This window comes from Rhinichthys klamathensis, unplaced genomic scaffold (assembly GCF_029890125.1).
Source record: "Rhinichthys klamathensis goyatoka isolate OS25496 unplaced genomic scaffold, OSU_Roscu_1.1 h1tg000011l_1, whole genome shotgun sequence".
NCBI lineage: Eukaryota > Metazoa > Chordata > Actinopteri > Cypriniformes > Leuciscidae > Rhinichthys > Rhinichthys klamathensis.
Genome location: NW_026606564.1, coordinates 16,385,075 through 16,457,163, shown reverse-complemented (window position 1 = coordinate 16,457,163; position 72,089 = coordinate 16,385,075). Strand labels below are relative to the sequence as shown.

Sequence of the window (72,089 nt, the reverse complement as noted above, 5' to 3'; positions counted from 1 at the left end):
TCACCTGTTATCTCCGACTGAGTATTCCTCTGCACAAATAAACGACAATAACTTACCATCCAGTCTGTTTCCTCTGTGAACCCTGACAGTCATGAGTCATTTTGTACCCACCACTTTTTTTTTTTTTACCTCGAGCTCAATTTAGCCGTTCTGCGGCTGCGCTGGCTACACACTTCTCTGTTCATAACACTGCAACAACTGTAATCGTTTGGTGATCATTGTTTAGGTAAACCACGTAAAGCTTTTTCACGTTAGGACTTATATATAAAGCCCATGAGAACCGTGGGGAGTCGACAGCCGCTCCGCTGCCCTGCTGAAAATGTGAAGCAGAAACGCTTGATGTCAGATAACGTCCGTAATAATTGGACTTTGGGTTCGATTTTTTGACTGTTTTCAGTGGTTATGAGGAGCATGAGAGAGAAATTTGGTAATCATTAGTAGATATACCATACGGCTTCTGTCAAGATGATTTATGACCCTATGATTGACAGGTGGGCGGGGCTAACCTTTGTCCTTCCGGAGTGTGTTCCGGAGGTCCCTTTGATCTAGGGATGACCCTTTGACCTATCGATCGATCAAGTTGACAGTTGTGTTTGATCCGGGGTATGCCGGCTGTCTTTGATCTGTGGGTGTGTAATCATTTATTTTTGACAGTTGTCTTTGCCCTATTGACCTTTCTATTATACGTCAAGTTGACAGTTGTCTTTGATCCGGAGGTATTATAGAATAAAACATATGAATGGATGACCAAAAATAAAATCATCTTACTTTATCAGGCGTTCCCCAAAGATGTTGAAATTAGTTCCTCCGAGTGACTCTCTCGCTCACCGGCCTTTTTCATGACAGCCATGGTCACCGCACTAAGCATCTGCATCTGTGTATGTGTGTGTGTGTGTTTGTGTGTGTGTGTGTGTGTGTGTGTGTGTGTGTGTTACATGATACCCTTCGCATTCCTGAAGCAGGGGCTATAAATTTGCGGGGCTGTGAAAGTGAGAAAATATCGTGCACTAACTAAAGTTGAACAACATTGTTCATTTAAAAGTATATAAATAAAATGTACTGATCCAATTATTTTAGATAAAAAAATAAATAAAATGCTTTTCTCATTCATTGTAAAATAAATAACTAAATGTACTGATCCAATTATTTTAGATAAAAAATCACCCCGCATGTTTTATAGATTAGAAGAAAACATACAGGTTGCTAACGGGTGACAAAAAATAAAACCATCTTACTTTCCCGGCTGTCCCAAGATGTTGAATCATTTAAAGATCCCAGATTGTTTTCTCTCTCACAGCGAATCTGTGGCTGACCAGCACCTTTTGGTCTTCTATGTATGTGCGTGTGTGTGTGTGTGTGTGTGTGAGTAAGTGAGACGCCACCCCATTCCTGCACTCTTGCTGGGACAGTGAGAAAATATCTCACACTGGCTAGAGTTGAAACCATTCAGTTCTTTCAAATGATATAAATGAAATTACAAACATTTCACACCAAACCAATTATTTTAGATAAACAAATAAATAAAATGCTTTTCTCATTCATTGTAAAATAACTAACTAAATGTACTGATCCAATTATTTTAGATAAAAATCATCCGACATGTTTTATAGATTAGAAGAAAACATACAGGTTGCTAACGGTTCACAAAATAAAACCATCTTACTTTTTCACCGAGTTGAAGAAGTAGTTCCTAAGATGTCCATACAATATGAATGGTTTACAAAAGATGTAAAAGATGAGTTTAAAGTTGTCCCCCAGTGATTCTCTCTCCCCCACGCTTGACCGGAGTGGTGTGTGTGTGTGTGTGTGTGTGTGTGTGTGTGTGTGTGTGTCTATGTGTGTATGTGTAAGAAATGGGTGATATCATCGGCAATAAATTACTTTAGACCTCTCTGAATCCTGAAAACCTCTAAGTCACAGGGGCCCGGGACGCACGCTTCTCTGTGTGTGTGTGTGTGTGTTACATGATACCCCTTAAGTGAGGACAATATGTATCATATATTTCACACTAAAGTTGAAAAACATCATGCTCTATATAAATGAAATGGTTAAAATTTACATCTAGTAATTTACAAATATATTATTTCACACTAACTTAAGTTGAACAACATTCTTCATTTAAAAGTATATTAATAAAATGCTTTTATCGTTCATTTTTTAAATAAATAACTAAAGTTATTATTTTAGATAAAAATCATCCGACATGTTTTATAGATTAGAAGAATACATACAGGTTATGAACGGGTGTCAAAAATAAAATCATCTTACTTTTTTCAGCCGGTTGATGAAGTAGTTCCTAAGATGTCCATACATTTAAAGTTGAAAAGATCCCACAAGTAATTATCTCTCCCCCTCGCTTGACAGGCATGCATTGTCTGTGTGTGTGTGTGTGTGGGTGTGTGTGTCTGTGTGTGTGTGTGTGTGTGTGTGTGTGTGTGTGTGTGTGTGTGTGTGTGTGTGTGTGTGTGTGTCTTTTCAGCGGTCAGAACGAGACATTGCATGTGTTCGATTAGTGTTAATCTTATTTCATAGTATAATCATTAAAAGTTTAAATTATATCTTTTAAAAATACAAGATGTTTTAAATTAAATTAAATTAATTCATAAAACAAATATGCTACATCGTGGAAAAACTTGACTATATTTTTTATTTATCAGGGTACATGTAAAGAACTTTGAAATTTGGGGCTCTCACAAGTCATCTCACACATTGTGTGAAATGTTCAATAATTCCTCAAGTAGTATCTGTGCAAAAATCACCACATAGGCCTATCTTTAGTGCGAGAGCACCAATGAAGACATCTAGAATCTGTGATGCCTCAGGCCAGCCCCCATTAGCTTCAGGATATAGGGTGACAGAGCAGATGAGTCTCTGTGCATCGTGTAATGTTAGTCTGCTAAACACCTTTCCAGAGCCAAAATTTTGTTCGTACTAAGATTATTTCAAATCATAATCGTAAAAGTTTCAATATTTTAAAATGAAAAGATGGTTTAAATGAACTCTTTATAGTTTTAATACATTCGTATCTTCTATTTATCCTTTAGAAGATTACTGTAAGGATTTTGTTTAACGGTGACCTAAAGTATAATTTTTATTAATATAGCCATAATGATTTTTGTACTGTAACAGCATATTCTACCGTGTACACCTAAAACACGAACATCACAGAAAACTGCATTTTTACATTTTCAAAATAAATATATAAAAATAAGTAATTTAATATAATTTCTAAGCTGTTTTGCGGCTCCATAAAATCTCTATTTTAAAATTAAATTATTATAAATAAAGTATATAACTCAATGAATAATAACACATATGCTACTAAAATGTATTCATACAAATTAAACATAGTTTTATCTTAATTAATATATTTATAAATATATATAAATTATATCTATAATTATAAAAAAACTCCTTACATTTTCATAGAACTGAAGAAGTAGTAGAATCTAGATCTATGCAATGATAAAAAACAAGCCAAAAAGCAAATAGTTTAAGTTGTGATAAACAAACAAAGCCCTCCCAGATCCTTCAGTGATAAACTACTGGGTGAGATGAAGCTTCAGACCCGCACAGAGACGGAGGAGTTACAGGCCAGATGAGCCTCTGGGGCACAATTATGTCACAGCGTATGCAATGCTAGTCTGCTTTTCAGAGGTTTATTCAAATTAAATTCATTTAAAAGTATAATCTTAAAAGTTTAAATTAGATCTTTTAAAATTAAAAGACTGTCTAAATCAAATCTTAATCATATCTTCTATTTATCTTCTTAGAAGACTTCTGTATGATATAAATGATTTGCATAAAGCTATTATTTTTACTAAACATCGTTTGTTCAAAAAATCAAATAAAAATGTTATAAATCAAGAACTGTCCTTTGGCGTCTTAGATCTTATTTCAAATAGCATGCGACATGAAACATGTTGTCAAAGTTTGTCACAATGTTTTTGTTTTAAAAGAAATCCCAGGACTCTACATTGCTCTTATTTAGATTAAGTTGTATCATTTAGAAAATCACCACACATTTTCAGAGACGCTGCATAAGTAAAGTTTGTCTTGTATTTATTTAATTTAATATTTAATTTTACTCGTCTTAATTCAAAGCATGATCTTACTTTTTCTGCTGTAGCTATGACCTATTGTACGTATAAGATATATCATATTTACTTTTCTTGCATCTCTCAAACTATCCTTATTCATTGTGGAAGCACGCAGGGTGAAACCCTTCACTGAGAATATACTATCGGTTATCTACTCAAAATATATGTAGAATTTTCAAATGTTATCATTTGTCGATGCGACAGGCTGTCTGTTGGCCGCATGAACAGACTTTGGGGTGAGCTGATGAGACTATAGCAGAAAGCATGCCCCTTTGACCTCCTCGATTCAAACGAATAGTGCTCTCTAGCGCCACGCTTTTTCAAATGCGTGTTGCAACTACGGTAACCGTTATGTGCCAAGAGGCTACGACATGTCATCCAATAGCACTTCATCGAGTTTAACTATACACGTTCTACCGCTATGCTGCCTATTTAATGAATTACACAACCACGGAATGAAAAAGCTTGTAATTTAGACGGTAACATTGACTTACCTGTCGAGAAGAAAGCAGGCAACTTCTCCTTCATTAGCTCTATCCACCTGGGAAAAGCTATCCCGATATTTACCCTCGTTTTGAATTTGCCGGACACGTTTCACTTTAAATAATTTTTTTTAAAGCTTTATTATGGCTACGAGGATTGGATTATGAAGTGCCGTGCAGTCTTTCAAATTTGCCGGGGGAGTGACAAGCGCCTCTCACTGACCTCCTTGTGTCCGTTTCAGATGGTTTCAGTCAGCCGGCTCTGAACGAAAACGTGTTGTAGAAACGCATTGAGGTAGCCTAGTGCTTTTTGTACCTCTCCGCTATTATAGTTTTTTCAAGATGGCGGAACGACATGGAGGCCACCATGGACTTACCCGTCAGAACTTTGGCAGAGCTAATTTTACACCAATGAGATCATATTTATTAATAAAGACATTGATTTTAGCTATTAAAATACTTTTTAAAAAACTACTGTACCTTTAATTTCAGATGTGTAAATTACAAAACTTTCAATTTTACAATTACATTTTTCAACCGAGTGAATCTACACATGGGAGATCTTCAGAAGTCATAACTTCAGGGGTTGATGGGGGTCCTGAGAATATTTAATTCCCCTTAAAACCAAAGATTAAGTTTAATGACACTAGTTTGCAACGGTCCCCCCAAAACCAAATACTTTATACGATTTGTATCACACTTTTCAAAGGGTAATCTTACTTTAAAGTTTGAACAAAAATGTAAAAGCACTTCTTCATGTTTGCTGTGTTCTGACACAATGTCATTAATTGGTACTTTTTTCCTTTAAACTTCTTTTTAAAATATACTTTTCTTATTTATACAAAGGTTCAATGTCAATTAATTTCCTAGCAAGTATAAAGTAAAAAATATTATATATGATATGTCTGATGCAATGTTTTTGCAAAAGAAATATGTGCTGCAAAACTCCAAACAGTTCAGCTCACAATGACGGCATTAAGGATGGCCGAAAACGTGCGTAAGGTGGTTTTCCAGATTTTCCACCAAAAAATCAAATACTGTATTAACCTTTTCAAAGATTAATCTAGCTTTTAAAGTTAGAATAAAAAACCAAACATATCTTCATACCTGTTGTGTTCTGACACAAGTCCATTAACCGGTTCTTTTATAAATTTACTTTCTACAAATATCAGCCTGATAAATATGTACTTAATACACGATTAAACGAGGCAATCATGCTACCAAATACGTCTGACACAATGTTTTTAAGAAAAAGCAGTGTTTAAAACCAGATGATTTTTCTTTTTGACAGACCTACAGAAACGCATGTTGATTACTACGTTTCAGGCATAGTGCAAACAATTAGATATTCTCCTGCTTAGTATGTGTGTAAATAGTTACGCTTAAATGTTTGGGTGTATTTTGTCACACCATGGCGATGCACAGTACCACACTCTAGCCTATGGACTAACTTTAAAACATATTCTTTATACAGGAATCACACGCGTCCAAAACATCCATGTAAGATTCAACAGACCAAATCACTAAGAAAAGCACCGTTTATAATAATAAATACACAAAAGTTCGCAAATTATGGTTTTATTACTATTCAGATAGCAGACGACACTGGTTCACATTTTGAATGTGTGTCTGTTTTAGGTGAAGACTTTTCTTTGAGAGCCGTCAACATTCAGTGTTTATAGGAATAAAAGACCATTAATAATTTAAGTGTTTGTACTCTGAACTATTTCTGTTTGAGAATGTTTGACTAAATTGCAACTTTCCCTCTATCTACGATGTGGAATCACACAAAGTATTAACGTGTTGTTAATATAAGCAAGTATTACTTAAGTTACTTACTTATAAGTAAGTATTAACACGAAAAGTAAGCGCATGCTGTTTTACACGTAAACTATTACAACGGAATCGCATCTGACTATTGCACTGAGAGAGGCGTATTCATTAAGACAAAGTTTGGTGTTTAAAATTAAAATTGCACAAAAGTAAATGCTAGAGGTCAACTTGCTAAAAAGTAAATTCAGCGTGAGCCATTTAAAACAAATACGAAAAGCCATTCGTGAGCAGTTTTGAATGTTTGTAATTGACATCATGTTTCTTTTTGTACAGTTTGCAAAAACTATAGTCTACGAACGTCGTCAAACATAGGAATTTATGAAAAACATGAACCAGATATTTCTACATGAGATATTTCTTTTAGAACATCTACCTGCTACGTCTACGAAACATCGACATGAAAGATGAGTATTGCTGTTACCCATAAAACTTTTACGTTTCAAACTCGTCTAACTATTGCCCATTTCACAGCACAGTCATAGATACATCGTTATGTTGTGTATGTCGCTAAACAACGGTTAAGCTAATGAATTACCGTTGATAAGCGGTATTTTTACCTGTAGGCATAGGTCTTTTAGGCCTGATCCAGAAAACAGACGTTGTGTTTTATGTCTTAATAATTGTTCTTCTTTTTATGAAAACATATCGTAAATATCAATTGTTAGATAAATTATATCTAACTATCAACAGTTATATGTGAAACACGCTCAGTCGCATTAGAGTCGGATTCTTGTTTATATTGAACATTGTTATTGAACCGCTAGTGTTCTTAAATTGTTTACCACAGTTTCATTTTAACAACACTATCGTAACACTTATCGTATTTTGTACGGTGTTTTCTTTACACTTTCACCCCATGGATATTCGTTTCCTACAGTTAGCTGTAATGTTAGTGAACTCTAGGCCTTCTCTTTTTCAAATACGACAGTATTTGCATGAATTGGCTTAATTTAATAAAATGATGGTTTAAACCGCATTATATTATTATACCATACTAGTTTTTAAATTGCGCTTAATTTTATATTTTAACCCTTTATGTGAATATAGAATACCGCACAAGGATCTCTGAAATATTTTTTCGTGTAAAACATCTATGTAGATCTATTTATGTTTCTACCAGGGACCCTCAAAATCTGGGCATACAACAAAACACAGTACATTATCAGAAAATTACTTTTGTCGCTTTTTCTGAATAATCTCACCAAGTGCGGGTGCTTGATAACTATTATCAAGCGGTAATGATGTGTTTTACGTGATATTGATATCACGTTTTAATTTCAACTCAATACATTTGAATGCGCTAAAGGTCTATAACTGAACGTCTTAAGATTTGGTAAAAGTTAACTTAAAACCTGCGCAAAATATGTCCTAGCTACTTTCTAATATATAATATATACAGTATATATATATATATATAATCCTATAGAATAAGTTATGAGCTCGGACATGATCAGAAAATAATTTTTTATTTCAACATAGTAAAGTAAAACAATAACGACATTTACAGGTGATCGAGCAATAATAAAAAGTCGCGGCACGCAATCAAGTTTTTCTCTAGGGCATAGTTGACCAGACTTTCAACTATTTCATCAGCATCTGTTTTTACATTTTTTGACAACAGTGACACACAGAGATCTGTTACAAACGTACACATACAGAGTAGTTCGTCGACTTCAAATTCCTCACAAGATTCATGCATCACATCCAGAACTTTTCTGAGGATTACGCCGACCAGTTCTTTGCCGTTTATAAACATGGGCGTAACATCTGTCCAAGATCCAACCAACCCTCTTATGACATCCATTTCTTTTTTGAGATTTTTCACACGTTTGGTATCCCTCTCGCAAGCGTTTTTGTCATCACACGCAGCCTCGATGATCCTGTGCATCAAGCTAACCATCGGGCCTCTAAAATGATCTTTAAACATAGAGTCTTGCGTAGCTCTTAAACGACACTCTTTCCCCGTGCCGCACTCACACGCCGGATGACGCAGTGCCCCCGCTACGACAGAACTCAACGGGGAGTCGCTCTCCATCAGCTTTTGCGTCGCCATTTCTGAAGTTTTTAGATTTTTTCGGTCCCCTTTTCGATGATGAAAGATTCTGTAATCTCCTGGAGGTCCTTACAGTACAATCGTCCAGGCGTTGTACGTTAACACAGTTTTTGGGTTAGAAGTGTGAGTCAAAGAAGTTTGCGTCTGACAAACAGGAAGGTTGAAGCGGCCTTTGACAGTCCGTGTAACAACCAGACAAGGTTCCTTCGACTTTTGATCGATGTTGCAGTAGCACAGCAGTCCGCGACTATTAGAGCTAGACCCACGGGTTGTGTGCGATAACTGATGCTCGGCTCTGTGTAGAGTTTATCAGGACAACTGATAGTGGTCCGCCCTCGCCCCGCTGGAGGAGTTGTATAGGGGCGTCGTCATCATGACGTCGTAAACAGCTATATAGGATTAAAGCCACCTAGTATTTTGCGCAGATTTTAAGTTAACTTTTACCAAATCTTAAGACGTTCAGTTATAGACCTTTAGCGCATTCAAATGTATTGAGTTGAAATTAAAACGTGATATCAATATCACGTAAAACACATCATTACCGCTTGATAATAGTTATCAAGCACCCGCACTTGGTGAGATTATTCAGAAAAAGCGACAAAAGTAATTTTCTGATAATGTACTGTGTTTTGTTGTATGCCCAGATTTTGAGGGTCCCTGGTAGAAACATAAATAGATCTACATAGATGTTTTACACGAAAAAATATTTCAGAGATCCTTGTGCGGTATTCTATATTCACATAAAGGGTTAAAATATAAAATTAAGCGCAATTTAAAAACTAGTATGGTATAATAATATAATGCGGTTTAAACCATCATTTTATTAAATTAAGCCAATTCATGCAAATACTGTCGTATTTGAAAAAGAGAAGGCCTAGAGTTCACTAACATTACAGCTAACTGTAGGAAACGAATATCCATGGGGTGAAAGTGTAAAGAAAACACCGTACAAAATACGATAAGTGTTACGATAGTGTTGTTAAAATGAAACTGTGGTAAACAATTTAAGAACACTAGCGGTTCAATAACAATGTTCAATATAAACAAGAATCCGACTCTAATGCGACTGAGCGTGTTTCACATATAACTGTTGATAGTTAGATATAATTTATCTAACAATTGATATTTACGATATGTTTTCATAAAAAGAAGAACAATTATTAAGACATAAAACACAACGTCTGTTTTCTGGATCAGGCCTAAAAGACCTATGCCTACAGGTAAAAATACCGCTTATCAACGGTAATTCATTAGCTTAACCGTTGTTTAGCGACATACACAACATAACGATGTATCTATGACTGTGCTGTGAAATGGGCAATAGTTAGACGAGTTTGAAACGTAAAAGTTTTATGGGTAACAGCAATACTCATCTTTCATGTCGATGTTTCGTAGACGTAGCAGGTAGATGTTCTAAAAGAAATATCTCATGTAGAAATATCTGGTTCATGTTTTTCATAAATTCCTATGTTTGACGACGTTCGTAGACTATAGTTTTTGCAAACTGTACAAAAAGAAACATGATGTCAATTACAAACATTCAAAACTGCTCACGAATGGCTTTTCGTATTTGTTTTAAATGGCTCACGCTGAATTTACTTTTTAGCAAGTTGACCTCTAGCATTTACTTTTGTGCAATTTTAATTTTAAACACCAAACTTTGTCTTAATGAATACGCCTCTCTCAGTGCAATAGTCAGATGCGATTCCGTTGTAATAGTTTACGTGTAAAACAGCATGCGCTTACTTTTCGTGTTAATACTTACTTATAAGTAAGTAACTTAAGTAATACTTGCTTATATTAACAACACGTTAATACTTTGTGTGATTCCACATCGTAGATAGAGGGAAAGTTGCAATTTAGTCAAACATTCTCAAACAGAAATAGTTCAGAGTACAAACACTTAAATTATTAATGGTCTTTTATTCCTATAAACACTGAATGTTGACGGCTCTCAAAGAAAAGTCTTCACCTAAAACAGACACACATTCAAAATGTGAACCAGTGTCGTCTGCTATCTGAATAGTAATAAAACCATAATTTGCGAACTTTTGTGTATTTATTATTATAAACGGTGCTTTTCTTAGTGATTTGGTCTGTTGAATCTTACATGGATGTTTTGGACGCGTGTGATTCCTGTATAAAGAATATGTTTTAAAGTTAGTCCATAGGCTAGAGTGTGGTACTGTGCATCGCCATGGTGTGACAAAATACACCCAAACATTTAAGCGTAACTATTTACACACATACTAAGCAGGAGAATATCTAATTGTTTGCACTATGCCTGAAACGTAGTAATCAACATGCGTTTCTGTAGGTCTGTCAAAAAGAAAAATCATCTGGTTTTAAACACTGCTTTTTCTTAAAAACATTGTGTCAGACGTATTTGGTAGCATGATTGCCTCGTTTAATCGTGTATTAAGTACATATTTATCAGGCTGATATTTGTAGAAAGTAAATTTATAAAAGAACCGGTTAATGGACTTGTGTCAGAACACAACAGGTATGAAGATATGTTTGGTTTTTTATTCTAACTTTAAAAGCTAGATTAATCTTTGAAAAGGTTAATACAGTATTTGATTTTTTGGTGGAAAATCTGGAAAACCACCTTACGCACGTTTTCGGCCATCCTTAATGCCGTCATTGTGAGCTGAACTGTTTGGAGTTTTGCAGCACATATTTCTTTTGCAAAAACATTGCATCAGACATATCATATATAATATTTTTTACTTTATACTTGCTAGGAAATTAATTGACATTGAACCTTTGTATAAATAAGAAAAGTATATTTTAAAAAGAAGTTTAAAGGAAAAAAGTACCAATTAATGACATTGTGTCAGAACACAGCAAACATGAAGAAGTGCTTTTACATTTTTGTTCAAACTTTAAAGTAAGATTACCCTTTGAAAAGTGTGATACAAATCGTATAAAGTATTTGGTTTTGGGGGGACCGTTGCAAACTAGTGTCATTAAACTTAATCTTTGGTTTTAAGGGGAATTAAATATTCTCAGGACCCCCATCAACCCCTGAAGTTATGACTTCTGAAGATCTCCCATGTGTAGATTCACTCGGTTGAAAAATGTAATTGTAAAATTGAAAGTTTTGTAATTTACACATCTGAAATTAAAGGTACAGTAGTTTTTTAAAAAGTATTTTAATAGCTAAAATCAATGTCTTTATTAATAAATATGATCTCATTGGTGTAAAATTAGCTCTGCCAAAGTTCTGACGGGTAAGTCCATGGTGGCCTCCATGTCGTTCCGCCATCTTGAAAAAACTATAATAGCGGAGAGGTACAAAAAGCACTAGGCTACCTCAATGCGTTTCTACAACACGTTTTCGTTCAGAGCCGGCTGACTGAAACCATCTGAAACGGACACAAGGAGGTCAGTGAGAGGCGCTTGTCACTCCCCCGGCAAATTTGAAAGACTGCACGGCACTTCATAATCCAATCCTCGTAGCCATAATAAAGCTTTAAAAAAAATTATTTAAAGTGAAACGTGTCCGGCAAATTCAAAACGAGGGTAAATATCGGGATAGCTTTTCCCAGGTGGATAGAGCTAATGAAGGAGAAGTTGCCTGCTTTCTTCTCGACAGGTAAGTCAATGTTACGGTCTAAATTACAAGCTTTTTCATTCCGTGGTTGTGTAATTCATTAAATAGGCAGCATAGCGGTAGAACGTGTATAGTTAAACTCGATGAAGTGCTATTGGATGACATGTCGTAGCCTCTTGGCACATAACGGTTACCGTAGTTGCAACACGCATTTGAAAAAGCGTGGCGCTAGAGAGCACTATTCGTTTGAATCGAGGAGGTCAAAGGGGCATGCTTTCTGCTATAGTCTCATCAGCTCTCCCCAAAGTCTGTTCATGCGGCCAACAGACAGCCTGTCGCATCGACAAATGATAACATTTGAAAATTCTACATATATTTTGAGTAGATAACCGATAGTATATTCTCAGTGAAGGGTTTCACCCTGCGTGCTTCCACAATGAATAAGGATAGTTTGAGAGATGCAAGAAAAGTAAATATGATATATCTTATACGTACAATAGGTCATAGCTACAGCAGAAAAAGTAAGATCATGCTTTGAATTAAGACGAGTAAAATTAAATATTAAATTAAATAAATACAAGACAAACTTTACTTATGCAGCGTCTCTGAAAATGTGTGGTGATTTTCTAAATGATACAACTTAATCTAAATAAGAGCAATGTAGAGTCCTGGGATTTCTTTTAAAACAAAAACATTGTGACAAACTTTGACAACATGTTTCATGTCGCATGCTATTTGAAATAAGATCTAAGACGCCAAAGGACAGTTCTTGATTTATAACATTTTTATTTGATTTTTTGAACAAACGATGTTTAGTAAAAATAATAGCTTTATGCAAATCATTTATATCATACAGAAGTCTTCTAAGAAGATAAATAGAAGATATGATTAAGATTTGATTTAGACAGTCTTTTAATTTTAAAAGATCTAATTTAAACTTTTAAGATTATACTTTTAAATGAATTTAATTTGAATAAACCTCTGAAAAGCAGACTAGCATTGCATACGCTGTGACATAATTGTGCCCCAGAGGCTCATCTGGCCTGTAACTCCTCCGTCTCTGTGCGGGTCTGAAGCTTCATCTCACCCAGTAGTTTATCACTGAAGGATCTGGGAGGGCTTTGTTTGTTTATCACAACTTAAACTATTTGCTTTTTGGCTTGTTTTTTATCATTGCATAGATCTAGATTCTACTACTTCTTCAGTTCTATGAAAATGTAAGGAGTTTTTTTATAATTATAGATATAATTTATATATATTTATAAATATATTAATTAAGATAAAACTATGTTTAATTTGTATGAATACATTTTAGTAGCATATGTGTTATTATTCATTGAGTTATATACTTTATTTATAATAATTTAATTTTAAAATAGAGATTTTATGGAGCCGCAAAACAGCTTAGAAATTATATTAAATTACTTATTTTTATATATTTATTTTGAAAATGTAAAAATGCAGTTTTCTGTGATGTTCGTGTTTTAGGTGTACACGGTAGAATATGCTGTTACAGTACAAAAATCATTATGGCTATATTAATAAAAATTATACTTTAGGTCACCGTTAAACAAAATCCTTACAGTAATCTTCTAAAGGATAAATAGAAGATACGAATGTATTAAAACTATAAAGAGTTCATTTAAACCATCTTTTCATTTTAAAATATTGAAACTTTTACGATTATGATTTGAAATAATCTTAGTACGAACAAAATTTTGGCTCTGGAAAGGTGTTTAGCAGACTAACATTACACGATGCACAGAGACTCATCTGCTCTGTCACCCTATATCCTGAAGCTAATGGGGGCTGGCCTGAGGCATCACAGATTCTAGATGTCTTCATTGGTGCTCTCGCACTAAAGATAGGCCTATGTGGTGATTTTTGCACAGATACTACTTGAGGAATTATTGAACATTTCACACAATGTGTGAGATGACTTGTGAGAGCCCCAAATTTCAAAGTTCTTTACATGTACCCTGATAAATAAAAAATATAGTCAAGTTTTTCCACGATGTAGCATATTTGTTTTATGAATTAATTTAATTTAATTTAAAACATCTTGTATTTTTAAAAGATATAATTTAAACTTTTAATGATTATACTATGAAATAAGATTAACACTAATCGAACACATGCAATGTCTCGTTCTGACCGCTGAAAAGACACACACACACACACACACACACACACACACACACACACACACACACACAGACACACACACCCACACACACACACACACAGACAATGCATGCCTGTCAAGCGAGGGGGAGAGATAATTACTTGTGGGATCTTTTCAACTTTAAATGTATGGACATCTTAGGAACTACTTCATCAACCGGCTGAAAAAAGTAAGATGATTTTATTTTTGACACCCGTTCATAACCTGTATGTATTCTTCTAATCTATAAAACATGTCGGATGATTTTTATCTAAAATAATAACTTTAGTTATTTATTTAAAAAATGAACGATAAAAGCATTTTATTAATATACTTTTAAATGAAGAATGTTGTTCAACTTAAGTTAGTGTGAAATAATATATTTGTAAATTACTAGATGTAAATTTTAACCATTTCATTTATATAGAGCATGATGTTTTTCAACTTTAGTGTGAAATATATGATACATATTGTCCTCACTTAAGGGGTATCATGTAACACACACACACACACACAGAGAAGCGTGCGTCCCGGGCCCCTGTGACTTAGAGGTTTTCAGGATTCAGAGAGGTCTAAAGTAATTTATTGCCGATGATATCACCCATTTCTTACACATACACACATAGACACACACACACACACACACACACACACACACACACACACACACACCACTCCGGTCAAGCGTGGGGGAGAGAGAATCACTGGGGGACAACTTTAAACTCATCTTTTACATCTTTTGTAAACCATTCATATTGTATGGACATCTTAGGAACTACTTCTTCAACTCGGTGAAAAAGTAAGATGGTTTTATTTTGTGAACCGTTAGCAACCTGTATGTTTTCTTCTAATCTATAAAACATGTCGGATGATTTTTATCTAAAATAATTGGATCAGTACATTTAGTTAGTTATTTTACAATGAATGAGAAAAGCATTTTATTTATTTGTTTATCTAAAATAATTGGTTTGGTGTGAAATGTTTGTAATTTCATTTATATCATTTGAAAGAACTGAATGGTTTCAACTCTAGCCAGTGTGAGATATTTTCTCACTGTCCCAGCAAGAGTGCAGGAATGGGGTGGCGTCTCACTTACTCACACACACACACACACACACACGCACATACATAGAAGACCAAAAGGTGCTGGTCAGCCACAGATTCGCTGTGAGAGAGAAAACAATCTGGGATCTTTAAATGATTCAACATCTTGGGACAGCCGGGAAAGTAAGATGGTTTTATTTTTTGTCACCCGTTAGCAACCTGTATGTTTTCTTCTAATCTATAAAACATGCGGGGTGATTTTTTATCTAAAATAATTGGATCAGTACATTTAGTTATTTATTTTACAATGAATGAGAAAAGCATTTTATTTATTTTTTTATCTAAAATAATTGGATCAGTACATTTTATTTATATACTTTTAAATGAACAATGTTGTTCAACTTTAGTTAGTGCACGATATTTTCTCACTTTCACAGCCCCGCAAATTTATAGCCCCTGCTTCAGGAATGCGAAGGGTATCATGTAACACACACACACACACACACACACACACACACACAAACACACACACACACATACACAGATGCAGATGCTTAGTGCGGTGACCATGGCTGTCATGAAAAAGGCCGGTGAGCGAGAGAGTCACTCGGAGGAACTAATTTCAACATCTTTGGGGAACGCCTGATAAAGTAAGATGATTTTATTTTTGGTCATCCATTCATATGTTTTATTCTATAATACCTCCGGATCAAAGACAACTGTCAACTTGACGTATAATAGAAAGGTCAATAGGGCAAAGACAACTGTCAAAAATAAATGATTACACACCCACAGATCAAAGACAGCCGGCATACCCCGGATCAAACACAACTGTCAACTTGATCGATCGATAGGTCAAAGGGTCATCCCTAGATCAAAGGGACCTCCGGAACACACTCCGGAAGGACAAAGGTTAGCCCCGCCCACCTGTCAATCATAGGGTCATAAATCATCTTGACAGAAGCCGTATGGTATATCTACTATCATTGTTTAGGTAATTTAAACCACTTCATGTCATATTGTCAACATGTAAGCAGAATAGTGGGTCATATATGTCTAATGCTTTTCAAAAACATAAGGCTTTTTCATAATAAACATTATTATATTTGCAGGCCTGATAGTGAAGATTTCTGCTGACACTCATCTGAGCTTCTTCCTCTGTTCCACCTTTAATTACAACTAAACCATCATTTGGCTGAATAATAAACCAACATTAATCATTCAATATCACATGTTTCTAATACGCATGCTAACACACACGCTGCTTTATTTAATAGTGAAGTCTGAGAAATACAAGTGTAAATGTGAGACTCTTCTGTGGATCTCCTGATGGTTTCTGCTCCTCTCATTTCCGTTTCACAGATTTAAACCATGATTTAAATCCACTGACGTTTGGTGATTTATCTTTATCAGAGATGTTTGATGATCGATATTCATCTACTCTGTAAAGTGGAACAGAAGAGAAAACAATCAGTGTTCAGTGGAACAAAGTGCAAATTATTATATTTCAATTACTGTTTTTTGAGTAAAAATAAGTTAAATTTAATTCCTGTAATTAGATTGATAACCGACTTTACATGATCTTGGATAGAGATATTTGTGTTTTTAAATATAATAGATCTAAAGCCTGAATCATGTTCATATGTGTGTCTGTGTGTGTCGGTGCGACTCCTATTGAGTCTCTGTAAAGGAGAAACTAATGAGTGTACGGCGTATGGAATAAACCACAGGGAGCAAATACTAATGTTATGTTGAGTTAAACACAAACCTTTAGTTAAAGCCGTTTGTCCTCTAGTTTAAACATGTTTGTAGGCTCTTAGTAAATAACTGAGAGTAAAGTAAGTGTAGAGTAGTGTGACGTGTTGCTTGTCACAGTAAAACACACTAGAGACAGAGACATTGCTCATGTGAGCTGGACGCTGTGAGCTGAAGCTGGAACTGCACTGATTTTAGCAGGAGTGCAACGTTTCCTACAATCTGACCAAGTCTGTTTTCACACTGAAATGATTCACTTCTACTGACACAGTTCATAAAGCAGGTGTTGATGTATAAAGCTGTGACAGTGAGCTTTTCTTCTCTCTCCTCCTTTGTGTTAAACATTTCAATAACTTCACATTTTGTTCTCACACAAACCCTTTGTTGCAACACATCTTAATGATAATTTCCTTTCACTAATGTTTGAAAGGATTGTTTACATATCAGAGGTAAATGCAGATCTCTTTAATATCTCAGTGATGTTTCCTCACCTCAGGACACAGTTTGAGTCTCGTAGCTCGTCTCTGAGCCGCTGCTTTGAGTCTCCTATCTTATTGCCTCTCAGATCAAGCTCTTTTAAAAACGGCAGTGCTTTTGAGTTAGTCAAAGACTGAGTTAAAGAAGAAACATCTGTAATGCCACAGCACTGTAGACTAGAAAGACACAAACAGAAAAAGAGAGATTATCTTACAAACAAATCATGAATGTGAAGGATTTTACACAGATATAATGTGAACTCAGACTCACTGTGAGATATTGAGAATAAAGTGTTTTAGTTTAAAAAACCCAGAAAGTGCACTGCTATAACCAATGAAACATAAGCCCTGCTGTCTTCAAATAAATAAACTTCAGTCACACTGTAATTGCTGTACAGTATAATGATACTAACTGTAGTTTCTCCAGCTTGAATTGTGGGTTCATCAGTAGATCACTGAGGTTTTTCACTCCAGAGTCTCCTAGTTTATTCCTGCTCAGGTCCAGCTCTCTCAGGTGTGACGGGTTTGATTTCAGAGCTGAAGTCACATCAGAACAATCTTCATCTGTCATATCACAGCCGCTTAACCTACATTAGCAGAGAGAGAGAGAATGAAGAAAATAAGAGACTCTTTATTCTGTGAAGTCACATCATCTTCATCAGCAAATAAAACAGACAGAGGAAGAGAGATCTTCATCTTTATTTCACCAGATCACAAAATACTAAGATGAAAATGTTTGTACAAATATAATTGTGGCGAGCAGGACGAGGCAGAGGGACGTGAGAGATACGAGACCGGTGCGTCGCGCAGGTGTCGCTCATTATCACTCACGCCACCAGCCTCGTCCTGCTAGCCACAATAATGTTAATGTGTTTACCGTATTTTCCGCACTATAAGGCGCACTTAAAAGCCTTTAATTTTCTCAAAAACCGACAGTGCGCCTTATAATCCGGAGCGCCTTTATATGGATGGTGAACACACGTTCACCAAGACGGGGAGACAGCGCCGAGCGACTTACGCCACTATCTGCCAATGGATCGTGGATGCCTGGGCTGATATATCAGTCTCAACTGTGATCCGAGCTTTCACGAAGGCAGGAATAACCTCTTTATTCAGCCAGCTCACATACCCGTATTTACTTCCTGTTTTCGGCCGAAGTCCACAGTAGTTGATTGTCGAGTTTGCGCGCGCGATCAAACCTCCTCCGTGTGTTCAACATCTGATTCGGATGAACTATGCATTTGAGCTGATATTCTCAGAACACCACACAGCACCGTCATCGGCTGACAGCTGACAGTCTGAGTCTTCACTGTTGCTTAGTTACCAATGATCGCGCGCGCCCACTCGACAATCGCCTACTGTGGACTTCGACCGAAAACAGGAAGAAAATACGGGTATGTGCAGTCAGATTCACCGTGTTCACTCACATGGCTGTGCACTTGTAATGACACATTAAGGTTGTTAAGAGGCTAAAAGCAGGTTTAAAACTTGTCCCGTTTAAGTCAACAGGGTGCAAATTTTAAAAAGAGGATAACACGGTGTAGGCAACACTGGTTTTTGTCGTTGTTATCTGTACTGACAGCACTCCAAATTTACAAAAAATGAGCTCAATGTTAAAATTGACCGGAGTTTTCCTTTAACGTTTGAACAACGTTACCATGGGAGTGAACGGAGTTGTCAGAACGCTTAATGAAGTTTGACTTTATCGGACTGTTTTGTTGACATCTAGTGGATGCATAATGCAAACCCCGTCAAACGTTTGACTGCAGTATCTTATGCGCCTTATAATCCGGTGCGCCCTATATATGAAAAATGTTCTAAAATAGGTCATTCATTGAAGGTGCGCCTTATAATCCGGTGCGCCGTATAGTGCGGAAAATACGGTAAGTTTAAACACTTTAAGTGATTTTAAGCATTTTGATTCTTGTATGTTATTGTGACTGACCTCAATCTCTCCAGTTTACAGTGTGAAAGTTACATACGACATTGGAATACACGTTTCTAACTTCAATAGCATTTGAAGAGAACGACTTACAGTCATAAAACCAACTGTAAAGTGTTCATGCAGGCGTCAGGCATAATGTGCAATTTATACAAATAAATTGAAGTTTGCTATTGAAGTTAAAAACGTTTAGGCCTATAGGACTACCAATGTTACTTTAGAGACGTCCCTTAATGTGCGAATGTCAAGCCAATTTTACATTTAGTCATTTAGCAGACGATTTATCCAAAGCGACTTACAGTTAAACTAACAATATAGGTCAATAATATGAAAGTGCTATGACCCTTCCCAGTTTAATCTAATGCAGTACATGTACATGTACAATACATACTTCCCAAATAAGGTGCGAGTTTGGTCTTTTATATCACTGTAGTCCATTAAGCTACGAAAAGCGCTTTGTCCCGACGGAAGGGGAATCTTTGAGTATGATGAGGTATTGAGGGAAACCGATTATAATCCCGTTCATTGTAGAAAAAGCTGATAACATGTAAGGCTACACAGGGAAAGTAACAATGAAGTTAATGAATGAAACATAAAAACAGCTTTTGTACCTTTATCATCTTTTCTGCATATACTGACCCAGATAATCGTCACAAAAAACGTAATGCATGCTCAATTATTGTACAGTTTTTATGAATGAATGGCTTGCTCTAACTCTTCGTCAACAACACACGCTTGCGCCTCCAGCTGGTGAGGTCGACTAACAGCAGATGGAGATTATGCTCGGTAATCTACTGCTTTTCCTGCAGCTCCTGGATGTCAACGTTGAATTTACTGTCGAATTTGAACCACTGAATTTGTAAAAGCGAAATAAAATGAACTGAAAACCGCCTGTTGAATATTATAGGTTGTTTTTTTAATCAGTTTGAATATTTTGTATGTGAAGTATGAAAGGTGAATATGGATTATTGAAATTTTACTAATGAAAATGTGTTTGAAATGTTTTGAATTGAAATATTCACAGCCTAAATATTCAACCATGCTAAATTTCAGCCCATAAAAATGCAAGCCCTAAAAATACAATGCATTAAAATACAAGCAGGGTTAATGCAATGCATATTTTTCTCAAGTAGTACAATTCAACAAAGCTTTTTGTTTCAAAAACATTTGTCATTATTTTACTCCCATATATTTTGCAGCTCATCCTTTCCGAGGATATAGTGAAGTTTCTCTGAGTCATTTAGAGTTAAGAATGAAAAATTCAGTGCTGCAAATTTTGGGGGAAAAAAATGTCCCTTGTAGTGGTACTTGGGACAGACAATAAAGTGTTTTCATCTTCTGTCTATCTGATTCAAATCACAGTCTGCTAATACAGTGGTAAGAATTTAATTGTTGTTTTTATTTATATTGTTGTCCATTTATCGAACTTCCATGCCTCTTATATAATAATTATATATTACTAATTTACTATGTACCAATTTACTAATGCTTAGACACACTCAGTCTCTTACGCGCACTGTCGCTCGCGCGCAGACCTATGACGCAGACACACTCGGTCTCTCTCGCGCGCGGTGTCCAGTCCGGCGCCTCATAGCTCTGCTCCGGGCTCAACTCAACTTTTGCGTGACGCAACGAATCGATTATGAAATTCGTTGCCAACTTTTTTAAGAATCGATTTTTATCGATTCGTTGTTGCAGCCCTAGGAGACTCTTTATTCTGTAAAGTCACATCATCTTAATCAGCAAATAAAATAGACGGAGGAAGAGAGATCTTCATCTTTATTTCACCAGATCACAAAATACTATAGTGAAAATGTTTGTACAAATATAATGTGAATGTGTTCTAGTTTAAACAGTTGAAGTCATTTTAAGCATTTTGATTCTTGTATGTGAATGTGACTGACCTCAATCTCTCCAGTTTACAGTGTGAATCCTTCAGTACGGCACATAAGTGCTTCACTCCGGAGTCTCCTAGATTATTCCTGCTCAGGTCCAGCTCTCTCAGGTGTGACGGGTTTGATTTCAGAGCTGAAGTCAGGATGAGACTCTGTTTCTCTGTAATTCTGCAATCACTCAGACTGAAGACAGAGAAATAACAATAGTTCACATCTATGATGATCATCTTATTGAAGAGCTACAGCAGCATTTAGTTTCCAATAGTCTGTTTTAAAACCCAGTCACACTAGTTCTGTTCGCTGGAAGACACTGTTTCTTCTCTTTCATTTTTAAAAAGACTTCTCTCTTATTTATTCTCTGTAGAAAAGGCAGATTTCTGCATGTACACAATCAGTACATTGTATCATATGTCGGTAATTAAACAATTACAAACTACACTCTACTAACTAGATAAAGACTAGATGAGACTCTGTTTCTCTGTAATACTGCCATATAGACCAGAAAGACACAAACAGAGGAAGAGAGATTATCTTACAAATAAATCATGAATGTGAAGGATTTTACACAAATATAATGTGAACTCAGACTCACTGTGAGATATTGAGAATAAAGTGTTTTAGTTTAAAGGTCCCCTGACATGAAATTTTCACTTTCTGAGGTTTTTTAACATTAATATGAGTTCCCCTAGCCTGTATATGGTCCCCCAGTGGCGGGAAATTTCAATCGGTGTAAACCAAACTTTGGCTATCTTTCTCTGCCTTTGAGAAAATGAAAGTTCAGACGGGCTGATCTTGAATCTCCTCTGTATGACGTCATACGGAGGAAAGGTAACCTCCCCTTTCTCTACTTTGCCCGTCCAGAGGATTTGGCCTGCCCATGCGAAAATGAGCTAGGAATGAGATATTGACTGTAAAAAGTGTTTTAGTTTAAAAAAAAACAGAAAGTGCACTGCTACAAACAATAAAACATAAGCCCTGCTGTCTTCAAATAAATAAACTTCCGTCACACTGTAATTGCTGTACAGTATAATGACACTAACTGGAGTTTCTCCAGCTTGAATTGTGGGTTCATCAGTAGATCACTGAGGTTTTTCACTCCAGAGTCTCCTAGTTTATTCCTGCTCAGGTTCAGCTCTCTCAGGTGTGACGGGTTTGATTTCAGAGCTGAAGTCACATCAGAACAATCTTCATCTGCCATATCACACCAGCTTAACCTACATTAGCAGAGAGCGAGAGAAAGAAGAAAATAAGAGACTCTTTATTCTGTAAAGTCACATCATCTTAATCAGCAAATAAAACAGACAGAGGAAGAGAGATCTTCATCTTTATTTCAGCAGATCACAAAATACTAAAGTGAAAATGTTTGTACAAATAGAATGTGAATTTAGACTCATTGTGAGATATTGAGTATAAAGTGTTTTAGTTTAAACTTTTGTTTCTAGTTTGTATGTATATATACATATATATAGGGTATCTGAGGTAGAAGCGTGCTTTCGGAGCGTGTGATTGGCTGAATGTGAGGTAGAAGCGTGCTTTCGGAGCGTGTGATTGGCTGAATGTGAGGTAGAAGTGCGCTTTCGGAGCGTGTGATTGGCTGCCGGGGCTGGAGAGAACGATTCTGTACGTCAGCCGGTTCTGAGCGACTCGCTGCATTTATTCATGAGAAAGAGCTCGTTCAATCCAATCACTGCGCTGTATTACACATGACATCATCTCATCACAGCGGAGAATTCAAACAACATGCGGAGCATGAGAGCGGTTTCTGCCGCGATGAGTTTAACAACGCTTGCAACGCGGATCATATAGTTCATATACGGACCAGAGCAAGCGCTTTTCAAGTTTTATGGACATATTTCATATCCTCTAGTGTTCTAAACATGAACCAGCAGCGCTCTTCTTGAAATAAAATATATGTGCAAATAAAGACACTGATACAGCCGTACATCTGATCATGAATGCAATGATACAATGGATTATTCTGATACAAAGAACACAATGATGTAGATGACAATTAAAAAAACAATGGACAAAAAAGTAACTATCTTTATTATTTCTGTTAAACTGACGCGTGTCGTTTGTTCAGACTCAGAGACCATAGTGCTCATAAATGTAATGAAAATATCATTATATCTTTTAAACATTCTTCCGCAATTCTCCCTCGTTCTTGTGAGTGTGTTATATAGGGTTATATTTTTAAAATGTAAAAATTACTATATAATTGTATATATTAATTATATATAATATATATCATTATATTAATATAATGAGTGTCAGCAAGAAGCTCATTTGATTGGCTGCATGATGAAAGTGGACCCGCCCTCCTCTTCGCGCTTCCAAAACTCAGTGAGTGAGAGAATCGTGCCAAAACTGGAAGCGCAGGTAAAAGAAAGACGCAACTGTACAAATCGGGTTATTTCGGGATTTTTTTTGCCCCATGCACACGACAAGTCATTCAGACATTTGCAACAGTTTATTTTTTTACACAAAGTTTGATTTGACACAATTCATCTGGTTTGAAGTTCCTGCCTCTGTTGTTTCCGGTTGCAAATTGCTGTTCACAGGCTTGCAGTGCTTTTGGACGCATTTGTGCGCAAACACCGTGCCAAAAGTGCGCGGAAAAATGAAAGTCAGAAGAATACAGATCCTATTTATTTTGTGTTAGCATGAAGCTACATTTTCAAAATACATTAATTACGCTTACGAATAACAGTTAAGGCTGCAAATATTTTTTTTTCTTACACTTAAAAGGCGATTTACACTTTTACAAATCTTCTCTTGCACATGCAAATTTAATTTACGCTTGCAATCTTATGTACAATTTCACAAATCTTACCCTGCGCATGCGATTCTTTATGGCATCATATTACCTTCATAAAAAACTGCATATAAACACCTTCTACAAACCCATTACAAATGTTTTATTGAAAGTGAAATCTATCAAATACCATTAACTAATAATCTAATATGATTAAATATCAAGTGTCTGTATAATATGTGCTCTTTTATCAATTTCCAGTGTTATTATTATTTTATGGATGGCTCAGCTAAACTAACACAGTCTCATCCCAAGACGTCATATGACTGACGCTTTTGACCATACGTCAACATCCAACGTTTTAGGGTACCCTTTAACGTCAGGTAGATGGCGATCCTAGGGCGTCATCTAACTGACGCTTTACCTTTAGCGTCAGTTAGATGACGCGGGTAGGTTTAGGTCTGGGGTAGGGTTAGGATTAGATAGCGTCATCTAACTGACGTTAAAGGGTACCCTAAAACGTCGGATGTTGGCGTATGGTCAAAAGCGTCAGTCATATGACGTCTTGGGATGAGACTGGGCTGGCTAAACAGGCCAATAAGAGACTATTAACTACTATTATTCCTTTTAATTATTCTAATGTCTAATTAAAACATCTTCAAATGTATAAAACTGATCAGAGATCAGGTTAAACCCACAGACACTGGTTCAATCTCAGTAAATCTGCATGATTCATGGGTTCACAGAGATCATCTCTTCCCCCAGCGGTGAACCACTGACATTTCCAAACGTGTTGAAACAGTTATGACGTAACTAAGCCTCGTTTCCTGAGATCATGTGACTTTGGCAGTTTGATACACGCTCCGAACCACTGATTCAAAACAAAAAGATTGAATTTATGAACAGTTATAAAAATGTCTGATTCTGATGTCACAAAAAACATTGTTCTGCCTCTACAGAAACTGAAATAATTATTGACCCATGATCCAACTGCCTGTCTTAACCAAATATTTAAAGCTTGATATCAAGTTTTAATTGTGTGTTTTAATTTGCTGTTTAATTGTTTTACTTTAAATTGTTGTGGCTCTGTGTGACGCTGAGGAAAAAACTGCTCTGACTGAAACAAGTGAGGAAATATTATCATCAGCTAACATTGCAACTAAAAGTAAAGTAATATTATAAATGAATGAGCAATACTCACGTCAGTGTGTTGAGTTGACAGTGTTTATCCTGCAGTAGAGCAGTGATCTGATTCACTCGTGTGTCTCCTAGTTTATGTCCACTCAGATTCAGCTTTCTCTGGAGTAACGGGTTTTCACCCACAACTCTATTCACATACTGACAGGCTTCCTCTGCAGCAGGACTCAAAAACCTGCAGAACAGTCAATACAGTTCTCAAATAAATATCTGTTGCATTACAAAAAAGATTAATACAATACATTTTAATATTTTTCTTTGAAAATGTAAATACACAAATAAATATAAATTTTAACCCTCTGGGGTCTAAGGTGTTTTTGGGGTCCTTGAGATGTTTAGACATGCCCTGATAACCAGGCTTTTGAACTAAAATTTCAAAACCATAATGCCATTTATCAAAAAGCACACCCATTTCACTGAACTATGAACACTATTCCCCTGTTTTGACACATTAGTCAGATTTGTTGAACTGTCACAGCAAAACTCTACACACAAATCCCTTCATTTCTCATTGCCTACACTACGTGGTCATTTAGAAAGCACTAGCATTCAAAATTGTTCACTCAAGTCAGCACAGCTTCAGCTCAGTTAGCACACAATTACCCAGGTGAAAACACTAAGAGTCAAAATTGAACACACATCAGTTAGATCCTTCAATAGATAGATAAAAGGTTATACAATCTTTTATAAAAGATAAAAATCAGTTTACTGAGTTTTGGAACAATGGATCCACAGAGAAATTAACCCTCTGGGGACCAATGTGTTTTGGGGTCCTTGAGATGTTTTGACATGCCCTGACATTTGTGCATTTTTTAGTTGCTTATAAACATATTAATGGCACAGGTGAAATTACACTCTATTTAGCACAACCAGGGTTACCATAATATGTGAGCAACATGTATGTACATGTTTGTATTTTTGAGAAAATATTGTTTATGCGTGGTTATTGAAAAAACTAAACATTAAAGTTTCTGATCAAGGCCACAAAACAGATACTAAATATCTGTCCACAAGACTTTTGACTAATGGATGTTGTCGCCTAGAGTTATTGCTTCAAAATGATCTGAAAATCATCCTGCCTAATCATTCACATAAAACAATAGATTGTTTTAAATTGTGAAAAACATTTTTTTTTTTGGAAAAGCAATATGCGTGGAGGCAAGAACGGCCCAACCCCCTCATGTATAATTAGGTGGTTCTCAACTGAGAAGACAAAGACCCGCATAATAATGAGCCTTTCATTCAGGTGTGTCACACAAGAAAGAATGCAAGGGCAATATATATATATATATATATATATATATATATATATATATATATATATATATATATATATATATATACATACATACATACATACATACATACATACATACATACATACATACATACATACATACACACACACATACATATATATAATCAAAATATAAATGAAAGTCAAAAGCACATTTTTAGTCATACCTGGAAACAAATCCTGTTCAAATAGGCTATATGGGCCATTCTATAGAATTGGTTCAAAGTTAGAGTTGGAAACCGCTTAAAAAGAAAATTGTACTATAACAGTTGATTAGTTTATTTTTGACAAAACATTTTTGACAAACACTATACTAACTATAAAAACAAAAGCTTATTTGATGTGCCTGTAGTCTATTTTACAGTAAAAAGTTTATAACAAAAACTAGTCAACGAAATGTTGTCTTTCATAATTCGTCTGTAACATAGGCATATCGTTGTGATCTCATGAAAGTGCATATCTATAGCACAAATTTAATTTCTCATACCAAAAATAGATTTTGCGTGCATATGATACGCAGTTTACGTGTGCATATGTTATGCACTTTATGGCGTGTAATACACGCACTCCACACACCTAATCCTACCCAAGGGGTTTACAGTTCGTATCATTTGCACGCAAAAATATGAAGGTAAATCAGTAGCTAAACTCGAGAGCACGTAGATGTGAATTTGAGAACTTCGCGCCTTAAAATTCCAATTTCGCGCCTTGACTTTTGCTACTCTTTTCGCGAGATATGAGGTGGAAAACTAACTTGTGCACTTGTAACTCAGTGGCGGCGAGAGCGGAAGGGGGGCGGGAGCGGGGGTGTTCGAAGGAGCCGTTTTATTGGTTGGCGCCTAGCCAATGAAATGGGACTTCTATTGTACACGATGATGTCACGAAACCCGCCTCCTCGTGGATGTTCTGAAACGCTAACATGGCTTAATGCATTAGACTAATTTAAAAGACATAGATGATATTATCAAACTTAGTAAACACAATAATGCATACTACAAAAAAGCAGATGAGCACAGAATATGAACGCAACACGTTAACTTAAGACAGTGGTATTAAAAGACCAAACTCAGGAAACACCATAAATAAAGCATACAGAAAAGCAATTGAGCAGAAAATGAACGCAACTCGTTTAATTGTACGTTAAGCATTTTCCTCTCATAGAAAACCAAGAAAATGCTTAATGAGGCTTAATGGACCAACAGTTATAAAAAAATAATAAAAAAACACAATTCGTTATACATTATTAATAAAACACAGGCAGCTGGTTTATTTGCACTGAACACAAATTTGCTTTCTTTTCGTCATATTCTGTGCTCATCTGCTTTTCTGTAGTATGCATTATTAGTATGGTGTTAATATCACTAAGTTTGATAATATAATTTATGTCTTTTAAATCAGTCTAATGCATTAAGCTATGTTAGTGTTTCAGAACATCCACGAGGAGACGGGTTGCGTGACATCATCACGTACAATAGAAGTCCCATTTCATTGGCTAGGCGCCAACCAATAAAACGGCTCCTTCGAACAGTGAGTGTAAATGTTCACATACAAGTACGAATATTTATTGTACAAGTTCTCAAATTCACATCTACGTGCTCTCGAGTTTAGCTACTGATTTACCTTCATACACAAACTAGTTTTGGCGTAGGATGGTACGAGAAATTAAATTTGTGCTATAGTCAAGTCAAGTCAAGTCATCTTCATTTATATAGCGCTTTTAACAATGGATTGTTTCAAAGCAGCTTTACAGAGATAAACATATAATTTAAGGTAACAGATTGTTTTGGCGTTATAGCGGTTCTTGAATAATGTTACTTCCAGCTAAAGTTAACTTTGATTGATTCACCTCCGTCGAAATGATCAGACTTTAAACGCAAACCTGTGATTAACGCAGACGGCGTTCACATGCTCATTCAGAATTCTATAGTTATGTGCTTTTTAAAATATGTGCGCAGGTTTGTAATTCATACAACCCAGCCTAAACAAACTACTTTTCTTGCCTATAAATTTTGATACAGAATTTTGTTTTATTTTATCACTTCGGGGTACGCGAGCCGGAATTCACAATGCTTTATCTGTAGAGTGGGAAAGGGATCCTCCATAGGGAGAGGATAGTGGATACTTCAGCACTGCATTGTCATCGGGTCCAGGCAAAGCTCCCTCGTCAGATCTGGACACGGCCTGGATCCGGCAGGCTGCGGGAAAACCTCGGGATAAACAAAGACACTAATATTAGCGTAGATGCCATTCTTCTTATGATGTAGCGAGTACATCAAGATTTAAGGGAAGTGTTCTCAGTTCCGGCTGACCTAATCTATGCAGCCTAACATTGAATTTATAGAAGTCTATAATGTATTATGTGTATGCTAGGTCAAAGAGATGTGTTTTTAGTCTATTTTTGAACTGACAGAGTGTGTCTGCTTCCCGGACAATGGTAGGAAGACTGTTCCAAAGTTTTGGTGCTAAATAGGAAAAGGATCTACCGCCTGCAGTCGATTTAGATATTCTAGGTATTATCAACTGGCCGGAATTTTGAGATCGCAATAGACGTGAAGGACTATAATGCGTTAAGAGCTCGCTCAAGTACTGCGGAGCTAAACCATTTAGTGCTTTGTAGGTAATCAACAATATTTAAAAATGTATACGTACTGAGCCTTGTGGTACGCCATACTGAACTTGTGATCGATAAGACATATCTTCATTTACTGCTACAAACTGATAACGGTCAGTTAAGTATGATTTAAACCATGCTAATGCAATTCCACTAATGCCAACATAGTTTTCTAGTCTATTTAAAAGAATGTTGTGGTCAATGGTGTCAAATGCAGCACTAAGATCGAGTAACACTAATAGAGAGATACAACCACGATCGGATGATAAGAGCAAATCATTTGTGACTCTAATGAGAGCGGTCTCAGTGCTATGGTACGGTCTAAATCCGGACTGAAAATCCTCGCAGATATCATTTCTTTCTAGAAAGGAACATAGTTGTGAAGATACTGCTTTTTCTATCTTTGACAGAAAAGGCAGATTCGAGATCGGCCTGTAATTGACTAATTCTGTAGGATCAAGTTGTGGTTTTTTAACAAGCGGTTCTATCATAGCCAGTTTAAAGGTTTTTGGTACGTATCCTAGAGACAAAGATGAATTAATGATATTAAGAAGAGGATATATGACCTCTGGAAACATCTCTTTCAGTAGCTTAGTCGGTATAGGACCTTTCCTATAGATACGCACTTTCATGAGATCGTGTGGTTTTTATGAATTAGGGCAAATAAATGTTCATTTGCAGTTTAAGTTGCTTATACAAAGACATTTTATTTCAACATATTTCAGTCGATTTTTACTCATCTCAGTATAGCAATATAGTTTGGTAAAAGCTGTTCACTCATTCACACACAGAAAGCGATTCATATTTAAAGTCTTTTTGCGGTTTACATAGGCTATTCCATATCGCGATTACAACAAAGCACTTAATAATAAAAAACTTACTACATCAGCTTGATCCGTCGCCCCTCGAAATGAATTTAAACCAGCACTTCTGATGTATCCCAGGATTATTCCTTACAGCCTCGCAAGACGACGTAAAGTAGCCTACTGTAATCTGATTAAACTTGTTGTGTTTTATCGAGTTGATGTGCGGGCGTTGTCACGTTTGCATGTATCGCCTCAGATCATTTGCGTTTGAATAGCGCGCGGTCTCAGTGGGCGTGATCAAATTAAAAGATAATGAGCTGAAATGAGAACGACTGACATCTCTCTCTTTTCATATAGATTACATAAACAGAGAATATTTGTTTTTGTTATGAATTAGACCATTTAAAAGTACACACTTAAATGATTATAAAGATATATAGCTCATGCCTGGGAGAATAGTATTCGCTGAGTTTTGTTTAAAGTGTAAATTGCAGGTTAAATTTTTCACAAAGATAATGCAATGTGCTTACTAAACATAAAGATAAGAACCGCCCACAATTTTTTTTTATTTTTTTTTTAATAACAAAATGCTGCATATAATATGAAAAGTTGGTATGTTTTACAGTGGTTTTAAGCACGCCCCTCCCTTCCACTAGGCTGGGCGTGACGTCATAAAAGGGACTCCAAGCTTTTACTGTCTATGCCTGGTCTATGCTCCAAGCCTAGAGTTACCGTTAGTCTCAACGGCAAGTAGGCTAGCAGTTATATTGGAGACCTAGCTAGCAAAAATGGTTAACTATTGTGTTTGTGCGGGATGTACGAATACATCAAAAACGGGGGAGAGGCTCCACGAGTTCCCCAAGGACAAACGACTGATTCTTGCCTGTAAGTGTTAGCATACCCGAGGTAGATCTCGTGTGCAAGCCCGACCCTACCCGAGCACGTTGTGTCCGAGCCCAGCCCGGCCCGACATATAAACTGTAACTATGAGCCCGAGCCCGATTTAAACCCGACCATTTTTTAATACGTGGGTCATTATTATAACTGACGTTCTCAACTACTTTCTATGTTACTTTCTCCCGCCCGCAACATTTATGTTTCGTCCCGCTCCCGCCCGCAAAAAGACTTTTGTTCTGTACCTCCAAATACTTTCAAGTTAGCCTATGTGTCGCCACCATACACATCAGCATAAATGCTCCTAAAACATTATTTGTTATTAAAGCATTAACACACAACCCACACTGTTATAACATAAAAACAAGCAGGCTAACTTACAGTCATGCATGGTTTGGCATGACTGCGTGCAAAGTGCGCTCCCATAATAATTCCTAAAAAGCTGACATCAGTTCATCGCGATCTCACACATATCTCTTATTATCAATGAATCTTTCATAATATCTACACTTATAATTCGAGGATTTGCCAGCATACAGAATGGTTCACTGAACAAAAAGTCTAGCGGTGAGGGAAGTCTATCGTAAATGCTTCTGATTGGCCATTGCATTCCTAGAAATCAACACATATGTCTGTGATTGGCTACATCGCTCAACGCTGCAAACATGTTATAAATAGAAACTCTGGCCTGTAAATTGTTTCTATTTTGTTTTAGTTTTTCTTGTTGCTTTTCTGCAACAGATGAATAAAAATGTATTCGTTTTTATGATTTATTCATAGATATTTCTAGTTTGCAGGAGTCCCACGAATCGTTTTATTCTCCCTCAACCGAACACACAGGCATTACCGCCCGCGCTCCCTCTTATGACGTCATCACCCAGTTACTGTAAAAAACATGCTACCTTTGAAGAAACCCCAATAAATTATATTTTAACGCATTTTAAGACAGAAATTTTGAAATATATACATATTGAGCACTTTAATTTACACATTAATTGGTTGTGGTGGTTAACCTGCAATTTACACTTTAAAAAAAGTTCACGGTAACGGAGTGCCAGAAAGCACACCCTGTTTATTTTCTTTGTTTTACAAAATACAAGGTTTTATTTCGATTGTAAGTGGACACATACAAAAGAAGACATTCAACTGTTTATTCAGTCATATTTCTTAAGTCTGTATGACCAAAAATGACGGAGTATTTTAAGTCTATTTTGCTGCTATGTGAAAAAAATCGAGCTTGTTGCGCCGGCGCGATAGCTGACCCCAGAGGTTTAAAGAAACTAGAGCGACACTCAGTCCTAAAGCAAACTCATAAGAATAGAAACGTCTCCCGAGCAGAGGGGCAAAAGCTCACAAGATCATGGTTTTCAGTATGATTACAAATTGTGAAATTAAGATCTTTCAGGCTTTTAAGCAGGAGAAGTGAGAAACGTCAGCACAAAGAAAACTGGCTTGTAAAACTGCATGTTTGTGAACATCTGGAGACTCAGACCTGCTACAGAGAGATGCAGTGAATCTGGGCTTGATGCAAAACAATTGTGTTCAGAAAACTATTTCACTAAAAGGTTATCTAGAATTTTGATGAGAAGTGTGCACAAAAATAAAATTGTGCATTTCAATTATCAAGGTATACTCCAGAATAGCAGCACATATACTGACCCATAATGTCTATTTGACCTGTAGCTCGTATCACAACTAAACTGTGTTGAAGTTTATCATCATCATGACAGAACCTGCAGCGTCTGATCTGATCTTGATCATTTTGATGCAACAAATTGTCAAGCTAATTGTATAGCTAAAATAATTAGTTATGAATATTTAACCTGTTAAGCTGCAAGCCCACTTTTGAAAAATCCCCAGAAATGGCATACCCAAACTGAAACAGATGCAGTTCATTAACCCTTTGTACTAAAGCACAAGTAAGATCTCATTTGAAAGCTGACACCTGGCAGTTTATTGTAAATGTTGAATTAATTAGTCATAATGAAAAAAATTATAATTATAAATGGCTTCAAAGTTTTGTAAAGTTATTAGAAATATATTTTTATGAAACATCTTCATGAAAATAAAATTGAAGTTGGCATTGTATCAATCTAGAAATGCACTGCAACTAAAGCCACATGTCTGACCATGTTATATTTAAAATTTGAAGATGATAAGTCTAAAACTCTGCATTTAGTTAAATGTTTTTCAAGATCATGTCATAAGACTTTGACTCTAAAATGCAAACTGGTGTTTATTGTCATCTTCTAAGCATCTATTCAGTCTATTGTCTCGATTGTTTTGTGGAGCAAACGAGCCCAATTCAGTGTCAGTCTCCCCTGCACACATTCACACCTCTTTGGCCTGATTATGGCTCTAAATATGCTTTTCTTTTGTCTACATTATAATTACTAACGACTGGCTATTCACACTGTTTCAATCCCTCGTTTCTTTTATCAAAGTTATCACTTCACATTTGAAACTGTATCAAATGCCCTTTTTGAAAAAAGAAACATTTCAGTAAGCATTCCTATTTAGAAAAAATCATAAAAAATAACAGCTAACGAGATTAAAACCATATTTGTGCTCCAAACTTACTTTATAACGCAAGTCGAGTGTTTTAAACAACCTTCTGTGATCTGATTTGGCTTCAGATAAAAAAATAAGACAGAAAATATATTATTATAATAATATATTATTAAGGCACATTTTGACAGGATGTAAGGTGGCTCTTAGCCAAGGTCGGTTTACTTGGCGCCATGACCAAGTACTGCGATGTTTGGCTTTAGCATTAGAAGGCAAGCGTAACATGACCAATAAGTTGCCACCTGTTCTAGCAAAACATTACACGCAGAAGACAATATTCCTCTGCCCAGGCGAACAACCACCAAGAAAAGGTGTTAACACCAATTCTCGCCCAGGCAGGACAACTGGAAGCTGCTAGGGACTGGAATGTGCTGGCTGATCTTGACCAACGGCTTATTTTTCCACCTGAGATTACCACCACTAACCTACGACCAGATATTGTTTTGTGGTCTGGATCAGCACGCATTGTTCAACTGATAGAGTTAACAGTGCCATGGGAGGATGCGGTAGATGAGGCATATGAGAGAAAGAAACTGCGGTATGCTCATCTGGCCACTGAAGCAGAACAGCGAGGATGGAGAGTCCAGGTTTTTCCAGTGGAAGTGGGTTGTCGAGGTTTTGTGGCACACTCTACAACCCGGTTCCTCAGAGACATCGGATTCAGCGGCCAAGAGTTGCGTCGCACAGTAAAGAACTTATCTGAAGCAGCAGAAAGGAGCAGCAACTGGCTGTGGTTGAGACGGAAAGATTCTAGCTGGCTGTGTACAGGCCGCCACGCTACAGTTTCGTAGAATTCTTGAAAACTTGAAGAGTCTGTTGGTTTGTTTGTATACGTTCCTGTGGATATTGCGTGAATGACGGGTGGTTGGGCAGATATTGTGTTTTGCGGTAGGTGGTATGCCATACGGAACCGTTGTCCACTGAAACTGCATATTAACGCACCAGTGGGGCTCGACAGCCTTAGTCAAACGGGTTGGCGCATATGGTCGGGTTGCGGAGAGATTGTGAGATTGTGGTTAGGTCTCAGCAGCAGGAGGGATGTAGAGGTCAGTAAGCTGGGCTGAGTTGAGTGGGGGATAGGGCTGCAACAAACGATTATTTTGATAATCGATTAATCTAACGATTAATAGAACGATTAATCGACTAATCATCGATTATCTCGCAGGCTAATCAGTAAGTTTGGAACGATTATTCAGCTTTTCCACTTAGTTAAAACATTGAGTTATACATATTCTAACTATAATATAAAAAAAAATCACTTCAGCTTTTGAAATAGTTGTTTTAATGAACTTTGAGCCAACTAAACAGGTCATTCTCTTTAAGTTTTCAGATTTCGGTCCAACTCAAATCACACACAAATGCTCTCTAAGCATTGTTTAATAGGCCCACTGCTTTTTTTAGAACTCAAACAGAAAAAGGGACATTTACTTTAGGACACAAAGAATGGTAAAATATTAATCTGCAAACAATTATTATAAGTATAAAATTACAATCTTTTTTTACATGACAATTGAGCTGACAGAGACGTTCTCATTCACCTTTAAATATATAATAGTGTGATAAAGTAACTCCCATGATATTCTTCCTATATCATAGGAAGGATATAACATCTCGTTTTGCAAGTCTTCATGATTATTGAACAAAATACAGGCAAGTGATAAGACTATAATAATACCTAATATACTAATAGTGTTACAATAATAAAAACAGCCCTGACTCCTAAGCTCGATCAAGCTTTATTCTATGCAAAATAAGTCATCACATTACTGTAATTATATTACTATTGATAATATTATTACTATTATTAGTAGTATTGCATTCTCTAATAAAGAGAGATTTACCGCAGCTCCAGCTGGAGAACACTCACTTCTCACCGGCTCCTCTTTTGCCGGGATGTTTCCTCTTACACTCCAACATGCATGTTGTGCTCCCGTGAAAAGCAAGTTCCGCCTTGCATGTATTGCACACGACAGCATTCTTGATCTGAAGTTTTGTGAAACTTTCCCAAACCTAAACCTAAGCTAGTTCGGATTCGTTTGCACTGTCATAATTCGCGCTGTGTTTTCTTCTACCGCAATAGCATTTGTAAGGGCTGCACTACACTCTAGCGCTACAGCGCCGTAGCGGTCAAATCGCGGGATTGCTGGCCCTTACATTAGGTCACGTGAGATCAAACGACTACTCGACAACAAAGATATTTGTCGACAAATATTTATTGTCGATGTTGTCGACAACGTCGACTAATCGTTGCAGCCCTAGTGGGGGACGGAGGGGGGTGACTCTGGGACGCCAGAGTCACTGTCGAGCCCTCTTGAGGTGTCGTGGGCTAGTCGACGAAACACTGAGCACGGAAGGTGCCCACTTGAAGACCCTAGAGATGTCCCCTACTCGGTTCAATCCAGACGGTTGTCGTGCTGGTCCTGTAATTGCAGCCGTCGCGTGCGCTGACGCGCCAAGTACACTGCTGCCGTTAACGCCGGACAGAAGGGGAGTCACACCACCTTATGGAAAGAAGCGTAAATGGATGGAGAAGCATAGTTTACTGTAAAGTAGGGCTGTCAACGAATATTCTAAATTTGAATATGTATTCGAATAGTTTTAAAAAACAGAAATTCGAAGGTGAAAATTAATATTCGAATCATGTGGAAAAACACGCCCGCGGTAGCAGAGGCGCGGCTGTCTGCTTTGCGAGTGGCAAAATTCTGAAGCTTAAAATGTAAAACGCATTTTCCAGCTGCACAGACACAGTGAGTGTCTGGCTCACTCATTGGCTGTGCTGCGTCAACTGCACATCCAATGGCACGGGCGCCTCCAACGTGTGCGCCAATGAGCTAGCATTACATCAGACACGTCAGAGCCCGCCAATGGGGGGGTGGCCAGACGCCCTCGAAATAGCCATAGTAGCAGGCTAGCAGCAGTTTACCACAGCACAGCTCGCTCGGAGCGTTCAATGTCGGTTCTATATACTGTAAAACTTCAATTAATGTTAATAATATTTGTTTCAATCACCGAATGAAGCCTGCTATATTTAGGACAAGAGTCGCGACCTTAAATTGCTTGCACAAAACTCTGATCAGCACTCAACATTTGTTTATTGTTGTTCATTTAAACCGTAATGCGCAGAGAGCGTGATGTGAGGGAGAGAGAGAGAGAGAGAGAGAGAGAGAGAGAGAGAGAGAGAGAGTGCCTGCGAGTGCGAGCGAGAGTAAGGTCTGCGGTCTTGGCCATGGCCATTAGTTGATTTACTTGGTTTTGTGTAAGTTAATACGTTGTCAAATATGTTTAAACTTAAATAAACTACCTATACAAGTAGTTGTGTCTCTTTGTATTAATTTGTCCTGTTATTAACGTAATGCGCGTCATTGACAAAATGCGCAACCAGATATTCGAATAGTTCGAATATATGTGTTTTTTTTAGAGGGAATATTCGAACGTCATTTTTGAGCAATTTTGACAGCCCTACTGTAAAGCTACGTCTTAGTTTTGCTTATCTTGGCGAAAGCCAAGTACAAATCAGCATGAAGTTTTAACATCTACTCTCGTGTAATGGTCTATATCGATTAGCATTACATTATAAATATAATCTATTATTATGAAAATACCTGACATGGCATTGTCTTCAAAACATCTTTATCTGCATGTTACAGCGATCTCTGTTAGCTTTGTTGTCAGGCAGTTCCTGAATGTCACATGGTTATGGCACTTCTTCGTGTGTTCCATATATGGACTTTACTGAGCATAAGGCGCCCTCAGGCTGCCAGTATGGATTGAAAACACAGTACATCAGAGTATCCAGCGCTCAAAATGATTACATCAACACAGTTGGGTATAAATTCAATAAACATTATTCCTGTCTATAGAAATATGATGTAAACCTATGAGAATCAATATCAATATTTCTCCACATCTGCACATTGTTGAGCTAAAAGCCCTCAAGGACGTTATTTTGTCAAGCGCTGTCATGACGATCTCACAGGAGTTTTTTTCTGAATGGGAGCGGCTGACGCTCATAATTCATATTAAAGGTATCGACTCATTTTTTAATTACATAACTCCTGGCACAAATTAAGACATAACTGTCATTATAAGTTTCTCAGAATACAATAGTGGTCAAATACTGAAACGTCTTATATCATTTTACATACAGAAATGTCTTATATCTTTTTAATGATGTATAGTTTGTCAAGGAAATAACATTACATATGATAGTAACTTTGAACTATTTAAAAAAAAAAACGCTTCAGTGCGCCGGCGCTCTGGCAACGGTTAAGAGGTTAACCTAATTAACTAATTTAGTTAAATATTTGGTCCTGTCTCACCTCAGTGTCTTCAGTTGACAGTCTGGATCCTGCAGTAAATCATTGAGCTGCTTTACTCCTGATTGTCCAGGATCATTCCCTGTGAGATCCAGCTCTATCAGGTGTGAAGGGTTTGATCTCAGAGCTGAAGCCAGAGCTTTATAACCTTCTTCTGTTACACTGCAGTTAGAGAGTCTAGAACAGGAATGAAAGCATTCAACTGATTAATCAGTTAAACCCCAAAACAATGTAAATCCTTAAACTTGAATTTTATTTTGTTCTTTGTACAAATGCACTGAAAGTTAGTTTCAAAAACTGACAACTGAATATGGAGGCAAACAAAAGGCACAGAAATATTTATTATGTTAGACATCAACATCACTTTCGAGATTACAATTATCTAAAACTGTGTAAGCCCGTTTATCGGTCCAAATGTGGGTTTCCTCCAGAACGGGTGAAGGTCTCTACTGTCTTTCCACATGGCAAAGTAATTTAAGTCCATTTAAGCTTTTATCTGACTCTATTTTATATCTGACTCCATTTGATCACAACCTCAAATTTAAGTTAGATTGCCAATTGCTTATTGGTCAATTATATAATAGTTTAGCAATACATTTGATTGTTCTATTTAACTCTTTACTTAAGTCAACCAACTTTACTTGTCTTATAGCTTTGGATTGGCCATGCGGTGGTTTCCCACGTACGCTTGTGTAAAGTAACATTAAATTAAAACAGAGGTAAGACACTCCCAGATTTAGGTTGGTCAAGCAGCACTTTTGCTGCCCTTAAAGCAAATTCACTTATTGTCTTCGCAAAACATATACACATAAATTACCGTCAAAATATTAGTCGTCACTAATCTGACACAAAACTTGCGGTAACATACAAATCTGTTTAATCTAATTGGGAAAACAATTGTACCAAATGTACCAATTATGTCAGGTAAATGTATCATGTAGGGATGTTAACAATTAATTGACAATCGATTAATTGTCGATAATACATTTTGTAACGAATCACACAATAATAATATACATAAAATGTATTTAAGGGGGGCCGGAAGGCCAATTTAGCTCAAAAGGAATGATTCATCGATTTGCAATGAATCTTGACCGAATCACTATGGAACCGAGCAAATGACTCGTTTAGAGTTCATTTGAACGGGCCGTAATTATAACCTTGGCAACAGATATAAATATCAAATCTATAGTGAAACACTATGTATTAGCAAGGTAACTTTAGATCGACAGTACAAGACATTAAATGTGCAAGCACAACACAAGGCAAATATCTTTTCAAATATATTGATGACTTTATTAACTATTCTAAACACATAAAACTAAGGTCTAAACACAATCACACACACACATTCATACAAGGCGCAGAGGAAGAGAGAGAAAGAGTGAGTTTTCAGAGTGAGATGCACTTTGTAAGACATGACCTGAACGAACCACCAAACATTAATTTAAACCTTCGTTTCTTAGACAGGTTATTCAATTTACATTAACGCACCAGTTCAGTTAGAGTCTGGAGTACTTGCTTGTCTTTGCGTTGCTTAGGGAATTCCCTTTTTGCGGTGCTTCGTCGAAGGGGCTTCCCGGCCGGGTCCGTGTGGCTGGTTGTCTTTGAAGTGCCTGGATGGAAGTTTCTGAACTGCCGGTCACGTGTGATTGGCAGGCGAATAAGAGTCTTTACAGTTCGAAGCGCGTTGCAGGAGAGACGTTTAAACGAACTTCGCAGCAACTTAACTTTGAACCGAGACTTTTACGAACAAAGAAAATAAAGGAAGAAATGAGAGTAAGACGAGTTAGATGGCTTGAATGAGCTGTTTTAACCCCGATCTCGATGGGTTATTTGTCTGCTGGTCTAATTTGGTCTGGTCGATGTAGAAGCGTGCGAACACGCTCTTTGTTGTTTTCAGAGAGAAGCACGAACAGGAACACTCTCTTGCTGTTGCTAGAGAGAGGCGCAAACTTAATTCAACACCGAACCGAACTCAAAACCGAACGGCAACCCCGACCTGCTCTCTGAACCGAACTTCTTTTTTTTTGAACCCTAACTCCTTTGTTCGGGTCTTTAACTTAAAAGTTAGTCCAACCTCTTTTGGAGAATTCTGACCAATGAGACAATGGCATCATTTTAGGAGGTGGATCGAGTCCCTACTTATCGTTATCTGGGATCTGCTTGGGTTCCAGCACTTAGCAGAGAACAAGAGACCCCAGTTTAAACATTATAGATTATTATAATCATACAAAACATTTTACACAGATTTCAAACAAGCCACCTTTTGAATTAAGGGCATATGATTCTTTTGATTGGAAGCACGATACTCTTTCATCCATACACACAGTTATATCACAATTACATGATTTATATGTGATCTAAGCATAATACAAACATGAATTATAGGAACAACAAGAATTATGATGAGCTTATCCACTGAGCATTGTTCTGCGTGAGTTTTAATGGGTTTGATATGTAAAGTCTGTGTAAGTCTCTCACGTTCCATGAAAGCGTGGTCTGTTTTACATCGCTGTCCTGCTCAGCAGTGGTGATGCTGAGGGAGGTCAAAGGTTGTCAGGCCCCTTGGTGGTCAGGCCTCGTTTCACCATTTTTGAGCAGCTTTGTCTTGCTTAAGGATGAAAACAGTGACACGTTCTTCCTGTTTAGGCTTATCTCTGGGGCCTGCGGGGCCATAAAAGTCTTCTCTGGGGGGTTTTCTAGACAATTTGGAGCCAGTCTTGTGACTTTGGAATGTGGTGTTCAGATCCGGAATGCTGAATCACATTTGAATGAATCCCATGAGAGATTAGAAAGATTAATTTGTGTTTGGTTAATCCCTAAAGTCTCTACAATTTAATCGCTAAAACTTATCGATCGTCGATTAAGGAGGTTCATGTGCGTACATGCTGCTCAACCGCGAAACTTGTAAAGTGAGCGCGCCGGAGTTATGTTTGGGACCATTTTACAGCTTCATCATGACTATAAGTTTGCATGTGCATTCACAATTTCGCAGCCTTTTTGTTTTGTGCAAATGTAAGTTTTAATTTGTGTTTATTTTGTGTAGGCCTATCTATATCGGATTAATCTTATATAGGATGCAATTGGTTAAGAATTAACGCGCGCTGTAATAAAGCGTGCGCAGCTAAAACGCTAATGCACGACTAATAATAACTATGAATGGGACTGTCATATAATATTACATAACATTATAAAGAGAACAATATTGTAATAAAACATTGTGAATTATTTAGGTTTAGTTGCCGTGTTTCATTGCGTTGCTCCAGGAAGAGCGCGTTCACATTCCATATGGTTTGTAACTTAGTTCAAGTTCACTTGTGCATTCGCATCATATTGTGCAGATATAATTTGTAATATTATGTTTATTTTGTATACATCTGATTAATCTCATATAGAATGCGTTTCTTTGAGTTAAATAACGTGCTAGCAAAGTGCTCCAGTTTACCAGTGTTCATTCAGCGAGCACCTCAAGCAGCAATGCACGGCTAATAATAACTATGATTGGGACTGTCACATAACATGAGAACACTATTTTATAATAGTTTAATAATATTTAAACTATCGCGTTTTCAGCGTGTTGTTCCAGGAAGAGCATACACATTCTGACAAGCACTCATCTGAGACACCGTTGGTGACACGTTGTTTAAGTCGTTATATTTTCTAAGTAATTTAATTAAATGATCATTCACATTGAAACATTTTACAATTCTACTAGATTAAAACCCTTCTCATTCATTTGGTGAGGAACATAGCGCTTTTAGCAGCATTTGCAGATCCTGTCATGCTGTTGGCCATATGCCACTGCAGCAGACGCATATTGCAGTATAAAGGCTAACGATTAATTGATCGTTAATTCAAGTGGGAATTTGAGAATTTGGGAACAGTGGGAATTTGCATTAATCACCGTCCCAGACTTACTGGGGACAGACGTTGATTTACATGGGGGCACACACACAGCAGTTAACAAGATATCTATAAACTCTCCACACCTTATTAGCTTTTGGGTTTACTTCTGTGGGAATGAGAGCTTTGTACCAGTCGCACTGAGACATTTCAAATGATACCAAACAGTGGCGTGCACAGACCTCCTCAGGGGCGGAGGGACCAAAAAGGTCACTAAAATCTTTTTTGTTTTTATTCTTTCTTTCCTTGGCATTCTAAGGAAATATGTTGATAAAATTAGAATGCATAACACATCAAATGAAAATAGAAAAATTATGATAATATTACTAAATATTATTTACTTTTCCAAACAAAACATCAAGAAGGTAATTATGGAAAATTTATTTTTAGTTTTGTTGATGTTGTAAATTTAATGTATGTATTATATGTATGAAAGTGTTAGCTATCATTGTTATGTGGATGGCGGATGAACCCAAGCGCAGACAGCAAATGACTTTCACAGGATTTATTAAAGGACAAAAACAGAAAACAAAAGCCCACGATGGGGCAAAACAAGACAGGGCAAGGCGAATACTCAGACAGTAAACTAACAACTACGACAGGAACAGACCTTCTTGATGACAAGACTTTCAACAGATTACTCACGGTAAGACTCACACAACGTATGATGATGTCAAACAATGAACCGGCACAGGACAGCAAACACAAGGGGATTATAAAGGGAACACTAATGACAAGGACAGGTGAAACTGACTAGACAATAATGAGGAGACAAGGATAACAAGGGGGCGGGGTAACGTAACGAGACAACACAAGCACATGGTCCAAACAATTGGCCATGCGCTTGTACACAAAACATGATTCTGTCATGATCCTGCCTCACAACTAGGAAAATCAAGGATACTAAGGCAGAATCATGACAGAACCCCCACCTTAAGGAGCGGCTACCAGACGCTCCTCAAGGGGACATTAAACACGGGACATGACAGACTGTGACAAAGACACGAACCAACAAAACATGGAAAACATTATTAATGGCAAACATGAAAAAACAATAACAGGGCTGGGGTGAAACACTTTAAAATACAACATACAAGGCAAAGGAGGTGGAGGAAACACAGAGTTAATGGGGGAGGTCCAGGGTGGATGGGAGGACTGGGGGTCTTGGGTCCACGGGATCAGGGCTGAGGACGAGGACTCTGGGCAGGTTTAGACGGAGACACACAAGGAGAGGTCTTGGGGGAAACAGTCCGGGGCTTAGTGGAGACAGGGAAAACAGTCCGGGGACTAGTGGCGACAGGGACAAACGGGGAAACAGTCCGGGGACTAGTGGTGACAGGAACAAACGGGGAAACAGTCTGGGGACTAGTGGCAACAGGAACAAACGGGGAAACAGTCCGGGGGCTGGTGGAGACAGGGACAAACGGGGAAACAGTCTGGGATACTGCTTCAGTGGTGGCAGCAACAGATTCAGACACGGAGGATACAGAGGATGAGGAAACGGGACTCCTGACGGGGGACATAGCAGGCGAAGGGGCAGGACTGGGTGCAGCATTCTCAGTGGCAGACTTGGGTGCAACGCTCACAGGGACAGGATCGGGGGCAGTGCTCACAGGGACAGGATCGGGTGCGGCGCTCACAGGGGTAGGCTTGGGAATAGAGCTCACAGACACAGTGGGCTCTGGCCAAGACATGACGGGCACATCGAGGATCTTGACAAGCTTGGCAAGGTAGTCTGCTAGAGTCTCGGCAGCAACAATGATAGGTATCCTCTTACGAGCAGACACAGCTTGCAGGACTGCTTCTGCAGCTTGATCAGCCACAGCTCTCACAGAGGCAGATTCTGTAACCGGGCAACCAGCTGCTGAATCAGGAACAGCGCTTGCTGGAGCGGGCTCTGGGACGGCGGTCGCGGCTGCAGATTCAGGAAAAGCGCTTTCAGCTGCGGACTCTGGGACAGCGCTTACTGTTGCAACCTCAGGAACCGCGCTCACGGCTGCAGAGTCAGGAGATGGCTATGGGAAACAGGAAGCTCACTTCCTTCTCTTTCTCTTTGGTCGCGGGGCAATGGTCACAGCTCTATGGGGGACGAAAAAGGAACAGAGAAGACCACTTCTGGTTTGGTCAGCACAGATGACGATGACTCCGAGGGGGAATCCCAAGAAACCCGTCTCCCTCGTTTACCACGGAGGTCAGCGGGTGTGGAAGATGCCTCTGGAGTCGAAACAAGGGGACTCTGGTCTCCCAGCGTCACGACGCCAATCATACGACCCTCCGGGATGACAGGAAGACTGGCAGACAAAAACCTTGAGGAACCCATTGACTCTCTCCCAGACAAGCAATCTACCACTGCTCGAAATGGGCGAAGAATAAGCGACTCCCGTTCATACAGAGGAGGTGGAGAGTTGAGACCGGCGATGAAGTAGCGAGAAACCAGGACCTCAGGGAGGAAGAATCTCTTCTCTTCGACGACTTGTGCATACCTCTTCAGGGACAACTCACCCTGGGGAGGGAATGGAAGTCTTCCAGCTCTACTATCAGCGATGGCCGTCTGCCACCATAGTTCTTGGTCAGTCGGATGTGGTCTAGCGGGGAAAGACATACTGTCTGCTGGGTTCTTCTGTGGTCGGTTCATTCTGTTATGTGGATGGCGGATGAACCCAAGCGCAGACAGCAAATTACTTTCACAGGATTTATTAAAGGACAAAAACAGAAAACAAAAGCCCACGATGGGGCAAAACAAGACAGGGCAAGGCAAATATTCAGACAGTAAACTAACAACTACGACAGGAACAGAACTTCTTGATGACAAGCTTCTCAACAGATTACTCACGGTAAGACTCACACAACGTATTACGATGTCAAACAATGAACCGACACAGGACAGCAAACACAAGGGGATTATAAAGGGAACACTAATGACAAGGACAGGTGAAACTGACTAGAAAATAATGACGAGACGAGGATAACAAGGGGGCAGGGTAATGTAACGAGACAACACAAGCACATGGTCCAAACAATTGGCTTGTACACAAAACATGATTCTGTCATGATCCTGCCTCACGACTGGGAAAATCAAGGATACTAAGGCAGAATCAAGACAATCCTGAATCAGTAACACTTTACAATAAGGTTTCATTAGTTAAATTAGTTAACATTAACTTATAATGAACTGCACTTCTACAACATTTATTAATCTTAGTTAATATTAATTTCAGCATTTACTAAAACATTAAAATCAAAAGTTGTATTTGTTATCATTAGTTAATGCACTGACTGTGACATAACATGAATAAAGAATTAACAGATTAACAAATACAGTAACAAATGTGTTGCTCATGGTTAGTTCATACATGAATAATGAACAAATGAACCTTATTGTAAAGCGATACTATGAAATCAAAGATATAAATTCCTTACAATTTAGAGTTGGACATGGACTTAAGATTTCATTTACCTAGATGTATTTCCCCAAGCTAATAACACTTGCTATGGCCTTGGATAAAAACGAATGACATTGTCACTCAGAATGCGTCTGAAATCGAGTTTTACTTTTATTATAGTCAAGTATAACTTGCATGCAGCCGCACTTTTAGAGTAGCATGGTAGGATAAATGTCATTTTCTGTATTAGCTTAAACGTTACCTGCTGCTCGTGTAGTTTGAAGACTCGCCGAACTGCTGCGTAGTGCGTACCAGAACCGTTAAATGCGTACGAGGCGCTGCAAAGGAAACTCCGCAAATTTTTTTTTTATATATAATATTTGTTTGTATTATTATTGTTAGTGGCAGGGGTGTGTAAGTGGGTTGGATATGGTATACCCACGTTGTAACAAATAAATAAAAAATCTTTGAATTTTTCACAAAAGTTCTCTTGCGCTTTTGCCTCCGGCATCGTCCGGTCAGTCATTGCACCTCACTCTAGTCATGTGACTCTTGTGGCTCAACTTACCTCAGTATCTCCAATTTACACTTTATATTCTTCAGTCCAGTGCAGATCAGCTTCACTCCTGAATCCTGCAGATTATTATTGTTCATGTTCAGCTCTTTCAGATTGGTATCTGATCCAAGAACTGCAGCCAGAGCTGAACAGCTTTTGTCTGTTAAGTTACAATCATTTAACCTACAATAAAGTCACAACACAGCATTAGATGGAACACATACAATACATTTGCTATATAAAAAAATATTAATTACATTTTCCATTTATTTTTTACATAAACAGCATATACAGCAAAGAGGCTGAGTTAAACTAACATTTATCTTCAAAAACTACAATTTCCTCTACAATAGTGTTTTTTATTCAGTGACAAATTTCCTAGATAAAATGAAGCATGTTTGACAAAATATTTGTGTAAAGCTGTTACAGCTATAGGATTTTTTCTCTATTTATGTCACCTGATGGAGATTAGGTTCTTGCCACTGTTGCCTCTTTATTTCTTAATTGGGGACACTTAATATTAGAGGTGTGCACAAAAATCGATTCACATTTGCATCGCGATTCAAGCTTTACCGATTCAAAATCAATTCATAGAATTCCAAAAATCGATTCATATATATATATATATTAGGGCTGGGCAAGTTAACGCGATATCGCGTTAACGCATTTATTAATTAATGCCGACAATTTTTTTATCGCACGTTAACGCAGTTTTTTTTTTATTATTATTTTGAAAGTCCGTTGCTTACTGGCTCTGAATACACATAGGCCTACAGTCAAACCGTGGATCACAGGAGGGGTGGGATGTTGGTCAGCCAGCAAATAACCCACCCAAACAAGCAGTGGAGAGGCTTTGGCAGGTTCTCTCAGGTGAACAGAAAGGGAGATAGCGCTCCGCGAGTGAATGACAGGCGCTCTATGATAGTAACCATGGCAACGGCTTCTGTGCGCTACGCAGCTGTAGCCTTTTTAACTTAAATTAAAATTATACATAACTTTACCTGATAGGCCTGCGTTTAGTTTAGCAGAGATGCTCAGCCATGTGAATTCCCTTCTGTTAATGACGTCCTGATAACTATTTAGATTGGGAAACTCACAAACAGCAAGCCGTGGATCAGTCTCTTCCAGAGATTTGTGCTGCGCGTCGTGTAGCTACAAAAATAGACAATTCAACTTCGGCAACGGGAGAGCACGGGCGCGTGCGTGAGGCGAGCATGACCGCAACAGTTTCACAGGAACGCACCCGTTTGTCGCTGCACCTGTGCTCGACCACTTCACCTCACTCTAGGCTGATTTATAATTCTGCGTCGGACCTACGCCGGAGCCTCTACGCTATAGACTACGCGTTGGTTTTTATTTACTTGCGTCGTTGTCCCCCTAGACGCGCAATTACACATGCAGAGGGAGCACGCATGTGAATCCCGGGGAGCGGTTCTAGCAATCACAGCGCTTGCGGTACGCGTAGAATTGACGCATTGTTAGATTTTTGGAGAGGTGCACGTCAGGGTACGCGCTACACACAGCAGGTACGTCGCTACGGCGTGAGTTCGACGCAGAAGTATAAATTGGGCTTTACATCTGTTTAATGTAATCTTATTGTACGTGGGAAACCATGTCATGACCAAACCTAAGCTACTATCAGAGAAGTAACGTCGGTCGAACTTATATCTGTAGTAGTGGTCATGACCTCTGACTACATAGACTGTTTCTACTGCTCCCTGATAAAAGATACCTGTTGATACCTGTTCAGAAAAAAAAACAAGAAAACTGGACTTGTTTTAACAAGCTAGATAAAAGGTAATGCCCTGGCAGTGGCATATAGCTTTGTTGTAATATTTGATTTGATTACATTAATGTTTAAGTTGAGATTTACAATAAATATTTTATTGCTACTGTGTAAAGGTAATACTGCTGGTATAAAGCACCTTATTTGTTTAAAGTTTTTGCAAACCACATGTTATTGCACTTTTGTGTATATAGCAGTACATTTAAATCAAAAGTGCGCAATACACTACTTTAGAATTCATTTTTCACTCTTGCGCGTAACAATGCGATTAATCGCGATTAAATTTTTTAATCATTGCCCAGCACTAATATATATATATATATATATATATATATATATATATATATATATTAGGGGTGGAACGGTACATGTATTCGTATCGAACCGAAACGGTACGGGCGTCACGGTTCGGTGCACGAATTTACACGGAGAATACACGGTATAAAAATAAATAAAACTCGCGTGCAAATTAATTAATGTAATGCGGAACTACCGTTAGATATGCGGGTTCTTTAGGGACACATAATCTGTACCATCGGCTTAGCTCTGAACGCGCGTTCACTTCAAACGTTGGCTTTATTCGCGCGTCCTATTCGCTTTGGACTAGCGTCGAACTAGACGCGAATTTGATGCTCTATTCGTGTTTGGTGTGACCGCATAATGAATGGCTGCAATGTCAAGATTGCAATGCTGGACTGTGTCTGTGTGTGTGTGCGCGCGAGAGAGAGGCGAGATCGAACTGTGTGTGTGTGAGACAGACAGACAGACAGACAGACAGACAGACAGACAGACAGACAGACAGACAGACAGAGAGAGAGAGAGAGAGAGAGAGAGAGAGAGAGAGAGAGAGAGAGAGAGAGAGAGAGAGAGAGAGAGAGAGAGGCGCGCGCGACCGAACAGTGGAAAAATAAAAAAAAAACATACTCCGTAATTTTGTTCATACAGATCATTAAACCTGCAAAGTGTTTACTTATATTTGTGTACAATCGCAATAAAACACAACATTGTGCACACTGTAAACTCTTGTCAAACTGTAACCTACAACTGTCACTCAACCAAAATCACACACACACACACACACACACTGTTTTAAAAGAAAAACATATTTATCCGACTCCATTTCAAAACAGTCTGTGGGTCCCATCTTTTGGACATTCATCATATTGCATTGGTTTTCATTTCTTGTCCTCGGAGCAATAATCTTACACATTCTACATTGATTAAAAAAGAAAATCGAATGTGTTTTTAATGGTAGTATTATTTTAACAGAAATCAATTATTTATAATTCAGATGAGAATAATGTCACATTGTTAATTAATAATGTTAATTAAAATTAAGGAAAACAAATATATTGATCTGAAATATAGCAAATTAATTTTAAATTAATTCAGGTACAATTACCAAACATATCGCAAGGTCTTTTTGTCTTTTCATTAAAATAATTAATAAACTAATTATATAAAACTATTGTCAGTGCACTACAAATAAACTGGTTCTATGCCTTTATATAATAAAACTTATTTAAAAAATACAATGCCTTCTGCATTTTTGTTTTGCTTTTCCCTCCATTGTGCCGAAATTGTACCGAACCGTGATGTCTGAACCGAGGTATGAACCGAACCGTGACTTCTGTGTACCGTTCCACCCCTAATATATATTTTAATGGTGTGCAGTGGCGGAGTGGCAATCGGGAGAGTCGGGACTTTTCCCGGTGGTCAGGTAGTGTTTCGAGGCCGCGAGGGACGGTCTGATAATAGTGATACATTGCAAGTTCTTAGCAACAGCATCCGGCGGACTGGTGTGCGGCCGCTGCCCGCTGGTCAAACTGTGCAGCCTCTCTGATCAACCCGTAAATAAATCCATCGATCCGCATATTTTGTTTGAGTTCTTAAATGGTCTTGTGGTAGATCTTTTGCCAAGCGTGTCAGAAGTTACGGGTTCTAATCCGCACTCGTATAGTTTTTTCCTCACTCTCATCAAAACCGAATATGTTCATCAGTGGTTACAGTCTATATCAAGCAGGGACACGTTTGTGTGCATTTTATTTTGCGATTTTCACCGGAACGAATAGAGAGTCTCCGCAACGGCGATAGATTGAAGAGTGCGTCCGAGTGAAGACTGTGCGCGCGCCACAAGAGAACAACTGTATCCATGACACTGATAGCAGCGGCAACGAGAGCTCAGCATGATTTCAAAAACAACAGATTTAAGCGCTAGATTAGAGCGCTCTCTTATTTAGTAGCGAACTAAATGAATGCTCCGCTAGTTAACTGGAGATGTTTTATTTATTTGTATTAGGTACATCCGTGCAATGTTTCAAAAAGTGGTGGGGGACAATATTGATCCTGAGAAAAAGGGGTGGGGACATGTCCCATTCGTCCCAGCCGCAAATTACGCCTATGACACGACTTCACTGGATCTAAACAAATATACACAATATAACCATAGATATTACCAGTAGCGGTGGCTTTTTTAATCTATTTAATATAATTGTGTCTTTTTGACATTCATTCATTCATTCATTCATTTCTCTTTTATTATTTTCATGAAAATGCATTATTTATACCAATCACATACAATTCATTTGAAATTTCCTTTATATTTCCATGATCAGAAAGGAGCAGATGGAAGAATAATATTCTTATATTTATCTGCCCCCTTTATAGACATCAATAGTAGATGGCATTAACATTGTTCCCTCCACCATCACCTAAAATGTATTAACATACATAATAGATATCATTAGCACTGTTCCCTCGACCATCACCCAATCTCCAACATATCTGATATTTATTTAAACTTTTATACATTGACATTTATTGATAAGCTGACTTCCTCTTTTGTTTTATTGTTGAATATCATAAACTTCGTCTTATTCAAATTTAAAGATACTTTATTTACATCAAACCACAATTTTAGTTTAACCATTTCATCTTCAATATTATTAGCTAAAGTTTTCAAGTCATTTCCTGAACTGTATAAATTTGTATCATCTGCAAATAATACGTAGTGTAATTTTTTTTGAAACCTCACAAATCTCATTTATATAAAAAATAAAAAGTTTGGGTCCTAAAATTGAGCCTTGTGGAAATCCACATTCAATATTCATACATTCGGACCTATGACCATCAAACTCAACATATTGTTGTCGTTGTTGTAAATAGCTGGTTAACCAATCTAGTACAACTCCTCTAATTCCATAAGTATATAATTTAGAAATAATAATTTGATGATCTATAGTGTCAAATGCCTTCTTCAAATCAATGAACACTCCTATTTTGTATTTATTTCTGTCTATTGCGGTTGTTATGTCTTCAATAATTTTCGCGATAGCCAAGCCTGTAGACCTATTTGACCTAAATCCATACTGATTTTCATTTTTCAATAAAGTTATCTAATTTATTAACAAAGAGTTTTTCAAGCACTTTGGAAAATTGAGGTAGGAGAGATACTGGTCTATAGTTATTAAAAATATGTTTATCTCCAGTTTAAAAAAAAAGTATTACCTATTTTCATACTATCTGGAAAAACTCCTTCTGTAAAAGAATAATTAATTATATAATGTAATGGTTTAATAATGCAATCAATTGTGTTTTTTATTATTTTCATGTCAATACCATTACTATCCGTTAAGGTCTTATTTTTTAGCTTCTGAACCACAGATAATATTTCATTTTCAGTCACCTCACCTAGATACATTGACTGCATGATCCTATTTTCCCTTTTCCAGACTCCCCCACATTTACAAAGAATTGATTTAGTTCATGGACCATTTCATCTTTTTTATCTATTACCCTATATAACATATTTAATGATTTAAATAAAGCTACGATTACTTAAACCTAAGCAATTGTATTTGTTTTTAATATGTCAAGAGATTAAGGTCAACCGATGACTGATGCCAATATATTAGAGAGCAGGGTGGCCAATGGGTGATATATCATTAATTTAAAGATAGTAAAGAAGCATCCATGACAACTGCTGAAATTAAATGTATAGTTATTTTACTTAATTGCTTAATTAGAAAAAAATATATTTTTAAAAAGTATATGAAAAAAAAAATATTTTGAACGATAAAAATATGTAAACATTTTTGTAGAAAAACCATCTGATGTGTACATCAAATATGATACAACAGGCTTTTGATAATTGCTTATTTGTAAATCTCTCGATCTACATATTGCATTACATTATTATTACATTAAACTACACAATTACTCATAGAATATATAATTATATATAATTAATGGGAGAAACAGAGGGAAAACTAATATATGACGTGGTAATATGTGTACTTTAAGTAGCCTGTTTTATAAAAATCTCAATATTTTATACTATAACCTTTCAGAATTTCTTCTTACTTTTTGGAAATATAAATAACAGTACCAAATTACATTCTTTCCTCCCAGTTTGGGTATATGAATAAAATATTTTTTTTTTTCTTCCTCAAGTATGATTATGTGATAATATATATAATTCTATATAAGCCATACAAGGCGGGTGATACAAAACAAACATTTTTACATGGTATTTTATATTTTGTATATATCAAAATATATTAAAAGACTTACAGGGCTGTTTTGGAGGTTTTAATGACGGCTGATAATCTAATGAGGCACTCATCTGATTTCTTGAATTTCTGAAGCTCAAACTCCTCCAGCTCTTCCTCTGATGTCAACAACACAAAGGCTAAAGCAGACCACTGGGCAGGTGAAAGGTCACCAGATGAGAGACTTCCTTTGCTAAGTTGGGTCTGAATCTCGTTCACCAGAGTTTGGTCGTTCAGTTCATTCAGACAGTAGAACAGATTGATGGATCTCTCTGCAGGAAGATTAGCTTCTAGTTTCTGCTTGATGTACTGAACAATTTCCTTGTTGCTCTGGTCAGTGCCGTCTCGCTGTGTCAACAGACCTCGTAAGAGTCGTCGATTGGACTGGAGTGACAGACCGAGGAGGAAGCGAAGGAAAAGGTCCAGGTGTCCATTGTCACTCTCCAGCGCCTTGTCCACTGCAGTCTTGAGAAAATCAATCATGGTTTCATTTCTGTTTTCCTGTTCTGTAGACTCATGCTCAAACACACTTGTCTTGTTGATGTCTAGAAACAGATGTGCATAAAGGGCTGCAATAAACTCTTGAATGCTCAAGTGAACAAAGCAGTACATGGTACCAAGAACGATCCCTGTTTCCTCCTTAAAGATCTGGGTACACATGCCTGAGTACACTGATGCCTTATAGACGTCAAGACCACAGGCTTCCAGGTCTGTGTCATAGAAGATCAGGTTGTTTCTTTCCAGATGATGAAATGCCAGTTTCCCCAGTGAAAGGATGGCGTCTTTATCCCAGGAAACATCTGGTTTGTATTCTCCATCATATTTTCGGCTGCTCTGCTGGATCTGAAAGCGGAGAAAGTGTGTGTACATTTGTGTCAGAGTCTTGGGAGTGTATTCAGTGTTTGATTCCTGCAGTGTTTTAGAGATCTCATCAGCCTGAGTGTTTTTCACATCATTATTTCTCTTCTCCTCCAGAATGTTCTGGAGAACAGTGGCTGAAATCCAGCAGAAGACTGGGATGTGGCACATGATAAAGAGACTCTTTGATTGTTTAACATGATCTATGATTGTGTTGGCTTGAATATCATCCGTGAACCTTTTTCTGAAGTACTCTTGCTTTTGTGCGTCGCTGAATCCTCGTATCTCTGTCAGCCGGTCGATACAGTCAGGAGGAATCTTACTGGCAGCTGCTGGTCTGCTGGTGATCCAGACGAGAGCAGAAGGAAGCAGATTTCCCTTCATGAGGTTCGTTAGGAGAACATCCAGAGAGGCTGGTGACGATACATCACGCCACGTCTCATTACAATCAAACTTCAGGGGAAGGCGACATTCGTCCAATCCATCAAGGATGAACAGGAATTTGAACTGATTCCTTCTTGTAAGGTTCAGTCCTTTTGTCTCTGGGAAAAATTGAGTTATAAGGTCCATCAAACTTAGTTTTTCTTTCTCCTTTAAGTTCATCTCTCTGAATGGAAGAGGAAATATGAAGCTGATATCTTGATTTTCTTTTCCTTCAGCCCAGTCCAGAACAAACTTTTGCACAGAGACTGATTTCCCGATGCCAGCGACTCCTTTTGTCAGTACAGTTCGGATCTCCTCGTCTTGTTCAGGTGCTTCAAACAAATGTGTGCATTCAACCTGTATCTCTTGTGCTTCATGACGTCTGGAAGCAACTTCAATCTGTCTCACCTCATGTTCAGTATTGACCTGTTCACTGCCACCCTGAGTGATATAGAGATCTGTGTAGATGTTATTCAGGAGTGTGGAGTCACCTTGCTTCGCCATTCCTTCAAACACACATTGATACTTCTTTTTTAGGCCACATTTCAGCTGATGAATGAAGAACAGCTCACCTAAACACAGGAACAGAAAATAGATAGTTTCAGTCTTCATTATCTCTCCTACATTTATAAGAGACAATCAGACAGATGATCACGAGTCTCTTGCCTTCTAGAGCATCAGCAGCTTCATCTTGCTTCATCTCTCTCAGGTAATGTAGTGTGAGATCAAGAGCTGCATCTCTGATACTGGATCTGTTCTCATTAAAGTCCTTCACAAAGTGTTGTGTGTTCTCATGTTGTAATATTTTTTTTAACTTCTCCAGCTCATTCTTCAGAAATGTGATTATTTTGCTCTCAAGATCCTACAAACAGAAGTAAGAGAAAAGACAGAATAACACAATTTAAGCCAAATTGTACATCTACATTTGAATCAAGATGGCGCCCGCTGGTGTGTTGGCAGCTCGTCTTGTTCAGTTTGTCGTATTGTTATTACTTTTTATGTTGTGTCTACATCCTCAATATGGCCAATCTTTATGGACCTACGATCGTCAAGCATTATTTAATATCCGATCATCTGTACTCGATATCCCTGGCGTTGGACAACACTACTTTCATCCTTGGCTTGTGAGACCTCTACCCGCGGAGATAACTCGATCGACGACGGGGAATGCCTGTGGTAAAAAGAAGAAACGCCGGAGGAGACGGGGCTGCAGAGCGGGTGCGTCAGAGAAAGCAAAGAGAGCGTGGATTATTTCTTCCTCGAGGGCGCGGGATTTGCGATTCCCGTGTCTTCGCGCTGTTTGTCCGGTGGTGACGTCCATGCCTGCACCTTTTGTATCAAGGCCCCATCACATCAGGAAAGGCAGAAACCTCGGTAATCTGCGCCATTTGCGAAAGACAGAAGAGTGCGGGGGCGCGAGTGTGACAACTGGGAACACCCTGGTAAGGACGGCATTAGTCAATGCCAGATCCCTTGCAAACAAATCATTCATTTTAAATGATTTTAATATACACAATGACTTGGACTTTTTATTTATTGTTGAAACATGGATGAACGCTGTTGATCGCGTCCCTATTATGGAAGCAACTCCAGCTGATTGTGACTTTTTTAACTCTCCCAGAAACTCCGGGCGGGGTGGTGGTCTTGCTATTATTTTTAAAAAATATTTTAAATGTCGCTTACTACCATTTATGAACTATCAGAGCTTCGAAGCCCAAGTGATGATGTTGGATTATAAGAATCCGGTGCTTTGTGTAAATGTTTATCGTGCACCTAAATACCACAAAGACTGCATTGAAGAATTCTCGGACTTTTTGTCTCACATTGTATTACTCTCTGATTCAATCTTAATTGTTGGTGATTTTAATGTACATGTCTGTTGCCCAGGAAAACCAATGGTAGCTGAATTCCTGGGAATGTTGGACGCTTTTAACTTGACTCAATCTGTTATGAGTAGCACACATGAACTTGGCCACTCTCTCGATCTTGTTGTGTCCCTAGGAATTTCGATCTGTGATCTTAACATTATGCCATATAGTTTCTCTGATCATTGTCCTGTAGTGTTTAATGTCAATCTACCAAGTGTACTTCAGTCTGCTCCTAGGTCGGTGGTTTATTCTCGTATATGCACCCCATTTACAGCATCAGAATTTTTGCATTTTTTTATTGCCTCTCCACAAATACCGTGTATCGAGTCTGCATCTCCCTCGGCCGATCCAGATGAGCTGATTACCATGTTTAATTCTGTTTGTATGAACATCATGGACTCTATTGCCCCATTTAAAACAAAGGAAAGAAGAGCCTAAACACAACCCTGGCTTAACGATCAAACCCGGGCCCTTAGGCCCCATCCACACTACTGCGTTTTAGTTTAGAAACAGAGAATTAAAACGAATACGATCTCCGTCCACACCAGGGTTTTAGCTGCGTATTAGAATTGATCTCCGTCCACATTAAAACGACTGAAAACGCGGATCACGTGGCCATTCACCAACACTGGGCATGCGCGTGCCGGTGTAAACAACTTCATTGATAAAAATATCTCACCATGCTCTGGGTTAACCCCAAACCGACGCTCCATGTACGGTCAACACCGCCGCTGCACACGGGAATTGTCACAGATCGCTCGAATAATAGCTTGACTCCGGCGCATGTAGGCAGTTATAGCGTTGTAAAATGCAGAATTTACTTGTACAACAGCTGCTAGCAAAGATATACGCCATGACTGATGACACCCAATCAGAGAGCTGAGCGTGAGCCTCTACTACGTCATCGTTTCTAAAGTCCTCCGTTTTGACCCGTCTACACTAAAACGCCCTCCGGAGATTCAAAACGAAAAACGGATCAGCAGCGTTTCTAAACTTCTCCGTTTTGGGTCTCCGTTTTTGCCGTTTTAGTGTGGACGGGAGGTGCAAACGTAGCAAAAGGTCTCCGTTTTTAAACGAAAACGCAGTAGTGTGGACGGGGCCTTAGACGGGAGTGTAGAAGAAGCCAGGAAGTGGTATCCTGCCTCTCACGGGGATTTCGGATGCCTCAACGCCTGTGATGAGAAGACCAACGCCTGTGAAGAGACGACTCAACGCCTGCGAAGAGACGACTCAACGCCGGCGATATGTTATCCCCTAAATATTACATGATTAACTAAATGTATTTTCCAGGTACTCTCTGATATGCACTTACTGTAAAGCTTCTTTAAAACCCTATGATTGTTAGCCAGAGGAGAACTGGCCCCTGACTAGCCTGGGTTCTCCCAAGGTTTTTTTCTCCATCCAATCTGATGGAGTTTTGGTTCCTTGCCACTGTCGCCTTGCTTTTGGCTTGCTTAGTTGGGGATATTTAATATTCAACAATATTATTGAACTGTGTTGTACTACTTTCATGTTATCACTGTGAAGCTGCTTTGATGCAATCTGTATTGTGAAAAGCGCTATATAAATAAATGTGACTTGACTTGACTTAGAAGAGTAGAAAGGAGATGGAGGAATGATAGGCTGCAAGTTTCCTTGCAAATGTTAAGGGAAAGTCTGACAAAATACCAAACTGCCGTGAAATATTATAGAGCGTGTTACCTGTCTGATCTCATTGCTAAAAACTCGCCACGTGAACTTTTTTCTGTTATTAATAGACTGATCTGTCCAAGTGCAAAGCCAGTCTTAACTTCTTCATCAGCAACGTGTGATTTATTTTCAAAGTTTTTTGCCGAGAAAATAAATGCAATCAGAGCAAGTTTTCCATCTATGACTGCTAATCCAGTGTTAACGGATCTAACTAAGATATATATTTTTAATCAATTTGAACTGGTTTCACTTTCGGATATTAGAAACGTTATTATCCACTTAAAGCGATCATTGTGTCCCTCTGATGCAGTTGCGCTGTCCATTCTTAAGGAAGGGGTTGATATAGTCAGCCCAAGTATCTTAGCTATTATTAATAGTAGTTTACAGAGTGGCATTGTACCGCTTTGCCTTAAGCAAGCTATTGTGGAGCCCTACCTTAAAAAACCAAATCTGGACCCATATGATTTGAAAAATTATCGCCCAATCTCAAAGTTGCCTGGCTTGTCTAAGGTACTTGAAAAAGTTGTGCTTAAACAAATATCCATTTTTTTAGTAAAGAATAATATTTTGGACAAATTTCAGTCTGGTTTTAGGGGTGGGCACAGTACAGAATCAGCCCTGTTAAGGGTTGTTAATGATCTTTTTTTAATCACAGATTCAGGTAATCATGCAGCACTAATTTTATTAGATTTGTCAGCAGCCTTCGATACCATTGACCACCAGATCCTTCTGACTCGCTTAAGGCAGTTTGTTGGTATCCAGGGGACGGCCCTAAATTGGTTTGCTTCTTATCTGGAATGTAGATCCTTTTTAGTGAAGATTGGGAATAATTACTCTGCTTCGTTACCCATTCCATGTGGGGTCCCACAAGGGTCCATTTTGGGTCCCATCCTCTTTTCATTGTATATGCTCCCATTGGGAATGATTTTTAAGAAATATGGTGTTTCTTACCATCTGTATGCAGATGACACTCAAGTTTATTTGCCGTTGAGATTTGGTAGTAAGGATTGCAACGCCACCCTCCTTAAATGTCTAGAGGAAGTAAAGCTGTGGTTGGCTGAAAATCTCGTTCAATTAAATGAAAATAAAACTGAGATTATTATCTTTGGTCGCACAGCGAGTAGCCAAACGCTAGTCGACCACTTAGGCCCATGGAAGGGGTACCTAAGGGAACAGGTAAAGAACTTGGGAGTCATTTTTGATCGACAAATAAGGACAGTGGCTCGAAATTGCTTCTTTTATTTAAGAGCAATAGCAAAGTTGAAACCAATACTTTCAGCAAGCAACCTGAAAAAAGTTGTCCATGCTTATATTTTTTCCCGTCTTGACTATTGCAGTGCACTTTACGTTGGGACCTGTCAAACGCATATTGCCCGCTTACAGCTTGTACAAAATGCAGCCGCAAGGTTGTTGATGAATGGTAGGAAAACGGACCATGTTACTCCCTTCTTATCTTCCTTAGGCTGGTTACCAGTACATTATAGGATACAGTATAAGATTCTGCTATATGTTTTTAAAGCACTACATGGAATGGCGCCAGAATATTTAGCTGAGCTTATTAAGCCCTACAATGCGGGTGCAAGATTAAGATCAGCAAAGAAGTTTATTAACTGTTCCCCGTGTACGTCTTAAAATGAAAGGTGAACGTGCTTTCTCTGTCGCGGGTCCTAGATTGTGGAATAAGTTACCGTTGGATGTTAGATCCTCCATAAATTTAAATGTTTTTAAGGGCCGCCTAAAATCACATCTGTATTCTTTGGCTTCTTAGTACAGTGTACTTGGATGTTTTCTGTATGTTTTGTATGTCTACATGTTTGCTGGTTTCTTCTTATTGTGATGTACAGCACTTTGGAACTATAGTGGTAGTCTGTAAGGTGCTATATAAATGAATAAACGAACGAACGAACGAAACAAACACTATTTATTCAATAATTATAATAAATGTACATAAAAAATCCAGTTAAAAGAATAACATGCTGACCAAGTTGAGCTAAAATGTGTTTAAAAGGAAAAAAAGGAGATGGAAGAAAAATTTAATTTAATTTCGTTGTTCAATAAAATATTTGTTTATTAGAAATATTAAACATTCATAAAAATGTGTTTTCCTACCTGGAAGATCCCAAGAAGATTGTCTTTGAAATTCTCGTGGTTCCTGTGAGTCTGAAGGTCTGAGTCTAATGTCTCATATTGAAGCCTGTAATCACATTAGTAAAATAAAATACTAACTGATATTTTACAGAAAGAGAAATAAGCATTAGCTGTGAATACTCTGACAAATATTTGATCTAGACATGTTTCATGATTGGTATTCACTGATACAACTTTTAAACACAGTCAACGTGTGACAAAAAATGAGTAACACAAAATACCTTTCATTAGATGATGGTGTTTTCTCACTGAAGTCTGGTGGATCTCCACCTTTAGACTGATCACTCTTCAGAGACACAGAGCTGGACACATGTGAGCCTGATCTTACACTGATGACACAAAGAACAGAGAGAGAGAGAAAACACTTTATTAAAGGAGGATCAACTGTGTCTGAAACACATCTGTGTTTTTATCTAATCCTCCACAGAAACACACACACTCACACAATTTACAGTTTTATAGTTAACCATAATTTTATTTACTGGCTCACATTAGTTTAACAATTTCTTTGAGAGATTAAACATGTTAAAAAATACTGTAATTTAAGAGAACATGTCAAGTGTTTGTTTATTGACAGAAATAGAGAACAGAAATGTCTGTGCGACAGTTTTGTTGGCATACTTGAATTAAATTAAGTCTATAGTCGTTTTCTAATGTCTATCAATAATGTTATGATCTAAATACTAAAGTCATTTATTTGGATTAATTCAGCATCTAGAAGGTTATTAACAAATTATTAACTGTGATATTTTCTATAGAGCAAACAGGGCTTTATAGACAATGTCAGTGTTAATTTAAGAAGTTCAAAATTGAAGTTGTGCAAATCATTTGTAGATATAGAACAATGCTTAAAGTTGTGTTATTGACAGGGAAACACAAAGTCCAGTGGAGTTTAAAGTGAGAGTGTGAAAACAGACGCAGTCTCACCTGTGTTTCTCTGAGAGACTCATCTGAGAGAGAGAGGGTCTGGGGTCCACTCTCAGACCAAGAGTTCACTAGATGGGACAAACACCCAATGGAGACTCTGCAGACCGAGCTGTGCAAAATCCTGCTACGAGTTCAGCGCAAAACCCCAAATAATGCCTGTAGAGCAGAATTAGGTTTATACCCCCTTTTAATAACTATTCAAAAAAGAGCCATTAAATTCCATGCCCACTTTAAAAATAGCGATGAACAGACCCTCCATCACAAAGCCCTGTCCTACCAAGAGCTGAAGCCAGAGAAGAACGCCCTCGGCCGATTGGTCTCGGAGCTGACGTCACAAACTGACAATAAAAACATAGCCAGACCAAACCAAATTATTAAAACACAAAAAGAAAAATACGTCAAACATTGGACAGACGCGACAGCCAAACAGAGTAAATTGGAATGCTATTTGGCCCTAAACAGAACATATGAATTGGCAGGATACCTGAGTACAGTGAGCGACCCTAAACTGAGGAAAGTCCTGAGCATGTACAGACTCAGTGAACACAGTCTGAGCATCGAGACAGGCCGACACAGACAGACCTGGCTGCCGAGGGAAGAGCGACTGTGCCCTCACTGCACAGAGAATCAGGTGGAAACAGAGCTGCACTTCTTGACATCCTGCCCCAAATATAAAAACATTAGGGACACTTTCTACCCCCTTTTCACAACCTACCAGAAGGACTTCCCCCAAAAATCGAATATGGACAAACTCCCACTCCTGCTAGGAGAAAGCCCAGCGAGCTCAAACCTGGCTGCCAGATATGTGAGGTCCTGTCACGAAGAAAGAGCCTCCGGCAGGACAGAGCTACCAACTGTACGCCTAGAGACACTGAGATAAATACTAGAAGATTTTTATTATTATTATTATTAATTTATTTTAATTTTTATTTATAATTATTTATTTATTTGTTTGTATTGTATAGTGTTATGAGTGCTTTGGCAATGTAAAGATTTCTTTCACCATGCCAATAAAGCTATTTGAATTGAATTGAATTGAGTCCTTTCCTCTTTCCTCTGACATACTGCAGCTAAACTGACCCTGAAAACTGATCAGCACTGCTTTCTGAAAACACTCAATCCTTCAGCATCACCTGCAGATCACAACATTTACACACATCAACAACATCTTATTGAAGACAATCATGAAGAATAAAGAGTTATCATCAGCAACAGCAACAGCAAAAACAATCTATCAAATAAAGTGAGTTACAAACAAATATATTGCCATGTAAAATAACCGAATGGTCTTAATCATTTCTGATTGTTTAATGATTTTAACTGACTCTAAATATGAATTCATTGGTGAACAGAAATGTACACTGTGCTGGGAAAACTGAACCCAATTTGTTATATTCTCTATTACAGTATTATATAATTTTACAATCATATTTACCCAATCTTTATTAATTGTTTAATCGTTTGCCATTCAGTCATTAGCTACTTGAAGTTCACAATAACTGATTAAGCAAAAGTAACCAGAATTATAATACACATGTGTATTATAATTCTGGTTACTTTTGCTTAATCAGTTAATAGTATTACAGTATGTATACTGTAATACTATTAATCATAATTGCTATATATGAACTGAAATATTCAGGTTAATAATATCAGATTGTTGTTGATTGACGTTAGGCTTCATCTGTCTGTCTACTGTAAATGTCTGCTTCAAAAATACTTTCGATTTCACATCACAAAAACAACATCCTAACACGGAAGAGAAAATGGGAGAAACTTATAGGAAACATATTCGTGTTGAATAAACCTTTCTCAATAAAACTTTTGTGTTTTTACTTCAAAAGATTGTAATTTCTGGCAGATTCTTCTTCTGTTTCGAGTAGCAGAAGAACAGCCTTCTGTAACTTCACAATTAAATCTCGCTTAATATACAATATGCAGTTCCTAATAATAAAAAAATGACTGTATTTGTCATGTACTCTATATGGAGAATGTAATAAACTTACTTGCAGTCTTGTCCACTAAGAAGATAATTTATCAGTATTGTAAACTCAGTAACGCTTGTTGTCAGTCCGCGCGCGTCGTTCTCAGAATCTCTCGCTGGTCTCGATGGATTGTGGATTAAACACATAAATGGCCGCGAGTGTTATTAGACTTGGTAGGCATTGTGCTAAATTGACATCTGTAGAAATGTTTCCTGGATCAAAGATGTAATCAAATCCAGTGAGCGACAGGTTTAGGTGTCAACAGGTGTTGTTCCTTTTGTTTTGCTCTTCGTGTGTTTTACAAGTGTCACGGGTGTGGTGCAAGATGAGTCCGAAGTACAATTTAAACTTTTACTAATTCCACAAAGTTCAGGTGTGGAGACAAGGAGGATTCTGGGAAGTGTAGTGCAGATGAAGACATACTGGTGCAGACACTCACTATATGGGGAGGCTGCAGACCTGGAGCCGGCAGATATACGCCCCTGGCAGTTTTACGCCCCTGACAGTTTTACGCCCCTGTTGTTCCTGATGCGTCCAGTAGGGGGATATACTGCGAAATAACATATTTAAATCGACTCTTACACATTAATAACCCGTCCATAGACATTTTTTGTGTGTTTTGTTCATTTAAATATAAACGTTACAGTGTAGATCTGCACGGATTAAAATGTCTGTAGCTATTCAGTTGGGCTTAACTCTCTTCACTCAGCCTACAGAAGACTAGCATGTGTTTTTGTGAATTGAACATTTAAAAATACACAATTGGATCAACTATGTTATGACAAGTATATGACCTACTGCAGTTATAGGCCTATTCACCGTAGGTTGTTATATGGAAGACTGAGTGAAATATGTTGTTGTGAATTTATAGTTACATTTAGATATTAACCGAATTTAGCCCATTAGACATACAGTACCATGTAATCATATGGATCCTTGATTAGCTGTACTATTCTCTATTGGTCGTCATACAGCTACAAAACATAAAATGCTGTGTCCTACACAGCATTTTATGAAGACAAACACAATTGATCCCTTTTCTAAAATTCCATGACTCCCCTATGGTTTGCCCCTCTTCTTTAACTATTTTTTAAAAGGACATCCATGGTGATTTTATCGTGTGTGTGTGTGTGTGTGTGTGTGTGTGCAGAATTGATGTCAGGTGTGTGTGGATTGCATCAATTTGCTCCTGATCTTCAATGTACAACGGCACACTTGTTGGTGGAACAATAGTGAAAAAAGTGTCAAGCCACTTTAATTTCTTTTGGCCACCAATGATGGACTGTGCAGAGAAAATTGAAAATTACTTTAAAACCACGTCCATGTATGTCTCTGTAAGTTTATTTTGTAAGTCGTAAAAAAAAGATGGGTCTTTAAGTTTAGAGAGATTTTCATTTTCTTATAGCTAAAGCAAACACAGCTTTATGAGATGCAAGTTAAAAAGAATTTGGTAAAGACAGAGTATGATAAAACCCACATTAAGTGCACATACCCTACATTTTAGTCAGTAAGCTATTTTAAGAAATGATGTTGGAAATCATCAAAATATTTGAGTGAGTGTGCAGTTCAACTCTTTACTTGAGATTTACATACATATATACAATATGCCTATTATAAATGTGTCTTTTGTGTGTTCACACCATAGACTGTAAAAAAGCAAGTTAATATATTTCCAATATCTACTGTAATGTTGCCCCAGAAACCATGTGGAGTATGTTTTAATGTAAGGAGTAAACAGGGTCTTCCCAGAAGAGGCCATCTCACGCAAGCTAAAGACAGGCAACAAAAGAAAATTAAAAAGAAAATGAATTTTAAAGTGAGAAGACTAGGGGCAGCTAAACCTACACGTCGTTAGCTAAGTTTAAGCCAGATAGAACATAAACCTGACCAAGAACTTTTTGTCTTTCGAAATAAATTATAGACCCATCCATTGATATAGAAATGAATTGATATCTAGGCTACCTATACCAAGCTAATCGTTTATAAATAATAGGCTAAATGTTGCATCATTACTAAACAACAATAACTTTAGCAGATTATTTAACATACAAATGACAGAATCTATAATTTTTTGTCAGATTTTCATTCTAACGATAAAAATCTTGATTATACGGTATTATTACTTTGTCTTCTGCTTTTTGTTCGCTATAAAGCCAAAACAATCTCTGTTACCGTAAATTGTATGTTTATCTCTGTAAAGCTGCTTTGAAACAATCTCCATTGTTAAAAGCGCTATATAAATGAAGATGACTTGACTTGACTTGACTTCTGGGCAAGATTCATCTTCATAAAGACAGAACCATTCAATGATCCTGATTTAAGAATATTCTCCTCTGATATAAAGTCCCCTTTTTCTTCTTTTAAGAAAATGTCAAAACCTTTAAACTCAAAGGTTTCTAAAATAAATAATATCATTGAGTCTGTTGTAAACCTTTAATTTTTTATATTGACAAAATATAAAATTGTATTGATTTGTGTAGCCTCAATCTCTTTTGATGTCCCCCTTTGTTATTTTTTTTCTCTTTCTCACTGTTAATGTCTTGTATCCTTTCATTTGCAACACAAAATAAATACATTTCTTAATTTAAAAAAAAGAAAGAAGATTATTTACTAACATAACTCAATTCGTGTCGCTGTACAGCCTCCCCCTACTGGACGCGTCAGGAACAACAGGGGCGTAAAACTGTCAGGGGCGTAAAACTGCCAGGGGCGTATATCTGCCGGCTCCAGGTCTGCAGCCTCCCCTTACTCGACACTCACACTGTGACAAGGGTTTGGAACAGCTGAACAGTGTCACACCGACACCTACTGCACTGGAGCGGGATATTATACCACATATATCTCTAAATCCTGTTTAAAACCTCTTAAATAGACATTTCAACAGTGCATCTGCTATATTCCCTGTTTCTGGACTATTATCTAAGATGCTGGATATTGTAAATGACTGACATCCTGAGGTTTGTATTACATTCAGTCCTTTTGTTTTGTATTAGGACACAAATGATTCATGATTCAAAAATAGAGCTGGGAGATATGGCCAAAAACATCATCATAATTTGTTTGTTCACAATTAAACTCCACAGAGTAAGCTACCTTTTAATTTAGGGCCCAACATTTATTTATTTTTCCGTAAAGTGTGTTTTTTATGTTTATATGTTTTATGATTTAAATCAAATGTATCATCAAGTATGGTGTCTTATATGAAATGAATTAAAACTTACTTTTCAGTTAGCTCCAGCAGCTGGAGATGAAGATCATGTGGATTGTCCTCATACAGTGAGAATGTAAGATGCTGCTGTGTGTGTGTGTGTGTCCAGAACTGCAGAACATGCAGATTTATCAGCAACATGCACTGACTGGCTGTGCTCATGATGATACTGTGTGATCGGCTGTTAGATTAATCCATATAGAGTAAAAATGACCAGAGCTCAATGTTAGGATCTGATCGTGATCTCCATATGATATAGTTTATTGCCCAGCCCTTTTCAAAAACCATGTTTTGCATCGCTAACCCATAACACACATTATAGCTCTGTGAGAAAGATCATGAATGCGGACATAAATGCAATCTAAACAGTAAACGAGTAAAAAACTATTCTTATACCTGTATAACATTGCCATTAGAAGAAGCGTGATAAAACATGCATTAACAAGTATTCAAGTAAAATTAGTTGCAAAAATTAAATGAAATGAGGGACAATTTCCATTGTCACAAACACTAAATTATGTATTTTTTAACACAATTTGGGAGGAACACGTTAAAAGGATCTATCTAATCAACATGGCAGGATATATATTATGTATATGAGCAGTGGACAAAATCCAGTGATCTCTATGCGCAGGAGAGCAGAGGCTGAGAGACAGAGCCGAAGTGCAAAACCCGAAAAGCGAAACAACTTCACTGTCACACACTATAGTGTCACCAAACTCAGTTCACACACCACTGCTGTCCTCATGCTTATACTACAGCACTTATTTTGGGAATAACATATTTGTGTATAATTTTTATGGTTTTTATTTATGAAAAATATTCACTGTATTATTGCCAAATTCAGTTCACACAATTTGAGTTTGGCTGCTGTTCGTATTTGAGTTTGTTTGTTCCTGTGTTTCCTCTGGTCATTGTGGGTTATTGTGTGTGTTAAGTACACACTATCTGAGTTTATTTTATTATTAAATACATTGGAATTGGAAGCTTTTGCCTCTTCTTCATCTGTGGACTTTAAACTGTGATGTAATGTCAGGTAAGTGTCTTCCTTCAGTGCAGTGACTGCAAGTCCAGAGATTGTGTAGATAGAAACTGTTTTTTCCTGACCCGCTGTTTTTAAAAGTCTGTTGTGGCAAAAATTCATCTCAAACAAACATCACTGCGTAAGAGACACTCAGAGTCAAATTATATAAAATAGAAGTATTTATTCTTGCAAGAATAGGAGCAGTCTAATACACAGTTGTTACCCTGTGCAGAAGAGTGACACACCCCCAGACAGACTGAACTAGCTTTTATCTTAGTTTCAAGGCCTTCTTCCCCCCAGAGCCTTCCTCCCAGTAGTTTTCCATAGACGTCACTAGTTGGTCCACTAAGCTCCCCTGCACCAAATGGCCTTCTGACATCTAGGTCAGAGGTCCTTGTTCGTCTGTTCTCTGGAGTGTCTCCCTCTTCTGCCTCCCCAGGTACATAAACAGAATCTTCTCTCACTACAAGTGAGAGACACACATGTGACATTCTTTGAATCATCTATATTTTACTAAAGATCAATGAATATCATTAAAATTGCCACCACAAGTCCATCCATCTTCTTCCAGGAGCGTTCACTTCTCTCATCAGTTCTCAGAGCAGAATGTTGCCGAGTCGCCTAGATCAAGACATGTGTAAGTCAGTTCAGTTTTATTTCCCTTCTTTTGTAACTTTGCTTTCACTGGAACTGCACAGTCCTTTGAGCCGGTCCATAGAAACTAAAGCAGTGGACAGTGATGATTCTTTTGATTAAAACTTGCCAACTTTTTATTCATTTGATTTTCCTTCCCAAGTGAAAATATATATATACTAAGTATACTTGTAGCCAGACTATTTATCAGTACTTCAAGTGTGTTAATGATTAGTTAACTTGAAGTGTGCTATTTTGGAACAACTCATTTTGTTCTGCTGATGTGCCTTCTCCCCAGCTCTGACAAAGGAGATGGTTTGCTTGGAGGGCTGCTGACTCTTACTGCTCTGAATTGCTGTGGTGATAGTATCCGCAAGAGCCCTGAGGACGTGGTCATGTCTCCAGCGATACCGCCCGTCCCCCAAAGACTTTGGACAGCAGCTGAGGATGTGCTCCAGTGTGCCACTCCTTTGGCACAGTTGGCATGTTGGTGAGTCTACCAGGCCCCAGCGGTGTAGGTTGGATGGGCTAGGTAGAAGATCGTACACCGAACGGATCTGGAACTTGATGTGCTGTGGTTCAGAGCTCCACAGCTCTGCCCAGGTGATCTTGCGCTGCTCGGCGTTCTCCCACCTAGTCCAGGCGCCTTGCTGTTTCATACCGACCATCTTGGTCATGCGGCCCTCCTCCACCTCTGCCCGCAGCTCGTCCTGCACCAACTGACGCTTCCACCTCCTTCTTGCTTTGTCATAGCGTGGCTTAGGGAAACTGCCCAGGCCTGCACGTCCCACTGCCACGTTGCCAACAAAGACACCATGCCTCAGCCGAGCCTCCGCTCTGTCCACCGCTTCCTGAGCCTTCCACATCCTTACCGTCATAAAGTGTAAATTGCAGGTTAAATTTTTCACGAAGATAATGCAATGTGCTTACTAAACATAAAGATAAGAACCGCCCACAATTGTTTTTTATGTTTTTTTATACCAAAATGCTGCAAATAATATGAAAAGTTGGTATGTTTTACAGTGGTTTTAAGCACACCCCTCCCTTCCACTAGGCTGGGCGTGACGTCATAAAAGGGACTTCAAGCTTTTACTGTCTATGCCTGGTCTATGCTCCAAGCCTAGAGTTACCGTTAGTCTAAACGGCAAGTAGGCTAGCAGTTATATTGGAGACCTAGCTAGCAAAAATGGTTAACTATTGTGTTTGTGCGGGATGTATGAATACATCAAAAACGGGGGAGAGGTTCCACAAGTTCCCCAAGGATAAACGGCTGATTCGTGCCTGTAAGTGTTAGCATACCCGAGGTAGATCTCGACCCTACCCGAGCACGTTGTGTCCGAGCCCAGCCCGGCCCGACACATTAACTGTAACTATGAGCCCGAGCCCGATTTAAACCCGACCATTTTTTAATACGTCATTATTATAACTGACGTTCTCAACTACTTTCTATGTTACTTTCTCCCGCCCGCCGGCAACATTTATGTTTTGTCCCGCTCCCGCCCGCAAAAAGACTTTTTTTTCTGCACCTCCAAATACTTTCAAGTAAATGCTTCTGATTGGCCATTATTGCGTTCAAGAAATCAACACATATGTCTGTGATTGGCTACATCGCTCAACGCTGCAAACATGTTATAAATAGAAACTCTGGTCTGTAAATCGTTTCTATTTTGTTTTAGTTGTTCTTGTTGCTTTTCTACAACAGATGAATAAAAATGTATTAGTTTTTATGTTTTATTCATAGATATTTCTAGTTTGCGGGAGTCCCGCGAATCGTTTTAATCTCCCTCAACCCGCACACACAGAGTGATTGCATTACCGCCCGCGCTCCCTCTTATGACGTCATCACCCAGCTACTGTAAAAAAAACATGCTGCCTTTGAAGAAACCCCAATAAATGTTATTTTAATGGATTTTAAGACAGAATTTTTTTTAATATATACATATTGAGCACTTTAATTTACACATTAATTGGTTGTGGTGGTTAACCTGCAATATACACTTAAACGCAGATTCCAGCTAATGAGACTTTGGCATCAGAGGAATCTCGGTACATCATGACCTCCCGGGCACGTGTGACCTTGAATTCCTCGGACAAGCTGCTGATGGGAAGTTGCAGCTTGGTGGAATGGCAATAGAGGGCGATGTTACTCAGGGACCGTGGGAGTCCTAACCACCTCCTGAGGAACTGACTGATGGTTCTCTCCAGTGCTTCTACCATTGTCATGGGTACCTCGTATACAAGAAGGGGCCAGAGAAGCCTCGGCAGGATTCTGTGTCGGTACATCCAGGTTTTGTACTTTCCTGGAATAATTAATAATAATAATAATAATAATAAATTACTTATTTCTGGTCATTTGTTAGCAACAAGCATCAAAGTCATGTGATGTGCCATGCATCATTGTTCTGGTTCGGCCTTTGTATGTGTAGAACGATGATGAAAATATGTATTCTTAAAAAAAAAAATCTCATTTGAGTTGCAAATGTCAGTCTTTTAACTTTCATCTTTTGAATATTGCCATCGATTAACATTCACAGTTCAGCATCAACATCTCCTTAAAACTTTGTGATGTAATTTTTCTTGTTCTTCGTTGGGGCATAATTGTTCTATATGACAGAAGTAATATTCAGAAAAAACTGTATCTGAAATAGGAAATGGGTGCCTGGAAACTACATTTACCTTTTCTATATTGCACTGTAGAGACATGTACTATGGTTGTGCGCTTTTTTACTCTTCAATTGTGATAACAATCTAAAACCGAATACCTTTACCTTTGTGGTCATGTCAACCTTTTCCTCTTCAGAAGTACTCTTCACCTCTTCAATGTTTTTCTTCATTAATATATTCAAATGCATTTTTAACATTAAAAAAATCTCACAAAAGTGTTTTCATTTCAATTCAACCAATAGTCTAGTTTTATACAATTAATTAATGCTTACATTGTTAGGTTTGTAAGTTTGTAGGCTTATAATTACCATTATGTCACTTTCATGTTCTATTTCCATAGTAGTCTAAGAGAAGAAACAGAACACTTTAATGTAGTCTGAGATATTATTCACAAAAAATAAAACAAATACAAATACAGTCATTTCACTATGTTAGTTGGTAAAGCTGAAGGTGTACAGTTGGCTATACTGTAATTTAATTGATTTATAAATGTAATAAATATGACATGATTTCTTTTATAAAATGTTTTTATGGTATTGCATAGATTTTAATTACCTTTAGGACTGTGTCTCCATGTTCCTCATATGAACTAATCTGAAACATATTTAAATATTTTGCAAATACATTTAAAACTAAAACTGGTATTGTTCATCATGCTTCTATCTAATATGTTCATGCTCTAACTTATGGTATGTTAATCATACATCTTTACTTAAAAAAAAAATGCTAGATGTACTCTCACAAATAAAAGAAGCGTCATGTTCTTTGTGGTTTTGAAAAGTAATTGATCGATTTAGCCAATATAACCACACAAATCAAACCAATTTAAGTTAAAATTAGTAAGTATGAATTTGAATTTCTTAAATTAGGCTTAAATTGGTCATTTAGGCCTACATGGAAATGCACACATTTATTATCGCACATTTTTCCGTTTTTGTTTATATCTCGGTTTCACTTTTGCCACATTACAAAAAAAAATGTCCTTCTGTTTTATATTGAAAGATAATTAAAAGCGTTTCCAAAAATGTACATTGTGCTACCTTTTCGGCTGCATCACCATTGCCAGAACTCCCCTTTAAAATCAAAGATATAGAAAGCCTATATTCAAAATTAAAGGTCCCGTTCTTCATGTTTTTTTGAAGCTTTGATTGTGTTTACAGTGTGCAATATAACATGTGGTCATGTTTCGCGTGTAAAAAAAACAGTATTTTTCACACAATTTTACTTATCTGTATACCGCTGTTTTCACTGTCCAGCTTATCGCACGTTGCCCGGAAAGGTAACTAAAGTTTGAAAAATGGAATCGCGAAGAACGGGACCTTTAATACATATTTTATGTCATGATAAAGTTAATAGGCTAAGATAATGCAAAATTGACACTTATATGTTCGTCTTCTTATATTGACATTACCTTTTGTTCAGCTTCATCTTGTTCCTTTTCCTCCTGAAAAGTTACAAAATCATTCATTATCTCACAACATTTTCAACAGTTTAGTGACCTTTATGATCACAGTGATTAATGGAACGGCATATTGGTAGTTTGGAAATGTGTAATAAAAAGTAGGCTATAGCATATCTGTTAATTTTTTTAATTAAATGTGTGGCTTACCCTTAATAGGAGAACATGACCCACAGTACACTCGGTTGAGAACACAGTACTCATAACTTGGACTGTTGCAAACTGATCACCAAAGTCTGGATGCAGTTTTTCATTCATCCCATCACAGAGCCTCCACTGGTCGCTAGTGAGTCGATGGAATCCAATAAAATATTTTTTTTCGTCTCTGATGATGTTACGGCAACTGGATTGTACCTGTGAAATATACATAGCCTACTTGTTCGTTCTTTCTTTCTTTCTTTCTTTCTTTCTTTCTTTCATCTTTTTTTACAGTAACGTTAACTAGCCTATAACCACTGCTGTATGCTCAGTGGTATTTCAGCACCTCAGCCAGCGCCCGTAAAAACAATCAAACTTTCTGAAATTGCTCATACAAAATGCACACAACCAATTAAAAGCAATTGGAAAACAAAGTGCAGAAGCACTGACATTATACAAAAACACAATCTTACCTATTGCCATCCATGAACAAAGTTGATGGTATCGCTGTCGGCTGCATTTCAGTATGATCATGACAGAGCACAGTCCAATCTATTGCCACAATCATAAAAGCGGGGTTTCCATTTGTAATTTGGCGCAGAGTGTATGCCCTTTTACCTGGACATACCAATTCTTGCCTGTGAAAACACATTTTTGGTTTGTTGAAAACATATACATTTGTTTCAGACATTATTTTCACCACATTAAAATGTCACATAAACTGTTTACATTTTTGTAAACAATAACAATTTTTTCATTTAATATAGTTATTGTACAGATTTTAAGTTTTGTATTATCTTGATTCTGTGCATGAAAAACTGCGACTTGGCAAAGACCAGTTTTCTAATGACTGTTGAAATGTAGAGAAGGCATTGCACCTATAATGGCAAAATAAATGACAAATGTCAATGCAGTGCTGTAGACTGCTTTTACAATTCATTCTAAATGTACACTTCACAGTACTCACAGGACAGCAACAACAGTATCATCTGGGTACTCTTTTGTCGGGTTAGGACAATCATGGCCATCACATATATATTGTCTTTTGGTCTGATGTACGTAGTCCAGATGGGAAACCTTAAATTCGGTTTCTGTTCCATACACATCCCACTGCTGCTTTCCATAGAAACAGTTTGATGT

At 37.7% G+C, this 72,089-nt stretch overlaps 1 protein-coding gene across 1 annotated transcript; it reads right to left on the bottom strand.

Annotated features, from left to right (window-relative positions):
- Positions 1 to 16,564: 16,564 nt before the first annotated feature.
- LOC130100323 (NACHT, LRR and PYD domains-containing protein 3-like) lies at positions 16,565 to 53,774 on the bottom strand. Its single transcript, XM_056265741.1, has 7 exons — positions 51,948 to 53,774; positions 45,602 to 45,772; positions 22,341 to 22,514; positions 21,310 to 21,483; positions 17,877 to 18,050; positions 17,479 to 17,640; positions 16,565 to 16,674 (listed from the first exon to the last, which is right to left on the bottom strand). Exons 1-7 carry the CDS (start codon positions 53,708 to 53,710, stop codon positions 16,578 to 16,580), a joined length of 2,715 nt encoding a protein of 904 aa, XP_056121716.1. The 5' UTR covers positions 53,711 to 53,774; the 3' UTR covers positions 16,565 to 16,577.
- Between the last annotated feature and the right edge of the window lie 18,315 nt (positions 53,775 to 72,089).

What these genes read in the sequence shown, in the direction of transcription:
- LOC130100323 (XM_056265741.1), bottom strand. Translation starts at nt 53,710, where the DNA reads ATGGCGAAGCAAGGTGACTCCACACTCCTGAATAACATCTACACAGAT. An exon ending in TTCAAGCTGGAGAAACTCCA is followed by an intron (nt 21,484 to 22,340) that starts GTTAGTGTCATT and finishes CTCTGTCTTCAG; the next exon opens with TCTGAGTGATTGCAGAATTA. An exon ending in GACTCAAACTGTGTCCTGAG is followed by an intron (nt 16,675 to 17,478) that starts GTGAGGAAACAT and finishes TCCACTTTACAG; the next exon opens with AGTAGATGAATATCGATCAT.